The sequence below is a fragment of the Pongo abelii genome, chromosome 4 (genome assembly GCF_028885655.2).
Source record: "Pongo abelii isolate AG06213 chromosome 4, NHGRI_mPonAbe1-v2.0_pri, whole genome shotgun sequence".
Lineage (NCBI taxonomy): Eukaryota > Metazoa > Chordata > Mammalia > Primates > Hominidae > Pongo > Pongo abelii.
The window spans coordinates 106,559,952-106,632,040 of record NC_071989.2 but is presented as its reverse complement, the minus strand read 5'-3'; the positions used below and the strand labels follow the sequence as shown (position 1 = coordinate 106,632,040).

Here is a 72,089-nt window from a genome sequence, read left to right as displayed (position 1 = left end):
CAGAAGGCCTATTGTGGGACCTTGTGATCATATGAGTCAATATTCCTTGATAAACTTCCTTTTATATATACATCTATCCTATTAGTTCTGTCCCTCTAAAGAACCCTGACTAATATGGCATTTTAAAATAAAATAGAACATTTTTCATATATCCGAAGGAATCTAAATGACATAGCAGTTTGATACTCATCACTATCCATTTAAAAATTATATGGTGAGGTGTTGGGGAGGGACTTGTGCTTTCTGTGGGTGGTGCCCCTCTCCCAGCCCTGCCTAGACTCATCCTTGTATTCAATTAAATAAGTTGGTTTTTTAATTGATAGATAAATTCTCTCTCTCTCTCTCTTTCTATATATATGAATATTTATATATAAACTATTTAAAACGTACTTTTAAAACATACTTTTACTATTAAAAGTAACTATTTAAAACTATTAACTATTTAAAACATACTTTTCTGTTTTTATTGAAATTAATCATACATATAATATAAAGACAGAAATGCCTCCACAAAGCTTTTATAAAAAAGAGCAGTCCCTTGCCTCCCCCAACTCACCCCCAGCATTGTCTACTTCCCTTCTTAACTCTCTTGATTGATTCTTGTGGTTGTAACTGACTTAAATCTATATAAAAGGTATGTATTTCTACTTCTCAATATTACTGTTTTAGGCATTAACTATTAACTTTCTATTATGAAAGGATTTAGTTGAATTTTATTTCCAGCTTCCCCCCCACAGCATTCCCATGCCACATCTTTCCTATATAGATATAAGGACAATGTTCTGGCAGGCATGGTGGCTCATGCCTAATCCCAGCACTTTAGGATGCTGAGGAAGGAGGATCACTTGAACCCAGGAGTTGGAAACCAGCCTGGGCAACATGGTGAGACCCCATCTCTACAAAAAATACAAAATTTAGCTGGATGTGATTGCACGCACCTGTAGTCCCAGCTGCTAGGAAGACTGAGGTGGGAGGATCACTTGACCCTAGGAGGCGGAGGTTTCCGTAAGCTGAGATCATGCAACTACAGTCTAGTTTGGGAGACAGAGTGAGACTGTCTCAAAAAGAGAGCAATGTTCAGTGTTTACATTATCATGACCATGTAACCAGTTTGTTGATGAACCAGGTAGTATTCTGTGGTTACTTTTTTTTTTGCTAGCACAATATTTTGTCTTCCTTGGAATTTTTAAGTGTCTTGTTTGTCAATTTACTTGTTTTTTTTTTAATGTACTTAATTTAGTCCCAAGCTCTCCCTTAATTGTGTAAATCTTCAATTATGATATTCAAACACATTAGATACTCTATCAATTTCATCCTTTAAGAAGTCTCTTCCAAAACTTTCTAACCTATCCCCTTCAGGACTGGTGTGCTTCTACCCTGCTATGTAACCATAGCCTTGGGATTTTTCTTCATTCCATAAATAGGGGTTCTCTTTGTCTCCCTCCTGTGTCGGATTCCCTGGTTCCTGGATCTCCTATTTTCCTCTTTGGTTTTTCTCTTATTTTATGGAGGGTATTCTCCAGTAGCATTCTAAGAAAGGATAAATAGGAATTAAGTTTTTGAGAATCTATTTCTAAAAATGTCTTTTTTTTTCTACTCTCCCACTTAATTGATAATTGGGCAGACTTTAAAATTCTAGGTTGGAAATAATTTTTCTTTTTTTCTAATCAATGTGCAGTTTTCATGAAGGTAGTAGTGAGGTTCCATATCCAGGCAGTTTTTATCTTGATGATTATTTCAATTGAACTAGAACATTACATTTGTGCATTACTGAGAATGGGAGCAAGTATTTGATAACAATCAGTTTTCCATGTTTGTATTGAAAATGAACCTGAAGTTAAAGAGTGATTGCTCACTGCAAATGACTTTAGTTGCTTTCTTGGACACGGTGTGGATGAGTTATCACATTAAAATAACAAGAGCCACCAAAGCAACCTATACGGTTGGATTGGGCACAGTGGCTCATGCCTATCTATAATCCCAGCACTTTGGGAGGCCAAGACAAGAGGATTGCCTTAGCCCAAGAATTTGAGAACAGCCTGGGCAACATGGCAAGACAGAAATACTGTTTACAAAATCTCTCTAAACAAAATTTTAAAATTAGGTGGGCCCGGTGGTGCATGTCTGTAGTCCCAGCTACTCGGGACACTGAGGCAGGAGGATTGCTTGAGTCCAGGAGTTCGAGGCTGCAGAAGGTATGATTGTGCTACTGCATTCCAGCCTGGGTGACAGAGCGAGACCCCAACTAAAAACAAAAAGGAACCTATAAGGTTGATTGCTTTGACACGTGAGGTTAAAATTGTAGGTTTCATGTAGTTCTGGAAAATTTCTTCATGTTCTGATTATGCATTTGTGGGGTTGGGTACTTAAGTTTGTACAATAATATATCATTGATTTAATTCTCTGAAAAATGAAAAAATATTAAGTGCTTAAAAAGAGTAACACTCAGCAATGGAATAATTTGAGCCACAATTTTGTCTTTTGATGAAAATTTATATCTTATTTTCAACATATAAACTTGTGAGATTTTGGTCTTGAAGTGTTAGATTCTGGCTATTCACTAGAGTAACACAACATGAAACTAAAAATATAATCTTTCCTGGCATTTTTAGCATCATGATGAAGTGTTTTAATTTCATCTCTCCTTTCCAAAAGTCATGTGAGCAACTTTCCTTTCAAAATCTCGGTAACTGTAGTATGAAAAAGCATAGTTATTTACTTACTCATTATTTCTTCATGTAACATGAAGAAAGGAGTTATATTAATTACCACTATTTAATTATCTTAATAATTTTTACAATTTCACCTAGTGCTGAATCATTCATGGTCAGGTGTCATATTTTCTTCACAACTGTTTTCTGTGAATAAAGTAGTGTATACATTGGCATTAATGTATAACCTATTTTATTTGCAATTTACCTCTTTTCTTTCCTTCATATTCAATTGGAGCATATGAGTCACCCATTTGTATCCTATGTCAGGGGCTGGTAAACGTTTTTGGCAAAAAACCAGAGAGTTAATATTTTAGGCTTTGTAGGTCCTATGGCCTCAGTTGAAACTACTTGGCCATTGTAGCATGAAAGCAGCCATAGACAATACATAAACAAACAAAGGTGCCTGTGTTTAAAAAATAGCATTGTTATTTATGGATACTGAAGTATTAATTTCACAAAATTTTCATATATCAGGGAATATTGCTTTTTATTTTATTTTAAAAACCCTTTAAAAATATAAGTCTATTCTTAGCTGGAGGGCTAATAGGTGGTGGGCCAGATTTGATCTGTGGGCCATAGTTTGTCAACTCCTGGCCTATATTATGGCTCAAAAAGAAAACCAATTAACCAAGTCTGTTCTCATGTAGTCTGGGTTTTCAGTGATAAACGAAACAAATAAAAATAATCAAATACACACTTTATGTGTATTACATATATGCCCAAATCTAAATAATACATTTACCATTGGTAGTAATTTAACAGTAAAGTGAATTATCTGCTAACACAAAGAAGAAAATTATTGCTCTTACACTTTTATACCATTTATATTATATCTAACAGTGTCATTTGAAAAATGAATTTTACCAGTAGCTTAATTTTTTTAATTTGTTCATTGGCAGGCAGATATGATTTTTTTTTGTTATGGTAGCCTGAACAGACTAAGACATTGATATATTTTAATATTTCTATGTTTCTATTTATATTTTTACAGTTCATGTGAGGCATTCAGAAAGAAAAGCCGGCATAAACATGAGAAGGAACCCACTCTTGTCAGAAAAATCCTCGGTGGGAGCAAAACTGGATTTTTGAAACTTGGGAAGATAAAATACCTATAAGTGTTAAAAACACCTATAAGTGTTAAAAAAACAAGGCCCTCAGTGACACATGTGACCTTGTACAGAACTCAGTGCAAGATTTCTAAGATGCAAAACGAGGCTAGAAAGAAGGCAAGTGACATCAGGGAGAAACTAATATTTCAGGCTATGGAGTTTAGTGAATAATATATATTTTTTCTTTTTTTAATTATTTCAATAGTTTTTGGGGAGCAGGTGGTGTCTGGTTACATGGATAAGTTTTTTAGTGGTGATTTTTGAGATTTTGGTGCACCCAACATCCAAGCAATATACACTGTACGTAATGTGTAGTCTTATCCCTCATCCCCCTGTCCCATCCTTTCCCCTGAGTCCCCAGAATCCATTACATTATTCTTATGCCTTTGCATCCTCATAGCTTAGCTCCTGCTTGTAAGTGGAAACATAACAATGTTTGATTTTCCATTCCTGAGTTACTTCACTTAGAATAATGGTCTCCAACTCCATCCAAGTTGCTGTGAATGCCATTATTTAATTCCTTTTTATGGCTGAGTAGTATTCCATGGTATATATGTGTGTATATATACCATATTTTCTTTATCCACTCATTGGTTGATGGATGTTTAGGCTGGTTCCATATATTTGCAATTGCAAATTGTGCTGCTATAAACATGCATGTGCAAGTGTCTTTTTCATATAATGACTTCTTTTCCTCTGGATAGATACCAAGTAGTGGGACTGCTGGATGGAATGTAGTTCTATTTTCAGTTCTTTAAGGAGTCTCCATACTGTTTTCTATAGTAGTTGTACTAGTTTACATTCCCACCAGCAGTATAAAAGTGCTCCCTTTTCACTACATCCATGCCAACATCTATTATTTTTTGAATTTTAAATTATGGTCATTCTTGCAGGAGTTAAGGTGGTATCACATTGTGGTTTTGATTTGCATTTCCCTGATAATTAGTGATGTTGAGCATTTTTATATGTTTGTTGGCCATTTGTATATCTTCTTTTGAGAATTGTCTATTCATGTCCTTAGGCCACTTTTTAATGAGATTTTTTTTTTCTTGCTGATTTGTTTGAGATCCTTGTAGATTCTGGATATTATGCATTGTTTGCAAAGATTTTCTCCCACTCTGTGAGTCGTCTGTTTACTCTGCTGATTATTTCTTTTGCTGTTCAGAAGCTTTTAGTTTAATTAAGTCCTATCTATTTATCTTTATTGTTGTTTCATTTGCTTTTGGGTTCTTGGTCATGAACTCTTTGCCTAAGCCAATGTCTAAAAGAGTATTTCCGATGTTATCTTCTATAATTTTTATAGTTTCAGGATATAGATTTAAGTCTTTGATCCATCTTGAGTTGATTTTTGTATAAGGTGAGAGATGAGGATCCAATTTCATTCTTCCACATGTGGCTTGCCAATTATCCCAGCACCATTTGTTGAATAGGGTGTCCTTTCCTCACTTTATGTTTTTATATGTTTTGTTGAAGATCAGTTTGCTGTAAGTATTTGACTTTATTTCTGGGTTCTCTATTCTGTTCCATTGGTCTACCTGTCTATTTTTATACCAGTGTCATGCTGTTTTGGTAACTATAACCTTGTAATATAGTTTTAAGTCAGATAATGTGATGCCTCCAGATTTGTTCTTTTTGCTTAGCCTTGCTTTGGCTATGCAAGCACTTTTTTGGTTCCATATGAATTTTAGGATTTTTTCTAGTTCTATGAAGAATGGTTATGGTATTTTGATGGGAATTGCATTGAATTTATAGATTACTTTTGGCAATATGGTCATTTTTACAATATTATTCTACCTATCCATGAGTAGGGGATGTGTTTCCATTTGTTTGTGTCAACTATGATTTCTTTCAGCAGTGTTTTGTAGCTTTCTTTATAGAAATCTTTCACCTTCTTGGTTAGGTATATACCAAATATTTTATTTTATTTTTTACAACCGACATAAAAGGAGTTGAGTTCTTGATTTGATCCTCAGCTTGGTCACTGTTGGTGTATTGCAGTGCTACTGATATGTGTACATTGATTTTGCATCCTGAAACTTTACTGAATTCATTTAGTAAAGACCTAGCAGCTTTTTGGATGAGTCTTCAGGGTTTTCTAGGTATACAATTATATCATTGGTGAACAGTGACAGTTTGACTTCATCTTTACCAATTTGGATGCTCTTTATTTCTTTCTCTTGTCTGGTTGCTTTGGCTAGGACTTCCAGTACCATGTTAAATAGAAGTGGTGTAAGTAGGGATCCTTGTCTTGTTCCAGTTCTCAGGGGGAATGCTTTTAACTTTTCCTTGTTCAGTATAATGTTGGCTGTGGGTTTGTCATAGATGGATTTTATTATCTTAAGGTATGTCCCTTCTATGCTGATTTTGCTGAGGGTTTTAATCATAAAGGGACGCTAGATTTTGTCAAATGCTTTTTCTGCATCTATTGAGATGATCATGTGATTTTTGTTTTTAATTCTGTTTATGTGGTGTATCACAGTTATTGACTTGCGGATGTTAAGCCATCCCTGTGTCCCTCCTATGAAACCTACTTGATCATGGTGGATTATCTTTTTGATATGCTGTTGGATTCGGTTAGCTAGAATTTTATTGAGGATTTTTGCCTGTATGTTCATCAAGGATATTGTTCTGTAGTTTTGTTTTTGTCTGTTTGTTCTTGTTATGTCCTTTCCTGGTTTTGGTATTTTGGTAATCCCAGCTGTATAGGATGATTTAGGGAGGATTCCCTTTACCTTTTGGAATACTTTCAGTAAGATTGACACTATTCTTCTTTGAATGTCTGATTGAATTCAGCTGTAAATCTATCTCATCCTGGACTTATTTTTTGCTGGTAAATTTTTAATTACTGTTTCCATGTTGCTACTTATTATTGGTCTGTTCAGGGTTTCTATTTCTTCCTTAATCTAGGAGGGCTGTATATTTCCAGGAATTTAACCATCTCCTCTAGGTTTTCTAGTTTGTGCATGTGAAGGTGTTCATAGTAGCCTTGAATGATCTTTTGCATTAATATTTCTGTGGTATTTTTTGTAATATCTCCTGTTTTGTTTCTAATTTAGCTTATTTGGATCTTTTCTTGGTTAATCTCACTAATGATCTATTGATTTTGTTTATCTTTTCAAAGAACCAGCTTTTTGTTTCGTTTATCTTTTGTATTTTTTTGTTGTTGTTTCAATTTCATGTAGTTCTGCTCTGATCCTTGTTATTTCTTTTCTTCTGTTGGGTTTGGGTTTGGTTTGTTCTTGTTTCTCTAGTTCCTTGAGGTGTGACCTTAGATTGTCTATTTGTGCTATTTCAGATTGTCTATTTGTGCTATTTCAGTCTTTTTATGTAGGCATGTAATGCTATAAACTTTTCTCTTAGCACCACCTTTGCTGTATCTCAGAAGTATTGATAGTTGTGTCACAATTATCTTTCAGTTCAAATAATTTTTTTTTAATTTCCATCTTGATTTCATTGTTGACCCAAAAATCATTCAGAAGCAGATTATTTAATTTCCATGTATTTGTGTAGTTTTGAGAATTCCTTTTGTAGTTAATTTCCTATTTTATTTCACTGTGGTTTGAGAGAGTACTTGATATAATCTTGGTTTTCTTAAATTTATTGAGACTTGTTTCGTGGCCTTTCATATGGCCTCTCCTGGAGAATGTCCCATGTGCTCATGAAAAGAATGTATGTTCTGCAGCTGATGGGTAGGATGTTCTGTAAACATATGTTAAGTCCATGTTTTCTAGAATGCAGTTTAAGTCAATTTTTTGTTGTTGACATTCTGTCTTGATGACCTGTCTAGTGCTGTCAGTGGAGTATTGAAGTCCCCTACTATTACTGTGATGCTATCTATCTTGTTTCTTAGGTCTAGTAGTAATTGTTTTATAAATTTGGGAGCTCAGTGTTAGGTGCATATATATTTAGTATTGTAATATTTTCCTGTTGGACTAATCCCTCTTTGTCTTTTTAAATTGCTGTTGCGTTAAAGTCTGTTTTGTCTGATGTAAGAACAGCTACTCCTGCTCAATTTTGGTTTTCATTTGCATGGAATATCTTTTTCCATCCATTTACCTTAAGTTTATGTGAGTCCTTATGTGTTAGGTGAGTCTCTTAAAGACAGTAGATTCTTGGTTGGTGGATTTTTATGAATTCTGCCACTCTGTATCTTTTAAGTGGAGCATTTAGGCCATTTACCTTTAACGTAAGTATTGAGATGTGAGGTACTGTTCTATTATTAGTCATGCTAGTTGTTGCCTGAATACCTTGTGTTTTTTAAATTGTATTATTGTTTTATAGGCCCTATGAGATTTATACTTTAAGGAGGTTCTATTTTGGTATATTTTGAGGTTTTTCAAGATTTGTGGTGCTGGCTTGGTAGTGAGTTCTCTCAGCATTTGTTTGTCTGAAAAAGACTATCTCTCCTTCATTTATGAAGGAGATTATGTATCCAGTTTCACTGGATACAAAATTATTGGCTGATAATTACTTTGCTTAAGGAAGCTAAAGATGGGCCCTAATCTCTTCTGGCTTGTAGGATTTCTGCTGAGAAGTTTGCTGTTAATCTGATAGATTTTCCTTTATAGGTTACCTGATGCTTTTGCCTCATAGCTCTTAAGATTCTTTCCTTCATCTTGACTTTAGTTAACATGATGACTATGTGCCTAGGTGACGATATTTTTGTAATGAATTTCCCAGGTGTTCTTTGAGCTTCTTGTGTTTAAATGTCTAGATCTCTAGCAAGGCCAGGGAAGTTTTCATCCATTATTCTTTCAAATAAGTTTTCCAAACTTTTAGATTTCTCTTCTTCCTCAGGAATACCAATTGTTTGGTCATTGAACATACATTAAACAATTATATTTGGTCACTGAACATATATTGAACAGTTATATTTGGTCATCGAACACAATCCCACATTTCTGGGAGGCTTTATTTATTTTTAAAAAATTCTTTTTTCTTTGTTTTTGTTGAATTAAGTTAATTTGAAAGCCTTGTCTTTGAGCCCTGAATTTCTTTCTTCTACTTGTTCTAGTCTATTCTTGAAGCTTTCCAGTGTATTTTGTATTAGGCTGGTGCAAAAGTAATTGTGTTTTTGCCACAATACTACAGTAATATTTCTCTAAGTGTGTCTTTTATTTCTAGCAGTTATAGTTGTTTTTTCTTTATCATATCTGTTTCTCTGGAGACTTTTTCCTCTATATCCTGTATTGTTGTTTTAATTTCTTTAGATTGGTTTTCACTTTTCTCTGGTACCTCCTTGAGTAGATTAATAATAAACTTTCTGAATTCTTTATCTGGCAATTCAAAGATTTCTTCTTGGTTTGGATCCATGGCTGGAGAGCTAGTATGATCTGGTTGGGGGTGTTATAGAACTTTGTTTTGTCTTATTACCAGAATTACTTTTCTGGTTCCTTTTTATTTGGGTAGACTATTTCAGTGGAAAAATCTGGAACTCAGGTGCTGCTGTTCAGATTCTTTTGTCCCATGGAGTGATCCCAGGTGGCTATTGACCTAGCCACCCAGCAGGGATACCAGATGCTGGGCTGGTGCTAGGGAATGTCTGCAAATGTTCTGTGATGTGGTCAATCTTCAGGTGTCCCAGCTGTGGCTACCAGCACCTACTCTGGTGGAGGTGGCAGGGCAGTGAAGTGGACTCTGTGAGAGTCCGTGGTTGTAGTTTTGTTTAGTGTGGTGGTTGTCTCAAATGCTGCTTATGCTAGCACTGAAGTTGTCATGTGGAAAGACTCAGGACCTCTCGTTAATCAGGATGTTGCAGGCACTGGAATTAGCTGTTTTCTCCTTCTTTGGAGCAGGGTTGTTCTCTTATGGAGTTACTGTAATGGGCTGGGTTGGTTGGCCTCCAGCCAAAAGGTGGTGCTTTCAAGAGAGCACCAGCTGTGGTAGTAGAAGGGGTAGATAACTTGCCCTAAGTTGGCCAGAGTAAGTATTTAACTTTCTCAGGAGACAGTCCGGGCCATCTAGGTAAGAATAGTTAATTGTGATATTCTAATTTTATAATAAATTTGTTCCATCCCAGCTCAGATACCTTTATACTTTTGACACAAATTGTAGCCAAAAAGATCCCAGATCGAGCATAACTGATCTTTGAGAAAAATCTGTATTTATGAGAGGGTGTGTGTAGAGGGATGTGTTTTTTAAATTTGATTTATGTCTTTTGTGAATTTTGGAAAATATTCAGCCATTATCTCTTGGAATATACTAAGTATATTAGTCTGTTCTCATGCTGCTAATAAAGACATACCTGAGACTGGGTAATTTATAAAGAAAAGAGGTTTGATTGACTCACAATTCCACATGGCTGGGGAGGCCTCACAATCTTACATGGCGGCAGGAAAGAGAACATGTGCAGGGGAACTCCCTTTTATAGAACAGCATGGGAAAGACCCACACCCATGATTCAATGACATCCTACCAGGTCCCTCCCATGACATGGGGGAATTATGGGAGCTACAATTCAAGATGAAATTTGGGTGGGAACACAGCCAAACCATATCACTCAGCTTCCATTTTCCCTAATATTTCCTTCTGGAGCTCTTATTACTATGTGATGGACCTGAAATTCTATTTTCCATGTCTCTTAAACATTCTTAATTTTTTTACTACAATCTATTTCAAGCATAAGATAGACAAATTATAGAAAACAATATAACCTGCACCAGTAGGACATCTTTGTCAAACTATAGCATTTTGCCATAAATGTTTATTATACATATTTTTGAGAAATATAGATACAATTATATATAGATAAGCATATATGGATATAAAGATGTTTTTGAGAAATTATACATATAATTAAAATATCCTGGGTACTATCTCTGGATCTATTGTTCTTCCTGCTTCTCTCAAATTAACAGTGATTCATGATTTTATATTTTTAGTACATAAATATATCTTAAAATTTTATATCCAAGCTAAGCATTTTGATATAATCAGATATATCAATGTTTTCTTCATGTCGTTTGCTTCTTCTGTTTTTGGTATATTGTTTAAGAAATTCTTACTCAATTTAAGGTTCATATATAAACAAATACATCTATATTTTCTTCTAACATCTAAAAGTGTTTTTCTTTTGATATTTATGTCTTTAAACCATCTAGAGTTTATATTCATGTAGGGTGAGGTAAAGATACATTTTTTTTGAAGATGAATAAACAATAGTTCAAGTGCAATTTATTAAATACGTTATTCTTTTCCCATTGATTTGAATTGTCAATTCCATTATATGTCATTTCTATATATATGCTGGGGTCAACTACTGGTTTCTGTTTCACTAGATTGTATTTCTAATTCTGAGGCAGTATAACATTACTTTAATTGTTATGTGTTATGTAAGTTATTCATTCCTAGTAAGACATGTTGTTTGGACATATTATTCTTCAAAAGTATTCTGCTTTCTACCCAGTATAACAAAAGGCGTTTACTTTTTATGGTTTTAAAAACCTTCACAGCAATAAAGTATAATAGGTATATAAATTTGATTAAATATCAGTTGGTAGTTTGGTCAGTTATATGTCATCAGAAAAAAAACAGTCATTTATTGAATACCATAATTCTGCACAGTTTCATAAAAACTGATTGATTTTACATGAATAGTCGCTATGCCTGAAGTCTTCTAGAGCTGTATGTTGCTATAGACAAGTATTCTAACAGATAATGTACTGGGACTGGTGGCAGTGGATCAATTTTCCAATAAAGTTTGTTTATCATATATTCATCATTGGACTTAATCACACTTTTCTTTTTTGGCTGCTTGTGCAAAATCATTACATGTTTAGATTTATTTGCTTTTGCACACACAGATCTGCATTTTACATTCACACTAGAGCACTTCTCCCTATTCATACTTCCAACTTTATTTTGGGTCACAGTATTTATATTGCCATTTTTATAACTTCTTTTAATGTTTAATGAGCTACTTTTGATAGATGGGTATATTTTCTTTGAATTAGAATGATAGCAATGAAACATGCAAATGTAACAAATTTAAGTGATAATATTCAATTAACCTGAAAACACTATCAGCCTAAGAGACAATATTTCAGTTTAGTTGAATGTTAAGCAAGAGTTTCTTATTAATACAGTACAAACTCTTAAAGCCTATAAATTATTAGAACAGAGTAAGATTTTAGCAAAACTTATAGTTAATCTTACATTTCAAATTTACAAAATATGTATAAATAATTGTTGTAAGTTTAAAAAACTTTTTAATTGCTAAACAGACAGATGATCCTTCATGGACCATGAGGGACAGAGTCTGAGGCCAGCACTGTGAAAAGCCCTGTTCTTAAGCATTTGCTTCAAAAGTGCCATAGCTTTGTACTATGTATCAGAGAAGTAGAACCTTAATAATCTGAAGACATGTACTTTGACAGAAGAGCTATACCAACCTCAAATGTAGTCAGAAGTAGAGTCTAACATATTTTTCAATTTCACTCTGTTGCTCAGGAAATTCCCTATGATATCACACGATTCATATCCTTTCAGTGAACCACACACAGCCAGTGATCAAAGGATAGTCATTTTTATGATTTGAGAAGTTTGTGTGGATGTTTTCATAATATTTTAGAAGTTTCAAAGAAATCACATTCCTGGTTTAAAAAGGATTAAAGTGTTAAAAGGCTTAAACACACACACACACACACCACCCCCCCCTCCACACACACACAGCAGTTCCCATGATCCTTTACACCTGAATCGTGTTCCCCAAAACCAATCACTTAAACCTTTAGCTTTTGTTCCCCTAGTATTTTACCTCTATATTTCTACCTATTGCTTTTTCCCAATTTATCAATTTTAAGCATTAATTTTTTTTCAGTCAACTTTTCCAGCTTGAATAAACTTGCTTTATTGATTGATTGATTGATTGATTGATTGATTGATTGTTTTGAGACATGGTCTCCCCCCATTGCCCTGGCTGGAGTGCAGTGGCACAGTCTCAGCACCGCTACAACTTCTGCCTCCTGGTCTCAAGCAATCTTCCCACCTAAACCTCCCAAGTAGCTGGGACTACAGGCTGGAGCCACCATGCCTGGCTAATTTTTATATTTTTTGTAGAGATGGGATTTCGCCATGTTGCCCTGGCTGGTCTCGAACTCTTGGCCTCAAGTGATCCACCTGCCTCAACCTCCCAAAGTGCTGGGATTACAGGCATCAGCCACTGCGCCTAGCCATATATTTTCTCATATTCCAAAAAGATTTTGTGTAGATTAAAATATATATAACTAATCTCTAAGTGCCTCCATTTTTAACCATAAATGGATATGATAACATAGGGTAACTATGAGACCTAATGAATTAATATTTGCAAAGTGCTTAGAACAGTGTCTAGCATATGGTAAATTCCATATGAGTTTTTAAAAATAAAATAAACCATATAGCAAAAAGATGTAAATTCAAAATAAGTGAGAAAAATGATGCAAATAAAAAACAAAACAAAATGCTAAACACAAAATAATTCCCATGAAATCCTTACACTAATGAGAAATGGATCACAATCTTGGCTTTGAGCTTTCTGATACCAAGGCAGAATATGAATGACGATCACTTATATTGTTCGCAGAGTCTACAATTTAAAAACAAGAGCTAGTGTGGTTCCTTACATTAAGAAGAGAAAGAAATGCATCCTCAGATCCAAATATTTTCACTAAGTTTCTCATAGTGAACATAGTATTGTTGGGCTGCATCTCATCATCCCATTCAGTTACATCATAAACAGTTCATTGAGCACATTCTAACGCTGCTGAGGACCTGTGTAAGACCAGGCACTGTGTTTCAGTTCCACACCATCTTTACGGCCTGGGTTAGCTTAGGAGTAACTTTAAGAATGTCATTAGTGGCTGGACACAGTGGCTCACGCTTATAATCCCAACACTTCGTGGGCCTGAGGCAGGTATGGGTAACACAGTGAGATCCGTTTCTTTAAAAAACACAAAAAATTAGCCAGGGGAAGTGGTGCCTGCCTGTAGTCCCTGCTACTCGCTACTCCGGAGGTATAGGTGAGAGGATGGCTTGAGCCTGGAAAGCTGAGGCTGCAGTGAACTGTGGTCGCACCACTGAACTCCACCCTGGGCGACACAGTGACACCCTATCTCTAAAAAAGATTGCATAGAGTTGGTTCAATAACAAGTTGGTTTATTAAGCATGTAAGAATTGTATCTAAAATAGAAGTAAATAAGTCCTGAGAAATGGCCAGAGAGATTCTTCTTTGAGTAATATTCTGTAAGAGTATTACTTGGTTGTTCAGATAATTTTTTCATCTTCCTATTGATTCTTGGCTGTGCTCTGAATAATTGACTTTGCAAGATAACTGATCATGGAACAAATGCAATATTAATCTACACATGATACAATATTATGCTGAATAGGGTGTCAAAGGGAGAGCTTTCTTGCAAAATACTTCATGAGAAAGAGATTGCAGAATTGCTGCCAGGTGAGCCATCCTGTTATACATAATAGATCAGTTAAGCAAGAGCTCCAGGTGAATGGGGACCATATAAACCAAACTGTAGAACTGAATCATCCAAGGATAGGAGACAGAGGTGTTGCAGTTCTGGGGCTTGGAGCCTGAATGTCTTAGATATCCATCTGAAACACTGTTTGCCTGCCCTTGAAGCAAGAGTTTGGAGGTTAGTCACTGCTTCTCTTTATCATTTTCATATTCCATGGGAGGAGTGAAGAGAAAGAACATTTTCTTCTTTCTTCCCTGAAATTTGGGCATATTGTCTCCAGTTTTCATTTAGTGATTTCATTATTACTATCGATATTTTAAGCACCTGGAGATACTTGGGAATGGGACAACAAAAGGAATGAACAATGTAATGCAATATGACCTTAGTAAGTTCATTTTCAACAGCATGAAAAGGATAACTGAGGTCAATTTAGTTTTTCAAGTGGGTTGGTATAATTCAGTGAGCTTGAAAAGTGGAATGACATTCTCAAGAGAACAAGGAATGCATAGTTTGTAAAGTAAAAGCAAATCTTTGAGATTTTTTTTCTGGCAAAAAAAGTTACCCAATGTACTACTAACACAGTCAGAAAATAATTCATTAAGAATATTTTTAGTGGTGGCTCACTCCTGTAATTTATCACTGTGGGAGGCCAAAGTGCGAGAATCACTTGAGGCCAGGAGTTCAAGACCAGCCTGGGCAACAAAATGAGACAGTATCTCTTTAAAAAAGAAAGAAAGAAAGAAAGTACTTTTGGGCCAGGCATGGTGGCTCATGCCTGTAATCCCTACACTTTGGAAGGCTAAGGTAGGAAATTAATGGGGCATGGTGGTACATGTTTTTAATCCTGGTTACTCAGGAGGCTGAGGCAGGAGGATCACTTGAGTCCAGAAGTTTGAGGCTGCAGTGAGCTATGATTGCACCACTGCAGTCCAGCCTGGGTGACAGGGTGAGACCCCATCTAAAAAAAAAAAACAAAACAAAAAAACCAGTAATTTAATCTTAGGAATTTTAGTTCATAATCTCTACCTATTTGGATATATTCTTCCCACTTTAATCAGATCACCATTTGCTAGCAATTGAGCTCATTGATACTGCTGCCAACTTGATGAATGAAATGGAGTATTTGAAATACTGACCCATTTATTTCTCTAAAAAACAAACCATTTCTCTTTATTTCTGAAATTTCTTCCCACACTTCCATCACCTTAGTCTCTATGAAGTTCTTACCAAATATCTAAATGCATCTCTTTCCTGTAAAAAAACAAATGAGCTTCAAAGTGGGTGATCATTACATTGTCTATTGGCTTGTTCAATTTACTTTAAGGTCAGGCAAAAACTACATTATCCCAACTATAAATAAATTGCTTAAATTGAGGTCAGAGGTAGCCTAAGGAAGTAACCTTCTTCATTGAGCCACCTGAGCCTACCCCCAGAATTCATTGACTCACATACCCAACACATGTTCACAATGGATTCAAAATGCCCTCCAGTGAACCAGCGTCCTGCGACTTTCTTTGTAATCTTATTATCCACAGATTCCCAGAGAGCTCGGGAATCAACATGTGTGTCTACTGATAAATGGCAGCAGGGCTTACAGTGAAAATGGGAGCTAGGAAATGGGACTGAATCTTTGTTTATGGAGAACAGGAGGTACAGGGAACACTCGTCTCCATCCTACCAAAGAGTGAGGCTGGAGAAAGTTCTTATTGGAAAAAATTGCAACTGAGACCTCTTAATGTACTTTTTCTCTTCCTTCTATGGTAGAATCTGTTATTTACTATCAGGACATTTCTGGTTTTTTCTTTGTTTTTACTCAGTTCACTAAATTTTTTTTAACTTAATTTTTTTGGCTGGGAGTGATGGTTCATACCTGTAATCCTAGTACTTTGGGAGGCCAAAGTGGGAGGATCACAGGAAGCCAGGAGTTCAAGATCAGCCTGGGCAATAGAGCAAGATCCCACCTCTACAAAAAATTACAAAAATTAGCCGGGCATGGTGGCAGTGTCTGTAGTCCTAGCTACTCAGGAGGCTTGAAGCAGGAGGAATGCTTGAGCCCAGGAGTTCAAGCCTGCAGTGAGCTATGACTGTGCCACTGCACTCCAGCCTGGGTGACAGAGTCAGACCCTGTGTCTACACATACATACATACATACATACACATATAACATATATATACACACACACACATACATATATATTTACTGAATAACATTTAAAAATTAATACATAGTAGTTATAATTAGCATATTCATAATCTTATTTGCATTTATCATTTCTTTCTATTAGGGATATTCAGTTTTCTCTTTCTGTTTTGTTTTGTTTTGTTTTTAAACAGAGTCTCCCTCTGTCACCCAGGCTAAAGTGCAATGGTATTGTCACATCTCACTGCAGCCTGGACCTCTTGAGCTCAAGTGATCTTCCTGCCACAGCTGTCAAGTGATAGCTGGGACTACAGGTGTGCACTACCACGACCAGCTAATTAAAAAAAAAATTTGTAGAGATGAGGTTTTTCTATGTTGCTCAGGCTGGTTTTGAACTCACAGGCTCAAGGAATCCTCCCACCTCAGCCCCCCAAAGTGCCAGGATTACAGGCATGAGCCACTGCATGTGGCCAATATCCTTTTTCTAGCTATTTGAAACTATGTAACATATTATTATTAACTATAGTCATCCTCCAGTGGTATAGAACACTAGAACTTATTCCTCCTATCTAGGTGTAATTTTTTATCATTTAACAAATCTTTCCTTATTTCCCTCTTAGCTCTCCTCCTTTCCAGCCTCTAGTATACTCTGTTCTATTTTTTACTTCTGTGATATCGACTTTTTTTAGATTCCACATAAGAATGAGAACATGTGGAGTTTAACTTTCTGTTCTTGGCTCATTTCACTTAACACAATATCCTCCAGTTCCATTCATGTTGCTGTGAATGACAGAATTTCATTCTTTTTTATGGCTGAATGGTATTCCACTGTGTATATATACCATATTTTCTTTATCCATGCATCTGTTGTTGTACAACTAGGTTGATTTAATATCTTGGCTAATATGAATAGTGCTGCAATTAAACATGGGGGTGCAGAGGTCTCTTTGATATACTGATTTATTTTCCTCTGGATAAATGCCCATAATGGGATTGCTGAACTATGTGGTAGCTCTATTTGTAGTTTTTTTTTGTTTTGTTTTGTTTTTAACATTCGCAGTGTTCTCCACAGTGGCTGCACTAGTTTACTTTCTCAAAACAGTGTATGAGTTCCCTTTGCTCCACATCCTTGCCACCATGTTATTTTTTGTCTTTTTGATCATAGCCATGCTAACTCTGCTGAGATAATATACTATTGTAGTTTGATTTGCATTCTCCTAATGATTAGTGATGTCAAGCACTTCTTCATATATTTATTGACTGTTTGTCTTCTTTTGAGAAATGTCTGTTCAGATCATTTGCCAAGTTTTTAATCAGATTTTTTTTTTTTTTTTTGGCTATTGAGATGTTTGAGTTTCTTGTGTACTCTGGATGTTAAGCCCCTTTCTTATTTGTTTATTTTTGTTTATGTTGCTTATGCTTTTGAAGTCTTATACATAAAATCTTTTTCCAGACCAGTGTCCTGAAGCATTTCCCCTGTTTTCTTCTAGTAGTTTTATAGTTTTGGGTCTTACATTCAGGTCTTGGATCCACTTGAGTTGATTTTTTTAATAGGTGACAGGTAGTTTCATTCTTCTGCATATGGATATCTAGTTTTCCCAGCACCATTTATTGAAGAGATTGTCCTTTACCCTATGAGTATTCTGGGTGCCTTTGTCAAAAATCATTTGGCTGTAAATGTGTAGATTAATGTCTGAGTTCACTATTCTGTTCCATTGTTCTATGTATCTGTTTTCATGACAGCACCATGCTGGTTTTGTTACTACAGCTTTGTAGTATATTTTGAAGTCTGGTAGTGTGATGTCGGCAGCTTTGTTCTTTTTGCTTAGGATTGCTTTTTTTTGTGGTTCCCTACCAATTTTAAGGTTTTTTTCCTATTTCTGTGAAGAATATCATTGGTAGTTTTGATATTAATTGCATTGAATCTGTAGATTGCTTTTGGTAGTATGGTCATTTTTACAATATTAATTCTTTCAATCCATGAACATGAATGCAAATGTCTTTTCATTTTTTTTGACCTCTTCAATTTCCTTCATCAGTGTTTCATAGTTTTCCCTGTAGAGATCTTTCACCTCCTTGGTTAAACTTATTCCTTTGTTGTTGTTGTGTTTTTGTTTTTATTGTTGTTAAATTTATGCCTAAACATTGTATTTTCTTTGTAGCATTTGTAAATAGGATTGCCTTCTTGATTTTTTTTAGCTAGTTCACTATTTGTGTATAGATATGTTACTGATTTTTTTTTTTTTTTTTTTTTTTGAGATGGAGTTTCACTCTTGTTGCCCAGGCTGGAGTGCAATGGCACAATCTTGGCTCACTGCAACCTCCGCCTCCCGGGTTCAAGTGATTCTCCTGCCTCAGCCTCCTGAGTAGCTGGGATTACAGGCATGTGCCACCACACCCGGCTAATTTTGTATTTTTAGTAGGGATGGGGTTTCTCCACATTGGTGAGGCTGGTCTTGAACTCCCAACCTCAGGTGATCAGCCTGCCTTGGCCTCCCAGAGTGCTAGGATTACAGGCATGAGCCACCATGCCTGGCCCTGTTACTGATTTTTGTATGTTGATTTTGTACCCTGAAACTTTACAGAATTTGTTTATCAGTTCTAAGGGTTTTTTTTTGATAGAGTCTTTAGGGTTTCCTATGTATAAGATCATGTCATCTGCAAACGGACAATTTGTCTTCCTCTTTTCCAACTTGTATGCCCCTCATTTATTTCTCTTGCCTTATTGCTTTGGCTAGAACTTCCAGTACCATGTTGAATAAGAGTAGTGAGAGTGGGGCTTGTCTTGTTCCAGTCCTTAGAGAAAGCTTTTTCCTGTCCAATATGATGTTAGATGTGGGTCTGTCATATATGGCCTTTATTGTATTGTGACACTTTCCTTCTATACCTGATTTGTTAGGAATTTTTATCATGAAGGGATATTGAATTTTAGCAAATGCTTTTTCTGCATCTATTGAGATGATCATATGGTTTATATCCTTTATTCTGTTGATGATGTGATGTATCACATTTATTATTTGCATATGTTGAGCCATCCTTGCGTTCCTGGGATAAATTTTACTTGATCATGGTGTATTATCTTTTTGATATATTGTTGGATTCAGTTTGCTAGTATTTTGTTGAGAATTTTTGTGTCTATGTTCATTAAGGATGTCGGCCTATAGTTTTCTTTTTTTGTTGTGTCCTTGTCTGTTATCAGGGTTATGCTGAGCCTCATAGAATGAGTTAGGAAAAGTTTCTTCCACTTCAATTTTTTGAAACAGTTTGAGAAAAATCAGTATTAATTATTCTTTAAAGGTGTAATAGAATTAAGCAAGAAAGCCATTCAGTCCTGGACTTTTCTTTGTTTAGAAGATTTTTATTACTGATTCAATCGTGTTACTTGTTATTGATCTGTTCAGGTTTTCTATTTCTTCTTGGTTCAATTTTGTTGATTATATGTGTCTAGGAATTTTTCATTTTACTTTTAAATCTATTGGCATATAATTATTCAAAGTAGTCCCTAATGATTCTTTTTATTTCTGTGGTATCCATTGTGACATCTCTTTATCTTTGATTTCTGATTTTATTTATTTGGGTCTTCTATCTCTTTTTCTTAGTCTAGCTAATGGTTTGTCGATTTTATCTTTTCAAAAAAACCAGCTTTTTATTTCACTAATCTTTTGTATTTTTTGTCTCAATTTTGTCTATTTCTGTTTTGATCTTTATTATTTCTTTTCTTTTACTACTTTTGGGTTTTTTTTTTTTTTTTGCTTTTCTATTTCTTTGAGGTGCATCATTAAGTAGTTTATTTAAAACCTTTTTATTTTTTGATGTAGGTATTTACTATAAACTTGCCTCTCAATACTGCTTTTGCTGTATCCAGTAGGTTTTGATATGTTGTGTCTCTATTTGTTTTAAGAAATTACAACATTTTATTCTTAATCTCTTTCTTCATCCCTTGGCCATTCAGGAGCATGTTGTTGAATTTCCATGTATTTGTATAGTATTTTTTGTTTGTTTTTCTTTGTGTTTTTTGTTTGAGAGACAGAGTCTTACTCTTGCCCAGGCTGAAGTACAGTAGCATGATCATAGCTCAAGCAATCCTCTTGCCTCAGCCTCCTGAGTAAATGGGACTACAGGTATGTGCCACCATCCCCAGCTAATTTTTGAAATTTTTTGTAGAGATGAGATCTTGCTTATTTGCCCAGGCTGGTCTCGAACTCTTGGCCTCAAGCGATCCTCTGGCCTTGGGCTCCCAACATGCTGGGATTATAGACATGAACCACTACATCTGGCCCGTTTGTATAGTTTTAAATGTTTCTCTTGCTGTTAGTTTCTAGTTTTTAGTTTTATTCCACTGTGGTTAGACAAGATACTTGTTATGATTTAAGTGTTTTGAATTTTTTTAGACTTGTTTTGTATCTTAACATATGGTCTGTCTTGAAGAATGTTCTATGTGCTGATGAGAAAAATGTGTGTATCTCCAGCTGTTGATTGCAATGTTCTGTAAATCTCTGTTAGGTACATTTGGTCCATGCTACAGTTTAAATTTGATGTTTCTTTGTTGGTTTTAGATCTAGATAATCCTTCCAGTGCCAAGAGTGGGGTGTTGGAATCCCCATCTATTATTGATTGGGGTTTATCTTTCTCTTTAGACCTAATATTTGCTTTATATATCTGGATGCTGTCATGTTGCCATCTGGAATTTTTTTTATTTCCTTACTTATCTTTTTGAGAATACCAAACCACATGGAGAGCTACAAATTTTTAATTATAGGGAGAGTATTTGGGGGTTTTCCAAGCCTACCTATTCAAATATGAAGAATTGAAAACAATTTCCCAAAGTTAATTTATGTTAGTTATTGTGAAAATTATCATAGTTCTCTTTTATATGAAACACTAGGGAAAAATGTTGAGACTTTAAAAGTGATCTTGTTTCTAATGATGGGCAAATAAGATGCTTGAACCTGTTTCTAAATGAATGCAAGTTACAAGTTTCAGTAGACTTTCAGTCTACTGAAACCATTTGAGTGGGCTGCCTTGGATGTCCAGCCCAACTGAACCTTTAGATCACTGCTGCCCTCAGGTGACCTCTAACCACCACTTCATGAGAGATTCCAAGGAAGAACCACCCAGCTGAGTGCAGTCAGTGCACACACCATGAGAGAAATTACTCTATTTTATTGAAATCATGGATAGGCATTATAGAAATAAATTATTGATATATTAAAACCATATTAGTCTCTCTTAAAACATTTTTATTTCAAAGTTGAGCACTGAAGGTTGAACATAATATTCCTTTTTGCTAGACCATAAGTTCTTCCAGGAAAGAAAATGGGCCTGTTTAGTGTGGAATTTCCAGTTTTTAACAGAGTGGCTTGTACTTAGTAGGTATTCAATAAATGTTTGCTAAATGAATGACTCTTCCATTTTATGCTATATTAAGTCCAATTTTTCTACTCACTAAAATCTCTATTCTATTGCAGGTAGTTATTTTATAAAATGAATTCATAATACTATCCTGTGATTGCCAAAGAATGTGGTTCTGATGAGTGGACAAGTTTCAGCACATTTTAATGAAGTGATTAGTAATGCTGAAGCTTACATAAGGTTTTATTGACATTATACATATGCATATGTGTTTATACAGATGTTTGCGCACAAAACAGGCTAAAGATTCTTTAGCCTGCTTCGTTGACCCCACTGATTTAAACAAAGATAATACAATTCATTTTTGTATTTGCTATGGACTAGGGGAAAAATTCATTTTTATAATAATTAAACAAGTGTTTGATAATATTATAGGATAAACATTTACATTTTAATGACAGTATTCTCAAATATTTTAGATGCCCTGTTAGCAAACAATTAAAATGGTCATTTTTAGTGTTTATTTATTCATAAAAGGGAATTAGCTTAATAGGGCTATTTGTTCAGACTTTGTTAGTATTTTCTTTCAGATAGGTACTAAAATTCAATGTAAATCTTATAGCAACAGTAAGACATTATTGGGCAGGATCATGGCTTCATATGGGGAGCATGAGTTTTAGAGTGCCAAGGAGTCTAAATTCTAATGTAAGCTCCGCCCCCACTGGTGATCAATCTAATTACTCAACCACTTTCCTCAGTTTCCTCAAATCTCATAGAGTTTGCAAGGTGCCTGCATTGTGTCTGGACATAGTAGGTGATCAATAGATATTAGATCCCTTTGCTTCCCCTGCACTGGATACAGGATCAGTCTAGTTCTAGAACCAACTCCCTCCCTTCCATAGAGCCTCCATTACTGATATCTCTAATAGGCAAGTAGCAGAAAAAGTGATTACCATAAGCTTAAAGCCTTTCTGATTATAAAATCACATCTGTCAGCTTACTCTTGACTCCTTCACTTTTTGTTTCTTCTAGTTTCAGTTCTACTTATACTCTTGAAGCATTACCAAGTTGAATCCCTCTCTCCCTCCCTCCGTCCCTCCCTCCCTTCCTTCTTTCCTCTGTTTATACATAGTGGGCACAACTGTCTTCTCTGGGCACAAAACAATAAATAGGAAAAATTTTCTTCCTTATGGACTTTACATCCTAATGCTGGAGACAGACAATGAACACATAAACAAGGACTATAGTCAGATAACAAAGAAAAACAAAGCAGGGTGCAAGGGAGGGGGTATCATTTTAGATAGAGTGGTCATGATGGGCCTCTCAGAACCTGAATAAAGAGAAGGGCTTTATGCCTGCAAATATCTGAGGGAGAAGGAGAGTGGATGAGAAGTCCTGAGGCAGAAGCATACCTGTCCTAGAAGAAGCAAAGATAGATGTGGTTAAAGTGAGAAGGGGGTGGGCCGAAAATTTAGACCATATCAGCCAGCATAGGGCTAAGGATCATTTTTAACTTTTTTGGAAAAAAAATTGAACTTGCAGAAAACTTGTAAAAATAGTACAATGAACTTTTGTGTACATGTCACCTAAATTAATTATTAAATTTCTGCCACATTCAGGCTATTGATCTAGCTATGTATACACATACATGTTACCATTATCTGCTGAATTATTTGAGAATAACTTGCAGAGCTTTTACTTCAAAATATTTCTGTGTATGCCTCTAAGAACGAGGATATTCTCTTTTATAATTCATAAAAATGTAACATTGTATAACACTATAATCTAAGAGTTCATATTCAAATTTTATCCGTTGTCCCAATAATGTCCTTTAAGAACCATTTTTCCCCCTCATCAGGGTCCAGTCCAGAATCCTACACTGACTGCATCGAACCGCCATGTCTCTTTAGTCTCCTTTAGTCTGGAACAGATCCTCAGCTTTGCTTTGTCTTTTATGACACTGCTCTTTTTGAAGAGTACAAGTCAATAGTTTTGTAGAAAGTCCATCAATTTGTGTTTGTCTATGGGTTTTGAATTTTATTCTAAATGTGATGAAAACCAGGGGGGAGTTTTGAGCAGGGAGTGATTCTACTTATGTTTTGTAAGTTCTATCTGGTTGCCACACGGTGAGCTGGAGCCCACAGAGGAGCAAGTGTGGAGGCAGGAAGGCTCGTGAAGAGTATCTTGCTATAGTCCAGGTTAGCGTCCATGGAGGCATGGGCAGGAGATAGAGTCAGCAGGGAGACCTTTCGAATGGTCAGATTTGGAATATGTGTAACAGAGTTTTCTGTTGAACTTAATGTACGGTGTGAGATGAAAAGAGACATGGCCGATTCTCTGAGCCATTATTTAAGCCTGAGCCCTGGTGAAGGGTGGTGCCATCGCTAGAGACAGGAGGAGGCTGTGGGTTGAGCAGAGAGTGTTTGTGTATGGGTGACAGGGATCAAGTGTTTGGTTTTAGATTTGTTACATTTGAGATCTTTATGACATATTAATGTGGAAGTGATATGTAGGTAGTTGGAAATACAAGGCTGGAATTCAGGTGAGAGACTGGGATTGGAAAACCAAACTATCTAAATCTCAGTACTGATAACAAGAATACCTACCTTTATTAAGCACCATTGATGTGCTAGCTAATTTGGCAGGAGCTTTATATATACATAACACCCTCAAACCTCAACAAATACAGTGATATTAGCATTAATAGCACAACTTTCCAAGATTCTTGCCCCATCTGCCTCCTATAGATTCCACTCAGATACCTAGGTGTGAGTGCTACAGGGCTGAATTGCGTGGGCTTTTGGATAAGTCTTGCTAACTGGGTGGTGCCTCTGCCCTGTACCACTTCCTCTGAGTGTGCCTGTGTTCCTCCTGCTGTGCCCAGCTGGACTGCTGCTTTTCCTGAAGAGCTTAGACTATTTGTCCTGGATGCTGCTGCCCAGCACTGCTGGGTGCTGGTGCTTTGCTTTCTTCTGCTGGGCCACACCACCAATGCCTTAGAGCCCCAAAGTGCCAAAAATTCAAGGAGGCCTGTGGTGAAATGAGGGAGATGCCTGCTGCTCTTTTTGTATTATGCTATCTTACCTGGCCTAAGCTAAGCCAAAGGGATTCTCCCCTGAGGATGTGAACTCTGTAGGTGGATGAAACTATAAGTCTGTGAGGTGGCCATGTTCCACCATGAGTACCTGCAAGGTAGAGAAGTCAGCTTGCCAAGTGCGAGAGGAGAAAGTGACTTTAGAGTCAGAAGCGAAGATGAGATCCTAACAGCTTCCCAGGCTCCATTCCTGCCCTTGGGTTCCACAAGGTACCTCTGTAACCATAAAATAAATCCCTCCCGTCTCCCTTCATGCTGGAGATAGTTCAAATTAGATTTTGTTGACAAAACCAGTCTTGGCCAGTTATGCTCTCTAATGCCTGAGGGATCTATAATAAATTTTAAGCCAGGCGTGGTGGCTCACGCCTGTAATCCCAGCACTTTAGGAGGCCGAGTGGGGCGGATTACAAGGTCAGGAGATTGAGACCATCCTGGCCAACATGATGAAACCCAGTCTCTACTAAAAATACAAAAATTAGCTGGGTGTGGTGGCATGTGCCTGTAATCCCAGCTACTCAGGAGGCTGATACAGGAGAATCGCTTGAACCCGGGAGGTGGAGAGTGCAGTGAGCCGAGATGGCGCCACTGCACTCCAGCCTGGTGACAGAGTGAGACTCTGTCTCAAAAATAATAATAAAATAAATAAATAAAAATAAATTTTAGAAGCCATGATATGAAAGGATACATGGTTGCTCCCTGTCACTGCTCTTCTCCATAAACACCGCTAGCATTGCCTGTATTTTTGTCTCCCTAATCAGTGTTTCTATTAACTGTATACAACTTTGTTAATCATCTCTCTTCCACCCTTCTCTGTCACTTGCTCCATGATCCCTTTCCCATTTCTGTTATTTTTATAGTTTTTTTGACATCTTTTCATTAATTTTTTCCCAAGTTGCCTTTTTATTGAGCATCTGTGTAAAATTTCTCACAACGCCTCTCACCTCTCACATTTGAAACCATTTTAAGATCAGAGAGGAGAAGGGGCATTGCTCAACTGGGCCAATTTAAATCTGTCAGCCTTCATGGCAGATGGCCTCTTCTCTTTCTTTTCTTCATTGTCTATTTCAAGCAATTCTGAGAAGAATGCTATCGTTGGCCTAGGCTGAATGGGAAAGGATCTGTGGATAAGAGTTATGGTGATGATGTGAGCACTGGAAGCCCAGTTTCCACACCTTTTATATACAACTCTGTCTATCGAAACATTTCAGTGTCCTTTCCCAAAGTTAGATGCTCTCTACACTGGGACTATGATTTGCCAAGGTGTATAATACATGACCAGCAGTCGCTAGCAATAATTTCTCCAATAGCAGCTTTTCCTCAGAGTTCTTTCTGTCCCCAGTTTATCCCTATGAAGTTATGTCCAGGGCAAATGGTTACTCACAGGTCAGGGTTATTTTTTTAGTAGGTGCTTTAAAGAACGTATACTGGATTTCTGGGGTGGCTGCAGTGAGGGGGCCAGTAGGAAGTACCTGATATGCACAGGTTTTGCATTTGGTCTCATGCACTCTCCTAGGAACCATGTGCACAGCACATCTCCCTCATAGATGTGAATAAACTCTGCAAAGCTGTGGCCCAGTCCTAAATTCTTGGATGTTCACCCGGGCATACATACAAATTTCATTCTAGGAATAGCTTATAGGTTTGCCAGTTCCCAAAGGTGAGCATACAACTCACTATCCATCTTAGGTCCATTTCTGAGTAATGTAGGTTGAACACTAGGTTTGTATCAGGTCCTATGCTAAAAACTTTAAAATGCAACAAATTGAACCTCACAATGAATGTTGGAGGTGTGAATTTCTTTTAGAATTCTTACTGTAAAGATGAGGAAACTGAAGCCTAAGTACAGCTTGGCACATCTAAGGCCACATAACTAGTAAAGTAGGTGGATTTAAACTCAGAACTGTCTACTCCACAGCCCACAATCTTGACCACTATGGTATGCTGCCTCAAGGCAGAATATATAAAATCAATGACCATGCACAAATGAACCCTTCATAATGGCCTGCGGCTCAAAATGTAACCAGAATGCATTCCATATTTGTCATTTTGCTTTGTGAGCTCTTCCTGTCCTGTTGCCACCCTTCCTCCCAGCTCCCCAGGTACACTTCCCCAACCTCCAAATGTCATCCAGATTTCCAATTTGACAGGATGCTGAGGATCTTGTATTGCGTGCTGCCTCAAATTGTTTCACTCCTTTTTCCTTTTCCTTCCCAAGAAGGAAGATGAACATTCATGAGCTGACTCAGGCCAAGAATCTTTCCCTTCCACTTAGGGTGAGCCAATCAATAGCTCTACCCACAGTCCTCACTGTGCTGATGACCAACACTGCATTAATGGCATTGCTATTTAGCAGCGCAAAAGAAGGACTCACTAGAAAATAAATTTATTGTCCCCCTCCATCTCCCCCTTCAGTGAATCCCACCTTACTGCTTCCTGTTAGAAGGCTTTGAAAACCCTGTGGGTTATCAAATAGCACCATTTCCCTTGGCAGTGTTACATTATTGATTGAGATAATGTTATCTTCTGAAAATGTCATCTATGGCAGGTGCAATTCCTACTTGGTTAATTCATCTGTGGCTAGGTCTTGTATATTCAATCTGGTAGCAGAATGCTTTTTTTTTCCTTCTGGAGTTGGAGTTTTCATTACTGAAATAAAAAATGGGTCATAGAAATATTACTCATGAAGAACTCAGAAAATATTGCCCTGTTGCTTTCTTCCTGCTGAAGTTTGATAGACCTACTTTATTACATTGCAGTTGGCAGGACCAGTTTACTCAATTGGTTTAACATCATTCCAAGGAGGCTGAGGCATCCATTCTGGCTTTGTAGAATGTTAGTATATCCTGCTGGGTGTTGGATTTCACACATATTTCACTCTCAGGGAGCCATGACATAACCTTTTGGGTACAAAGGACAGCATATTCTATTATTTAGTTGATAGTATCAAATGGCATGCTTATTAGAGGTACTTGGGGGAAGAAGAGCAGATTTTTTTTTTTTTTAAAGTCTTGCTCTGTCACCCCAGACTAGAGTGCAGTGGCATGATCTCAGCTCATTGCAACCTCTGCCTTCTGGGTTCAAGCGATTCTTCCACCTCAGCCTCCCGTGTAGCTGGGATTACACGTGTGTGCTGCCACACCTAGCTAATTTTTGTATTTTTAGTAGAGATCGTAGTTTCACCATGTTGGCCAGGCTGGTCTCGAACTCCTGACCTCAAGTGATCTGCCCGCCTCGACCTTCCAAAGTGCTGGGTTTACAGGCATGAGCCACCGTGCCCAACCAAAGAGCAGTAAATTTAAAGGAAAATAGCATCTAAATAATAACAATTGTTTTCATGTGACTTGTCCATTTGGAAGACATACAGAAAAGGGATAGAAGCAGAAAGAAACAATATGGTGAATTAGGTAGTGAAATAATAAAGAACTTTGAACTGCTCCTTGAACATCCTGATTACTTTCTCTGTGGGGGAGACATTGGTTCACATACAAATAGAACAGGGAGAAAATCTGCAGCAAGGTATCTTTGCTAGGAAAGGACAGCAGAAATCCAAGACTCTGTTGTCCCAGCTAGTTCCAGACAATAGAATGCTGCCGATGCTACAAAATTAAAAATAAACAAGATAAAAAATAAATCAGATAGCAGGACTCTTAGGGTTGATGTCGCTGTTGGGATTTTGGAGTTGACGTTTCAGTCCCCAAAGAGCTGGAGTTCTGGGAATGAAGACAGAATGGCAAAGAATTATTTTTGACTTTAAGCATAAAAGTCAAATAGTCTATAGCACATTTCATTGTGCTATAGATTATTTGCATTCATTCAGCACAGACACATCACTGGGTACTCAGCGACTATGTCACTTCATCCTATTTTATGTGGTTCAGCTGACATGATATTTTTTTTTTTGCTCTGAACTGCTACATGTAAATAATCAACTGCAATGGTTAAGCTTTTTTCTTTAAGAAATGATTATGGCCAGGTGTGCTGGCTCATGCCCGTAATCCCAGCACTTTGGGAGGCTGAAGCAGGCGGATTGCTTGAGTCCAGGAGTCTGAGACCAGCCTGGGCAACATGGTGAAACCCTGCCTTCAGTCTCTGCAGAAAATACAAAAATTAGCTGGGCGTGGTGGCATGCACCTCTAGCCCCAGCTACTTGGGGGGATCACTTGAACCCAGGAAGTCGAGGCTGTAGTGAGCTGAGATTGCACCACTGCACTCCGGCCTGGGTGACAATGATACCCCGTCTCCAAAAGAAAAAAAAAAAAAAAAGAATTTATTACATGTATGTTTATCCCAGTCAGAATCTGATCCATTTAGTATTCTACCTAATACAAGTAACAGTGCTTCCCTGTGCCTTTCATTTCAGTTATTTTCCTAACTTTTCTACCCTTTGGTGTGTTTCTTGAACAAAGACCAACTTGTGATCTCTTGATGTCTCTTTTTAAAACCCAAAAAGTTAGGATTTGTTTTCAAAGCCAGAAAATCCTGCCCTCCCAAATCCTCCCCACTAGGAGGAAGTCGTTACTGTTCACATTACCTTAAAAAGAACTAGAGTGCAGGCTGTATGTCTTCAAGGGACCAAAACTGTTACTAAAGACAGAACTTTGGGGGACAATACTAGTGGACCAGTCTCACCGATACGCATTTGTAACTGCTTAAAATTTAAAAAGAAAAAAAAATGACAGTAGTGCTATAGTTTTGAAAATCAGTGAATTTGTGGGCAGGTGGCATGACTTATCAGTAACCTTTAGGGATTTTATACAATTCCCCCTCCCCCGACTCCCTTTCCTCTGCAGCTCTCAGTTCTTCCAGCAGGTGTCCCTATAATCACAGAACAGACATTCCACAGCATGGTATGTAACTTTATTTTTCTAGCATAATAATTTAAAGTATTTACACACTGCACACTCACTGTTTTACACAGATACGTATTCATATATCTATGAACCACATCTAAAGGTTTCTTTGCAAAGACTCGACACACTGTGGGGGGGTTTCCAAGCATAACAAAGAGGACGAAAAAAAGTTTTGAGTCTTTTAAAGACAGCCATGTGGAACATCTGTGAAAACCAGTGTTTCCCCCGTTTTAAGCTCCCCCAGGAGACCTCTGAACAGCTATAGCCTATCCACATGTTGGTATGACCTGAAACTCTTCTAGCTAAGGTTTCAAGAACCAACATGTGCAAGCAGCATTTTTTCTAGAAATCTCAGAAAAGGAGAAAATAAACCTGGCCCTTACGTAGAGAAATATTATCTATTTCTGAAAGTAATCTGTGGGGACTGTTTTACAGGGACACTGATTGTAAGGGCAGAATAGCAAAATACACTATTACCAGTGATGCAGGGTGCTTTTAAATGTCACTTCCAGCTAAATAATATTGCAAAATAACCCAATCTTCTTTTCCCAACTATCAGTAAGGGTGGTTGTTATTTTCCCTGAAAAGAGCAAAGGTATATTTATTAATCATATACACTGTAAACCCAGATCCTATAGAAATTTCTTCTATTGCTTTTACTCCACTTTCATACTATTTGCACAAAAATAGTGGTTAAAGTATCCTCCGTATTTTTTCCTCGCTTGTACTACTCAATTATAAAACAAATTATTAACGATAGCTTCTGAATTTGGTACATGGCATCACAGGTGAACAAAAAAAGCCACAGTTCAGAGCTGATGGTAAGTCAGTCCCTAGTCCAGCTTCTATAAAAGGAAGGCGGGTTTAGGTTTCAACTCTCTATAGTTGAATCTCCATGAGTAAGAAGCAGATGCCTTCCTTATTTTCCCAGACTGCCCAAGATTATTCTCTTATAAACACAAGGTAGAGGTTTGCCACCTCTACATGAATTCACAACTCCACTCTGTAACTGGGTGGCACATCAGTTCACTAAGAAGTTAAACTTTACAAAATGACGTCCTCTTTCTCCTGCCGGTATGGGCCTCTGGCAGTGTCACTGATCACTAGGACATGGCAAAAGTAACTACCTGGAGAACTAAAATTAAGCATAATCTTGGCCTAAACTACTACAGCACTTAAAGTTAGTACCTTTTATTTCTGTTTATGTAAACTTATCAATAAATTATAAGCACAAACTCTATCACTTCTTCTTGGAACCAAAGATTTACATCTAGATATAACAATAGAAACCTACCTATCCTGGAGTTAACTCTCAGATTACTGCTCCTGCCTTTTGCTGTTCTTTTCCTTTTGCAAGGGGGTGCCAACAATGGAATGGAAGAGGCAAGGAGAGATCTTACTTTATAGGAATTTCTCCAAGTTACAATGAGCAACTGACTAAATCATATTCAACTACAGGTGTTGAGAGAGTACCTGACTTCAGACCACCTGCGAAGCACAATGCTTAGTTAACAAGAATATCTGGATTAAGCAGTGCCGAAGTGGCCGCACACCAAGTGAGGCCAAGGAAGCTTTTGTATCATTGCCACCCCACTCTGTTCCACTTCGCATGCAGACATATCAAAGACTGTGATGAAGATCATGGTGGACAAGGAAGAATGAAAAACTTTGTGATGGGATCTGGGCCTCCACATTAGACAAAGAACCTAACCAACCCCAGTTCTTTGGAATCGTAAGGTGAGGCTGAGGAGGGTTTACTGGAGGTGGAGACAGGGAGAGCTGTGTGTTTCTGGGCTCAAAGCCAAGAAAAGGTTAAGAAGAGGGGCTTGCATCAGTCATGTAGATTAAAAAGAGCAAGGCATGATAATTACTAAATTTGTAGTTTCATGTTTTAACACAGAAGAGTCAGAGGGAAAACTGACAATTTAAAAAGGGGCATAGGATGAGAAAAAGTCTAGGAGTTACTGAGATGCCTGGTACTTATCTACGAAACTTCCATCACTAGACCCTTTTGACCTACAAGAATACCAGTTTCTATGGTTCAACCTAATACACTGTATGGGCTCAAATATATAACAATTAGAATTGAGAGTAATCAGAATACCAATAATACCCCCCTTCTGAAAAAGTAACAGCTGTTAGATGAAGAAAGCTTCTTAAGATCAGTGTTTAAGAGTCAAAGCACCTGTAAGGGAGAGTTAACGACCCTTTCAAATCAAGTGAGGGCAGAAGGGTGAGGGCACAGTTCAAAGGAACGAGGCAGCTCCACCGGAAGGTGGCGAGTAAAAGCTGCACACTGTGGCAAATCAGTAGCAATAGGAAAGGGCAGGAGGGTACAGGCAAGAATAGCTACAAACAACTGGTCACCTTCAAAGGAAACGCTGCATATGGGTGTCTGTGTATATGTACTATACATATCAACCAAGCACACACATAAATATTTAATATATAAAAAATAAAGTGCTTTCTAACAGGTCCCTGGACAGGGACATTATAAAACATTTCACAGAACTGCAAAACAAAATTGATACAATCAAAGAACACTACATCCAACATATGTGAAAACAGCCAAACACAGTATATACAATCTGGTGGGTGTCCCAGGACAAATGTCCTGTCATGTACATGGTATATACATATATACTCTTTTACTCAATATATTATGACAATATATATTTTAAAATTTTGTTATAGACAAAAAATAAAAAACCAAAACAAAAGACAACCCCTACAAAAACACGATAAGGATCAAGCATGTGAGTCCTAGACTGACAGACAAATCACTGCTTCCACGGGGAGTCCCATTGCCACTGCTGGGAAAAATGTGCCAGCGTTCCTTCCTTGGGTGCAGGGCCTCCACGTCCTCCAAGGCACTGTGGGCTGCGGCAGTAAAGTTGGCATCACCAGTGGTGAGCAGGTCAAAAACACAGGACTGGAAATAGATGTCCTTCACTGGCATCTTCTCATGGCATTGAGTGTTGGCAGTCTCCAGTGTGTAGCCAGGCCAGGCCTGCACCAAGGAGGTGCGAGGCAGGCTGTGTCCCAGGATGGCAGACACCTGGCCCTGCCCATCATCGATGCGTTCACTCAGGGGGCAGCCGTTCAAGCACAGCTGCAGGTCCTGGCTCTCCTCGTAGGACATGGCCAGGTCTTCAGGCATACGGATGGCAAGGGTCAGGTAGCGACCCACCTGCCGCACAAACACTGTGGTCCCTATATAGCGGGCGTGCATCTCCACATAGTGGCCACTCTCCCTCTCCACGATACGCAGGCTCTTGGCATCACCGTCCCCACCACTGGTGGTGCCATCCACAAAGGCGGCCGGCAGGTCATCTGTCACAGCTTGGTAGACTTTCTGATCTGTACACTCATGGTGGGCTTTGAAGATAATAGTGATCTGTGGGAAGGAGCATGTACAATGTTTAACAGAATGGGAAGGAAGCAGAACGGGGCAACCCTCTGTAGCAAGAGCTCCCCGCCATTTTGAAGCTGAATGGCTTAAGGCGGAATCTCCAAAATGGACCCAACTGCTTGCACATCAAAAATGGATGATATCACTTTCAGAAAATATTTCTTAAAGTCCTATATATTTAGAATGAAAGTTTAACATAAATCCAGGGAACGTGCATCAAGACAAAACTTTTTTACTTTCCTAAGAGAAGGAGCGAGCGAGTGAGCAGTGTTGCTATCAGAATATCGGCTTTTTGACGGGGTCTGCTCTCTTGCCCAGGCTAGAGTGCGGTGGCACATTCATAGCTCACTGCAACATTCAACTCCTGGGCTCAAAGGACTTTCCCACTTCAGCCTCCTGAGTACACAGGACTAAGGGCATATACCACCATGCCTGGCTGACTTAAAAAACTTTGAAGTGAGTGGGTTGGAGGGGGCGGGGGGGACGGCAGAGGTCGGGGGTTCCTCACTACGTTGCCCAGGCTGGTCTTGAACTCCTGGCCTCAAGCGATCCTCCCACCATCATCTCCCAAAGTGCTGGGATTACAGGCATGAGGCCACTGTGCCAGGCCAGATAATGGGCAATTTTTATTGATAATTTATATCTTGTCTCCTTCCAAAGTGGATGAGTCATGACACAGTTCTAAGAAAAAGGTTAGTTTCTGAGTTATTATGCAGAAACTTTAAGGGCCTTAATTAACAATATACCTAACAGAACTTTGCTTCCTATCAAGATTCTTCATAGGATTAAAAAACTGTATCCCATGACTCACCACTACAAACTTACTCGAAATACAGAGAAAGAGTTGAGGAGGGGGCACCCCAGTAACAGCCACCACTCATGTACCCCAGGAAAGATTTCTATTAGTCCCTTAATCAAATGTTTCACATCGCTGGCTAATCCCTGTGACAGGGAAATCACCTGGCAAATATAGCTCCTAAGCACTGGCAGAGACTGAATACCCTAAACCTAGTTACAGCAAATGTTTTCCCAAACAGCACCAGAGTCCCTTAACTCCTCAGAAATCTTTTCCCAGCCAACTCTCGATTCTCCAAACTAAGCACATAAATTCATCAAAGAAAAAAATTACTAATACAAAAGCCTCTCTTTTGTAAACCCATGTTCTTTCCTGCAGAATCCTTTAATTAGAACAGTTAGTTAAAAACCTTGCACACCTTCACCTCCAACATATCCAACATCTCTGGTACAGGTGGTGGAGGGAAGATAACTATGATAAGACAGGGGCTGCTGTGTCACACAACATGGAGAAACTATTTCAAAGAAATAAAAAAAGACCACATTTTGAGAATTGTATCATTACTAGTAACTGAAGCAACAGGGTTCTCTCTTCCTTCTTGAAAAAAACAAAAAGTATCAGGTGACTTCATTCAGGAGGAAGGTAGACAAGCCAAACACTCTATGAATTACTCGGGATGGAGGAAACCTTCTACCTCCTGCAAGGAAACTAATCGAAACAACAGACCCTTGTGAAAAAGACCAGAAAATGCCACCCCCACCCCGCCCGCCCGAGGTCCTCACCACCACCCTCAAGTTTATGTCTGAAGTTTTTCTCCAACTCAGCCAGCATTTGCTCACACTATTTAATTCCACATGTTCCCACTGGTGTTACTTGACTGGAATTTTCCAGCCATTTCATTTTACTTCAGCCAGTTATAAAGCCAGATCTGAACCAGCTGCACTGTAGCAACCGGTTAAATTCATATCCGTTGTTTGCAGCTGCAACTAAAAGCCAGACAATGTACTATGAAAATGCTGGGTTTTCTCCCTTCCTAATTACCCTGAGCCACAACTTGATTTCACTACCAGCCTTCTCACATTTCAACACCTTCTTAACAACCCAAAGGAGGTGCATCAGAGATGATTTCAGGAAATTTGTTGTGCATCCAACCATAGGACCTTTCAGAGTGAATGGGGGTTTTGAGCTAGATATCTAACAAGACCATAAAATAGATTTATTTGGTGGCTCTAAAATCCGTTGACAGGTGTTTTTTTAAGGCATGCTGGGATCCCTTGGAGATGACAAGACTGAGTCAAGAAAATTTTGCACCTGAAAAAGTTGAAAGTTAACAATACAGATGGCTAAAATAAGAGTAATAGACTTTTTATATAATCACTATGCTCATTTTCACCTGTAACATCTACTCAAAGATTAAACTCTTAAATAACAGCTAAATAATTTGTCTTTCTAGTCTAACAAACCTAAAATTTAAACCAACTTGATATTATCTGCAAGAACTACTTTTTTGTTCACCTTAGGAAAAACAAAGAGGATTTACTTGTGTTGGGCCAACAAAGCAAAGATAACCGATTCCAAACAAGTTTCCAAAAAGCAAGCAAGGGTCCATATTGAGATGAGTGGAATGGTTCCATATGTCTCACCAAGGCTGTTTTTTTCATTAAGCACACCAATTCCAACTCAGGAACTCAGGATTCATTTCAAACCTCCCACAGTATTGTCCTCTGCTATGCCAGTGACATTAACAATAACTCCTACCTATCTAGAAGCTTAAAACTTGTTTTCTGCTCTAGTATCTACACCTACAAAATATCCTAGTTAACCTAAAAGATTTGTCTTTCCAATTTACTAGTAGTGATTTGCTCTGAGACAAGTGGATATTTCTCTTGTTGTTTCCCAACCGAGCAAGGTAATTCTCACACAGAGCATATGTGTAGAATTATCCCTTGAATCAAAATGCTGAGGGTGATGAATTGATTGTAAAGCATGAGTGGGTTTCCTGAGTAGTCCCTTGTAGTTTAAATATGCACTGAACAGGTACCTAGAGATATAATCAATGTAAATTTAGAAAACACTGGGTAATAGTTTCACATGACTTAAGTTTTATAATGCAATTTCATTCCTCATAACAATTACAACATGAGCTTTTAAAAGGCAAGTACTCAGCCAATGAAGGGCAAGAAATTCATTTCAGACTGTCTTCCTCTTCAGAAAAGCAAAATTTATTCATTCTTAATTCTTACTTTAGAAACATGCACAATTTAATTGGAATTTTAAAAAACACCAAACTTTTAATATTTCCAGCTAGCAGCCACTAGAAAATAAAAACTGAATACATAAAATTGTATATCAAAAGCTCACAGATAATTTAAAAATGCTAGCTATGCTACTTACTTTTCCCCTCTATGAACTAATCTATATGCTGTCATAACTCAATCTGGCACATCTGTTCTATGCCACACCATTTATTATTGATAGATGGCATTTCTGTGCATTTAAAACATCAATGCCTTTTGTTAAACCTCCTCCACCCAGCCCCTCTCAACCCCCATGTTAGACAAACTACTCCAGTTCTCTTCATTCATTTTTAATGTTTCACTCTCCTAGATCTTCACCACCCACAAGGTTTATTAGGAAGAGAAAGACAGCAGCTACAAATCAACCTTTCTACACGAAATAGGCAACAAGAACTTACGAAGGTTTGCTGTGAAATAATTTTAAGAGGCACCTGCCTCTCCTTTCCACCAGGAGACAAAAAAAAAACATATTAAATGAAAATGAGGTAGCCAACAAAGAGGGAAATAACACAGGTACTGCCTCGCCAAAAGATACACAGGTATCTATCCAAAGCACAGCAGCCTTGCAAAATACCACAAACAGGTTTTACAACAGCAGACTTCTCAAATGGCTCTGCACCTTGACTACTTGTGCGTAATATATTTTGGAAGAAACATTTATCTGTGTTTAATCAGGCCATTTGGCACTGTGAGTGTAGGACTTTTCTGGAATCCTCAAAACATGAAAGCCAGACTTTAGGAGCTCTCATCTCTGGACTCTAGATTGGTCAGTAAACTAAACTGAAGAGGCACAGAAACTAGCTTGAAACACATGGAAACATAATTTTGATATGCACCTGGTTAAAATTCTGCTGTGTCAAAGAAGTCGATGAATTTTATTTCATATAATTAGCTGATGTGTCTACTTTGCCATATCCTCTGGGTGCAATGATAGGTTGAAAAATAGAAGACTCTAAGGGAGAATAAGCCCATGGTGCTCACAGCCCCTTTTACTCTTAACACATGGTAACAGCATGCAGCCTCTACAGTCTTCCCCAGTGAACAAAAAAGAAACCATTCCAACAAGAGCACATGCTTCAAAGGAGAAAAAAATATACATGCTCTCTCTCCATTCCTAAAAAACCCAAATTTTACTTCCAAGGGTCGATTTTTCTAAATGTTACGAAGTCAGAGACTAGGATGCTCTGAAGCACCTAAAGGAAGTAGAGGCCTTTGAAAGCACCTTCCTTCAAGTGTCTTCCCTGGTCCCACTCCTCCCTACCCGCCAGCGTAATTCTGAAGTGTGGATCTTGGCCGGAGCAGAGGTACTCTGTCCACGCAGGGTGGCAACTGTCTCCTGGTTACATAAAAAGTGGGGAGAACTCTGTCTCCCTCTCGAGGGGGGAAAAGAGGTATATTGATTTAGAATAACTCTTTCTGAACAATTTCATGCAAAACCCAGGAGAGTTTTTATGTATGCCATATTTAAGAAAAAAATACTGGACGAGAAAATATTTGATGTCATTGATAATTTTGCTTTAAAAATTATGAAAAAAACTGTTAGGAAGCTATGAACTCAATGAACTGGGATGTAATTTTACAATCACCACTCAGCCTACGTATCAAATATCTTGTAAAACAAATATCTACAGGAAGCTCAACTTAAGATCCACAAAAATACATTTTGTTAAACAATTTTATTGGACTAGGACAAGATACTAACAGTAAGACAGTACCTGTGTTTACGAGGTGAGTGGCAGATTAAAACTCATACTGTGGACTCCTTTTAGGGCTTGAATGAGACTAAAAAATCAGCTACCTTAAAAAGAGTTTCTCTATCCTCATGTCTCTTTCCACAGAGCTTGGAGCACTTACAGGATCCAGAGAAATGGAATGGACCAAACTTATTCTTCAGTGTTGTCCTAGGTAATAAATACATGCAGAAACACGGGCTGCCTTGGCTGCTGAAGGGGTACTTGGTAGCAGATAGAGAATGAAGAAACCAAACCAGAGGGGAAGGACACCCAGAGCTGAAGGCAGCTAGGGTGGTCTAGAGAAGCAGCATCAAGCTCAGTGGCTAAAAAGAGAATGAAAGGGAAGCTGGCCCAGAAGACACATGAAAGGAACAGGCACAAAAATGCTGCTTCCCAAGAGTAATTTCTGTACAATTAAGACAATGAATGCTGGAAGCATAAATAGGCACAGAGGCAGGCAAATTGGCCTACTTCCCTTGTACAGACCAGAGCAATGCTAGGGTGAGCATGAGGGAAGGCCTCTGTCCTGTAAGTCTTGGTCACTCCAAAAACTCCAAATGGAACCTTTCCCTCAGCTTGTGTGTTGTGTTCGGACTCCACATTGTGATGAGGCCAGCAAGTGTAGGAACTCACTATATGCCCAGATATGAAGTCAGGCCTGTGTGGACAGTATTACAGGCCTAGGCTGCCACCTTGCTTCAGACTAGAGGCTAAAAATATTTTGAAAGGTGAGAGCCAGGGCTGGTGGCAGTAACTCTCAGCCGAATCTGTCCTAGCAGGTCTTGCCTTCAGGCATTCCCCCTCCTGGTAGAGAGAGGTGGCAGGACTACAGACCCGAGGCTCTGCTCTGGGCCTAGGTTCAGCACAGCTGTTCTCCAAACCGATGGGATTAGAAAACCACAGCCTGTTTGATCATTTTTCAGCTTTGGGAGGTGAGCAAAAAAAGTAAAAGGGCTTGAAGATCTTCACAATACACTCACACTCTGAAAAAGAAAAGGCCCATGAGAACTCAGGAATGAAGTGGTTAGAAGTGGTTACCATGCATTTCAAGAAGTCAGTTAACCGAAATCCTACAAAACAATATCTTTATGTCTGCATTTTCCTTGGGTAGGGTGAGGGGAAGACCTCAATACCATGTAAAAGCACATGCATGTACATCTGTGCATGCACACACATGTCTTAAATGGAAACTGACCTCCATTTCAGGAGCACATGCAGAGCAGATGAGAAGTGAGTTTTAGATGGTGTCATATCATCCTATTCACAGTATACATGCTATGTCCCAACATGAAAGAACCCCATGTTCTTTTGGCTCCAACTCTTAAAGTAACCAGTTAACTGGGGCATAAAAAACTTCTCTCTCCATAGAACCAGTTTCATCTAAACTTCTTTCTAGACCCAATAGCACTGTGATTTCACTGCAAGGCTGTCCAGTTGAAGTCTGTAACTTAGATGTATGTTAGCTTTTCTTTTAAGTTATCACTTATTGACAAGTTGGCCAGCTTCCTTGTCAGTATGAAAAGTCCTTAAGTTACCCCACCCACAAGAACACAAAATTTGAAACAGTGGAAGAGCAAGTTCTACTGCAGTCAAAAGAAATAAAAACAAAACGGGTAAGGTAGCAGTTTTCATTGTTCAACACTGTAGGTAACTTTTTACATGCCACATTCCACATGAGCAGAAACTGGTTAGCATTAATCGAAGCCAACAAAAAAAGGACCAACCATCCAATGTTTCCTTCTCGCCCCTTCCCCTCAAAATGTTGACTCAAAGAAAATTTAACCAGGCAGAGAGACATTTGGAAATGTGACAGAAAAACAAGTTCTAACTCTCAGCTGTGTATCAGACTTGGCCTCATGCCTCTGGTTTAAACTATGGAAGAGTGTGGATTTGTTTTAAAGCAGCAGAGCCCCATAGCACCCTCACGGAATCTTGCCTGGCTCACACAGGGACAGGCGCTGGGTTAATTTCACTTACAAATGGGGGGCGTTCTGAAGGTCTCTTCCTCCTTCCAAACCACATCTGGGACAGAGGGAGTGGCACAGTCAGGGAGATTAGAAAGATGGTAAAAGACTCATTACCCAGAATTTTTAATGTGTATGAATGAAATAAAGGCATATCTTCTTCGAAAAGTATAGCATAAAGAATAAACAGGTAGCTCATTTATCTTACAAAATGATTTTTCAGACATAGGTTCATTACACAGCTAGCGATTTCCCCATTTTTCTCTGCTTGTTTTCCCCACATCCACTTGGAAACCTTTTCACCTCCAGGCAATTTACTGAAATGATATAAAGCAAAGCTGAGTACTTCCTGGGCCTAAGATCTTATAATCCAGTATGCACAAGAGCTGCGTGGTAAATAGAAAAGGACAAATAAGAAGACTGCCGCCTGGAACTACAGCTGATTTCTGCTCTTTTTGAAAACCTGGCTTTTAATGTTTCAAATATTGTTTCTATAATAAAAAAAATTCAGGGAGAGTAAAAATAGTTAACATATGCTTTTATGAGAATTTTAAAGATGAGATGAGGCTCTGGAAAACGAATTTAATTAAGAACTGATGACTGTGACAATAAAATTCTAGAAAGCTTTTTGGTATAACATCAAAGATCAGCAGCCTTTCAAAAGTGGGAGCCAGGGTTCTAGGCCCTGCTAGGTTGTATGCAGATGAGGAAATACAGACGCAGGTTAGCATTCTTACTGTGGGAGGTGGAAAGAGACTGTGCCAAATCCCAGGAGTAAAGACAATGATTTGGCAAGGAGGGGTGTTAGCATGGGACGGACCTTTGTAGCAGCCCACTCTTCTGGCTCTTCTTGACACCCCTGCCAACTTGCTAAATGAATAACATCAATTGGAACCAGCTTGTCAATGTGAAAAGAACCCTGAAAATGCTGGGTTTACACACAAACCCCATGCTTTCCCACCAACTGCTGCAAATTTTAGTTATGTGCTTAGATTGAGGCAAAGGCTGCATTCACCTCTACATCTCCCACAGTGGGCCCTTTAGTACCTTCTGTTTCAAATGCAGCACCAAATTAACCATACATTTATCAGAGAATGATTATCAGGGAAACAATTACATTAAGCAGGGAGCTGTAACTGCAAAATCCCTTCCCATCTGTTCCCAATATGCCTCAACCAGTCAGAACTTCTTAGCATCTTCATAAAGCAAGAAGGGTCACAATGAGGAGCAAATCTCAAAGAGATGCCAAGAATCACCTATGCAACAACATAATTGTAACAAAAATAAAGAGCAATCTCAGATTATAAGAATTAGTTACAATGTATCAGCAAGAGAGTTGTAGTTTCCTTGTGGAGGGAAAATGGTCTATTTTTCCCCCACAAATACCATGCGTCCCCCTCTTTATAACACTGCATGCAAGAACAGTGTCCATAGATTCAAAACACAGAACCTATCAATGGAATAACCATATCCCTTAGTTCAGAAAAATAATGATAAACACTATGTAGCTCACATGGTTTCCATAAAGATGCTAAAAACATAATGGGTTGCAAAAACTTAGCTACAATAAATGTACTAGGTCTGGGGTCAACAGAGGACAGATTTCCAAACCTTATGCAGAGATATACTTAAAATGACAACTGAAAGCTGTTGCAATGCAGGCATGTCTGGTTCTGATTTTGTAACCAACAAAGAATGACCCAGAACACTGGTTTACATGCCCACATGCTGTTGTAGAACAATAACTACCTGCTAAGGGGCACTAGAAAGCAGTAGACCTACCTCATGCTCTAGGAGCCTACAAGGTAATGGTGTTTCTTACAATGGAAAACTGTGGGTTATAAAGTTTGAAGAAGACATTAACCAAGAGCAAACCAAACTAAGTCTTTCTACATCTCTAGTATCTTCAACCATTGGAAATTTTCAAGAACTCCCAAGAAAGTAGCTACAGAATTTGAAATTCAGGGGTAAGTATGGAATTTAGACTATCCATAATGCATGATGGGTATGCTACTATGCTTTGGACAGGTGATGAGTGCTGCCCATAGGATTGCCAGGAGCTGGTGGCCGTTGGCAGCACCAAAAACGTACAAGACAGGCACCTCAGAGCATCTGCCCATCTGCCTAACAGCCATCTGGCTTGGTCAAGTACAATGAGCACAGCCCTTTCCCAAATTCAGACGCCTTAAGGTAAACCACCTTCTCTCACTCAAGGGTGAGGCACAGTAAAATGTGTAGCAGAAGATCTGCAATAGGACCTGTTGTCATCCCCAGTCTCCACTCCTACTTTTTATTTTGTGTTACTGAGGTGGAAGGATAGAATAAGAAAGCAAGAGTGGTGAAAAAGGATACAAACACATTAAAACAAAAGGAAAAATAAAGTGAAGGCATTCAAACTACTTGTACAAAAATAATTACTAAAAACATTTTCATTGTTTGTTTAGGTATGCAACTTAATAATAAATGAATTTCTGAATTGTTTTTGAAAAAGGAATACTTCTGAATTCCCTGGAGACTGGTAATTTTAATATATGCTATTGGGAATACATTTGCAAAGTGCAGAATCTTTCATAAAAAAATGTATTCCCCAATCACCTTCTGTGATCATGGCATATACAGATTCTTATTGAACCCACTTAAACAGAGATACAAAGATCCATAGAATGAATGAAACAAGAGTTGAGACTGAGAGGTTGGCAAAAATAACATGGAAGAAGTCAAGCATCCTCAAAACACATCATCTGGTTTCTCTTAAGTGTATGAGGCACAGGACAACTACTGACATGTGCCCTCTCTGGAGCCTGTGAAGGGTGGGCTACTTCCTCCTGCAAAACAAAACTTGCCTTTCTTCTCAGTGTAGCTAACTCTGCCAGTTCAGAGCCTGTCCCTCTCATCTCATTCTGAGTGCCTACATGCCTGTAGCCGCCTCTCACAGCCAAAGGTGGGGAAGATGGCCCAGAGCTGATGTGGATGTCAGCCGAGCTATGTGTGTGTGCCAGACACCCCTGCAGCCCCCGGGATGGAGAGATGAAAAACCAGCCCTGGCTTCCCCTTCAGAAACACATCTACCTGGCAAGGTAGCCAACTGGCACAGGCTCCTCCAAAGAGAGGGAGGCAGGCAGAGGGCAAAACTAAAAACACAGAGGCCTTGAGAAAGCATACCTGTGCACACCATGACCAATGGGAAAACAAGCCCTACCTTTCCCAAGGAAGGGGAGGAGAGGGCCACGGTGGGGAAGAAAACAGCAGACCAGGGGAGATGAGGCAACATCACTAAGCACCGCAGGCCTGTCTGCCTTGAACTCACTGCTTGCCATGTAGAAAAAAAGAAAAGGCTTAGCTAATATATGGCCCCGGGTGACTTCATTTTATTTTATGGTGTTTAGATTTTTTCCCCACTTTGTCTTTTTGTGATAAGGAAAAGGGGGGTACCCAGGAACAGGCAGAGCTCACAAAGTTGGGCTTGAAGATGGCTTGCTCCAAGAGGCCAGGTTCCCAGGACTGAGAAGCTGTCTTAATAGCCTCATTGAAAAAAATACCCTGGGGTCTAGTGCTTCAGTGCAGTGTTAAAGGGAGCGAAATGAATGGATGTTTCCGAAAATTTCAGTATCACAGCTGGCCAGCTAGCCAATGACATCATCAGTCTTTCAATCTAGCGGCAATGAGCATGTGGGTTATTAAAAATGCTTGACCACACAAGGATGATCTGGTATCTACAAGGCACAGTACTAGGTTACCCAACAACTGGTCTATGCACTTGCTTAAATTCTCAGTAAAGCTGGGATTCCCATGAAAAAATGTTCCAGAAGATTTTTTAAAGAAAGTATGGTGGTAGACATTAAGGGAAAATTTCAGATCTTGTTTAGAACTTATTTTATAAGCACTTTATGCCTCTTATTGTTTTTATTTTTATTACCACCACTTTTTTGTGCTTAAGGTTTTTAAAGGTTTTATTTTGGTCCTGGCTGGGTAAAAGGAAATCGTATTGCAAGATTTAGGCCTTTCTTTGGTTTCACCAGCACACGTCATACTAGTATTGAGACAGGTCTTCAAGAGCAAACTTCCAGATGCTTATGGGGCTTTGGAGAGAGTTACAAAGAGAAGGGGGATGGGGAACCAAACCCAACTCCTAGAGGTCGTCAAATGAAGCTACAGAATAGTTTGCTGCTGAACAGCATGATCACCAGGTGTGGGAAAATACTTCCCAATAGTGCAATTAAAGACCAAGCATTCTCATCATCTACTTGAATTTATGTCAGAGGACCACTTTCTCCAACTTTTTTTGAATGGGTAAAACCTTTAATCCTTATTCCAAACTGAGGGAGAAAACAAGATTGTCCTTTTTATTTATTTGCTAAAAATTACAAAAGAATTCAACTGAAATAAAATGATCTTAAATACTTCAGCATAAACTGTTCCATATATATAGCAATATTCATAAGGTTATCCCCCACATATTTTCACCATAATCAGTAACAAGAGAATTCTGAAAGACTGAATAACAGAAGTGACATGACTGGATGGAAGGCACGAAGAATAAAATCTGAATACTGCTTCTTGTGAAGAGAACCAGTATTTCCCCATGTACAAGCTCTGATTAATCTCTATAGTTTTGTTTGAAGGTTACTCTGCCAAATCCTCAATTATTTGCACAATTGATGACTTTTTCCATTCTCAATGGACTGCCTTCTTTCAGTTACCCAAAGACTATTCCCAGCTTTTATGTGCCATATGACTCTGCAGTAATGATGGATTTGGGGCCATCGTTTCTCTTATAACTTCATAATTCTATAACTTTATATATAACTTATAGCAAATACATATTCTGAGATATTTATAAAAAAATGATTTGCGTACATACAAAAACCAGAGGGAGAAAAGTTTATTTTGAGATATGGAATTTGGTAAGGCAAAAGACAAGCTTGAGCTTTTACTGAGAGTTGAAGTATAAACATTTTGGAGTTCCCCTAAGATGTCTAGACCAGTGTAACAGTCGTCTTTGTTTAGGGCAATGACTTCTAGTCTTAAATTTGTGACACCCCAGGGTGTCTGCAGATATCTCCTGAGGTGTAAAATTCCCTCCACAAAATGCCAAGTAAAATAACTTTAATTTATTTAAAAAGTATGCCACACATGTTTAGATGCGGGGAGGGCGTCCTGGAATCAAGAGAACAGTCATAAGTATTTCAAAAGCTTGAGTCTTGTAATTACATTAAAAAACTAAGCCAATTTTTTTGGATACAATAAATGCAAGAAATAAAGCAAGATGAGATGGTCTATGTGTGTGGTTTTGTGGTTGGAAAAGACACGGAAGGAGGTGGTTAGTTGGGACACTATTTTAGTGGAAAAGTGACTTTACTTACTAACGGCTGAATTAGCACTGACTGCCAATTGGAAAGCCAGTTCATAGGTCCTCTCTACCTGCTTGCATTAAACACTGGTGCCTTAAAGTTGGTTTCAAAGATCTCTGTACAGTATTAGTTTCTTTAAAACAAATGAACACAGACCACATAAACTGGCAGCTAGTCATGGTAAGCTAAATTTTGTCAGTGTTTCTCTTAGCTTCTGACTGAAACTGTTAACCTGAGGCCCTGAGATTACACACAGGTTACATGTTGCTGCTCCGCAATATCCAATTATTAACCTCCTTGGTCATCAAGAGGTTAGTAACTAAACCACCATTGTGGGTTTACCACTGGGAAGTTGGCTTATTGCCATTATGTTTTACTATAGCTTCCAAATCTCCAATAAAATATGTTTCCTGATAGGTCACTGCCTCAGGCCTCACAGCTTTCTTTATTCAGAGCACCCACTTCAATCATCTGATAAATCTGAACATGGATTTCTTCAAGAGTCACACACATATGCACTCAAAAAAAGACATCACTGAAAAAAGCATCCTTTTTTTATTAAACAGGTCTGCCTTTTCCCTGGAGAACTCAATTTCACTGTTTACTTTTTATTTATATCACTGTCTATTTAAAATTAGAACCATGCTTACATTCCAATGAGAAATTCCTTACTAAATAATTTTTATTTAACCCTTTATCAACTGTTAATTGCTTTTCAAAAAGAAGTTCCTTTTAAACTAGGCCCTTTATAGCACATTTCAAAAGTCATCTGAAGAATCAAACATCTGAAAGTTGAGTAGGGAGAGGGAAAAAAGAAGGTATACTTGCCTTATTTGTAGCAGTAGCACTGGATCCAGGGACCACAGGTACGTTTGTCACTTGAACTGAAAGATAATTATTATCTATGAGTGGCCAGGCCCCTTCTACTTTGCATGTTTGGAAGTGATCCTTGAAAGTTCTGAGGTGAGGATCTCCAAACAAGCCACAAAAAAGGTAACTGGGAGGGTTCTGGTCCCCTCTCCTGTGTTCCCTGGCTCCAGCATGGCTGTGATAGTTGCAAGGATCATGGGTCACTTCGGGGTTGGTAGAGGATGTGGGTCCATCCTTGGAACAATTCCTCTGGCTCATGAGGTCACTGATACCCAACACGGCAGAATGGTATACCAGGTTGCCACGGCAAGCTTTTGAAGTTCGCTGGGTGCAGCCAGCATAGGCACGCAAGGCCTTGCAAAACTCAGAGTCAAAGCCGTCAACGGCAGAGTTCAGGTGAGAAGTCAGGGACACGAAGTCCGTGGTACATTTCTGGATTCGACATTGGGCTGGCTGTTGGCAGTCACCTATGGGAAAGAAGATAAGACCAAACATTTGCAAACTCTTCATAACTTCCTGAGCTACATGAGAAAATCACATTGTTCTTTGGGAACTGTTTGTTCTATTTTATACACTGTACTCCTATTTTAAGCAGCCTTCAGATACAGGGTTTCATTGTGTTCCTGTGTCTTTCTCAAACTAAGCCACTGGAAGAAAAACTGCATGCAATTAGTTAACTTAAAACTTTAAAGCATGAGCCACTGTGAGTGAACATGAGTCTAGTCCAGTGATCACAGGTTGAGATTACAAGGGAATAGTAAATAAAATATTTTATCAATGTTGCTATTTGTTTATAGGTTTTGAAAAAGATTACTCTAAGGTTACACCAAAAACATGAACATTGTTTTGATTTTCCAAAATTGCATAACTTCCTTCAGAAAGCATTAGAAAAGCAGCACTAGGCACAAAACCATGGTTAAAACCTCCCCACCTCAGGAAGGTGTAAAATCCTAAATTATAGTATACTTAGTTAAAACATCTTTACTTGATTTACCTGTATGGCTACAGAATAAGAAAAAAAAAAAAAATCCAGGTACTGTCATTCTACTTCTGAGGCATGTTTACCAAGAAACTGTCAATAAACTGACACAATTTCCTAATTTCTACAAAATGTAAATGCTCTAAGAAAAAAAAAAACAAGATTCACTTGACCAAGCTATATATTTACTTTTTCCTTACCGTCTATCTCCGTTACCCTAGGATCCTAGCTCCCAAGCAGATCACAAGTAAAAGCACACTATATAAAAACAATTCATATAAACATTATGAAAAACCAAAGTATCACTGTCCTATTAGTTTTAAAAAAATCAATTTCCAAATGATGCTTTTTACCACTAGTTTCTCAAACAAAAATTTATAAAATCTCCTAAAGCACAAAAAGCACAAGAACTACTAATACTAGGTCAGTTGTGTGCCCCCAAATAATATTCTGTTCCATAAAATGGAAACAACAGACTTAGTGAAAAGAGACACTGTTCTTTATCATCAACTGCAAATTTTATATAAATGAACTGTAACACATATTTGTGTTACATAAAATCTTTATAGGTCTTCAAACTATGGAGACATCTCTTTAAGTGTGAGGGATCTCATCTGAGAAATGAGGAAGCTATTCTAAGACGAACTTTGGCATCTTTTCCAGACAGTAAATATCTTAGGATTTGTATTCTGGATGGGGGAAAAAATTCAGGGCCAGTAGATTATTATTAAATATATAATTATTTCAAGATGTGGATGCAATAAACTTTAGGATGATATCAAGATTTAGGGAACTCCATCTGATAAAGACTTAAAATTAAGCCTAATATTGTCTTAGAAAGGTATTTTAACATTTTCACTAGTAAACTGCTCTTAAATCTGAATTTAGTAGCTTGTAAGCTCTGTTTATGGCTTTGGCTGGGAGAAATAGGTGGGAGAAGACAACTTCTGAAGACAACTCTGTCACCACTTTTAAATTTGCACAATTTTAAATTTAAAATTTTAAATTTCAAATCTTCTTGGGTTCTTCTGCTTTGGCTAAGGCTTCCAACAGCCTTTTGCTACAGAGATGATGGGAGGGAAGAGGGCTAGAGAGAAAGTGTGTTTGGGTCAAAAAGGGGAAAATACTATATAGTCTACGCTTAGTATTCACTTTAACCTGAGTCAAAGGTTAAAACATTTTAATATGTTGGAGCTATGGATTTACTGCAATCATTAAATCATACTTTCAAAAAAAAGTTACAAAAACATCTTTGTGTGGAATCTATTTTATGTTTGCTCATTCCAAAGCTGACAAAAGTAGCTCCAGTATTTACAGAATTTCTCTTTCCAAAGCAGATCAAATAATTTTCAGCTACTTTTCACTAGAACCCAGATCAAACCAAAACAGAAATCAACCAACTAAACAACCCCAAAAGGCGTTAAAGCCATTTTGCAGATGGAAAATCCAAGGCAAAGGGATATTAAAGGGCTTGTTCCGGCAGAATCATAAAACAGCTAGCATCAAGCCAGGATGTGGTGCCTTCCCTCAAAACTTGTTGTTCTTCCATCACAGGTCATGTCTCCTCTTATTTCCTAACTGTAATGACAGTACTTGATGGCTGAAAAAAAGACTTAAGTAGCCATTGCATTTTTTTTTCTTTTAAAATCAGATACACAGACAGCAAGAAAATAAATAAGGGGCCAAGATCTCAGTAATGAAGAGCTCTTAAGACTACGGATAAATGACAGCACAAGAACTTCCCGCTAAACTTGCAGTGCCTATTTGTTCTTTTTATTGTCTATAAAATCTATCCGAGCATACGTTTCTTTATAATTATTTCAAATAGTCATAAAATATCAAAAGAACAGTATGGAAATGCAGATGGAACCATTCAGAAGGAAAGAAAAGTAGAATTTAGATTCCCAGCTCCCTTTTCATACCTTCCTTGCAACCCCCCAAACCTTTTCCTTTTTCTTTTTTTTTTTTGAGACGGAGTCTTGCTCTTGTTGCCCAGGCTGGAGAGCAGTGGCACGATCTCGGCTCACTGCAACCTCCGCCTCCCAGGTTCAAGCGATTCTCCTGCCTCAGCCTCCCCAGTAGCTGGGATTAGAGGCATGCACCACCACACCCGGCTAATTTTGTATTTTTAGTAGAGACAGAGTTTCTCCATGTTGGTCAGGCAGGTCTTGAACTCTCTACCTCAGGTGATCCGCCCGCCTCAGTCTCCCAAAGTGCTGGGATTACAGGCGTAAGCCACAGCGCCCGGCCTAAACCTTTCCCTTTTTCATAGCAGGTAGGTGCTGACTGCTTAAAGAAATCTCAAATCAAACAGATCTCCCGGGGTTCTTCTGCTTTGGCTAAGGCTTCAAACAGCCTTCTGCTACAGAGATGATGGCAGCGAAGAGGGCTAAATAGAAAGTGCAATTGGGTCAGCATTTTCAGCTTCCTTGTGGGCTCCTATATAATGACTAATTTGTAGCATACACCCAGAAATATCCAGGCTTCATGAATTTATAATGACAACGCACACTTTGCCTGTTATAGGCGGTAAAGTAAGCCTCCTGTCAAAATGCCAAGACAATGCGGAGCAGAAACAATCTCAAGGATGTAGCCAAGAAGGCCATGAAGTGTATGAGTAAGCAAGTAACTCCCATATTGGATCTCCATTCAGGAATTGCAGAGGTTGGCTAAAATAAATAAAATAAAGCAACTAAAGGTACTCTTTTCATACTCTTTTCATTCCCCAAGGGCAGAATTAAAACTCTGCAGTTACAGACTTCTCTATTTTTGGGTCAGATCATCTGTGATCAGTGTGACAGTTATTTTCATACCAGTTACTGAACATGCTAAAGCATTTGTGGGTCTAGAGCTTTCATTTCATCATTTTTTAATGAATCGGACATAAAGACCTCACCATTCAAGACAGTTTAACACCAGGACTACACGTGTGAATCTGCAGCACAATCACCAGTTTATAATAAAAGAAATGAGGTATTCTGAAGCTGAATTAAGTGAAATGTGGAGCCATATGGGGTGCTGAGGCAGATGATAAGGATCCAGGCATAAAACATATAGTAGTCCATCTGCAAAGATCACTGGCACTCTTGCTGGGCTCCCTTCTCTGAGAAACAACCCGGGCATTTAAATAGCACCACTCTTCAAAGAAATCTCTCAAAAGGAGCGTTCTTTTCTTTAACAGGATTAATCGTTTCACTCCAACAAGTTGTCCATAGAAATCACTCACCACATTGTTGGGTTGAATCTAATGGTGACTTAAATGAGGACACATGAAGATACTGAGAGCTTCACATTCCAAATTCTTGAACTAAGACACCCTACTTTTCTAAACCCTTAAGCCAACTTAGTATGCCTTTCACAGGCTAGCAAAGAAATCTTCAGGGACCACATTCCAATTCTGTCACAGGATCCTATGGCAACTATGGGAAAAAATATCCAAGCAGCCAAGGGGGACAGACTCTCATCTAGCACAATTTCCATTTCATGAAACGTACATTTTGGTATTATGGACACATATTTTTCGCACAAACACTCCTGAATATATCTTTTAACATGTCAAGAAAAATTTTCCACGTAACTACATGCAGACTGACACTATTTTCTAAGGTTCTTAGGTTACTAATTGAAAGCCGTAATCACCCTAAAACTTTCTATTACACTTTTTTTATTAAGCCGTCTTTTCCCTAATTGTCGGTGTTAAAAAGCAGCTATTACATCATAATGCAAAGCTACGCAAAGTAAATTAAGTCTTCTCAGATGTCACATTTCCTCCCCCCCATTACTTAAAAGACCTCCCTGATTTTTAGCATGGCGGGTATGGTTTAATAAGTAAAAATTACTCCGCACAGTTAGGTGGCATCAAAGTTCAGGATTCTCCAGACCAGAACGTTGTGAAGTGTCTCATATATACAAGACAAAAAAGTCTCGAAGGAAAAGAAACTTATTTAATGCTCTGTTTGTTCTCAAGACTAAAAGAGAATGCCGCTTTCGACCTTAGTATTAAAAAAAATTCTTTGTCTAGGCAAATTCCTAGAAAAAAATAAGCGTGAAGAGCGTCCTGGATTTTCATGAAACGATTTTTTAAAAAGAAAAATAGGTATCACATGGTAGAAGGCTCATTTGCAGGCTTACTTCCCTAGGAACATATTCCTCAAGGCTGGGGAAGCGCTGACCTCCAGAAGGCAGCATGGTTATCTGTCAACCCCTCAAGGAGCCCGAAGACACCCGGCTAGTCACAAAGCACGAGCTTTTCCCGGGAGGCTGATCGCTGAATTAAAAACAGCTTTTGCCAAAACGAATGAAATCCCTGGTCAAAAAAGTTGACGTTACTTCGAGATTAACTCCCAGGTTTGCAAAATCTGGTGAAAATCTTTCCATCTGGTGTGCTTCCTTCGCCTCGCCGCCACCCCCAACTCCAGAAAAGCAGCACAAGGCTCCTCGTCTCCCTCCGAGGCGGCTGCGGCGGCGGAAACCTGATCCGAGCCTGACTTTCAGTAAACACCAGCGCAGAAAGCAATAAAGCATCCGGAACATTTGTCTCGGGCGCGCGGCCCCCGCCCGCTAAATGTTTGATAAGCGGCTGTCGGAGGGGAGATTTGTCAGCGGTCCGAGCCGAAGGCGGGGAGGGTGGGGAGAGGGCTTGTCTCTGCGCCCGGCGGCCGCCGGGTGGGTGACTGCATTACTGTGGCCCGGAGCCCGGCAGAGGTGCGTGTCAGGGGCTCGGGAGGCCTTTCCCGTTGCGCCACGCCGCCCTTCCGCCCCGGCGAGCGCCTTCGAGACCTGGGGCTGTTTGGGAACAAAGCCCTACGCCCCGGGGCTGGCTCCCCTCGCGCGCTCCCGTCCTACCTGCGTGGAGCAGCCCGAGGCTGAGCAGCAGCAGCAGCAGCAGCTCCAGCGGCGGAGGGCAGAGCCCGGGGCGGCGGCGCTGCTCAACCTCGGCGGCGGCAGCGGCGGCGCTGGAAGGTGCTGCTCTCAAGCCCATGCCCGTCCATGCAGGTCTCGTGGGCTCCGGCGAGGGCGGCGGCGCGGGCGCCGTGGCGGGTCTGGGCCCGTGGCTGCGGCATGGGCCGGGGGGCGCGCTTCGCTTCCTCTTCTTCCTCCTTCAGGCCGGTGTAGCAGATGGGGCGCCACCACAGCCGCAGCAAGCACCGCGCAGCCGGCGCAGCCAGTCCGCGGCGGCAGCAGCGGGGCGCAGGGGCATCGTGGCGGCCGGAGGCGGCAGGCAGGGAAAGAGGGGCGGAAGAGAAGACACAAAGACCGTGAGCGACTGCTGAGACGAGTCCCGAGCTCTTCGGCACCCCGGCCCCAGCCAGCGTGGGCTCGGCGGGCGTGGACCTCCAAGCGGCTAGCCCAACCCTAGCGAGCAGCCGCCTGCGGCCCGGATATCTCTGCGCGGCAGCCCCCGCGGTCGATCAATCTCAGTCCCGCACTGCCGTCCCGCCCTGCCCTGTGCCCGCCAATCCACGACACCATCATCCCCCGCCGCGTCCCTCCCTTCCTCCCCATTGGTTGTGACCGCACGTCCGCCCGACTCAGCCTGCCAATCGCAGGACCCAGAGGGCCCTCTCCCCCGCCCGCTCAGTGTAATTCGAGTTCCGTGTCCATCGACTGCAAGTCCTCTCCTGCGCCGCAAGTTTCCTCGCGCTCCCTTTTCTCTCCCCCACCCCCTTCCGCGATTTACTGTTTCTTCGCGCCCAATAGAAATGGGCGACCGCAAGTCTCACTCTCGCCGGCGTTACAAAGGTACCGGCCTTTGACCTCTCCTTGAATTAATGTGATCCGATTCATCTTCCCTCCAAGTTTTTTTTTTTTTTTTTTTTTAATTTAATTACGCCTCCCTGCCCTGGCCCTGCCAGCTTCAGCTCCACCTCCTTGGAGGAAGCAGGCGCTTTTACAGAGCGCCGCGCGGCAGGTCCCCTTTCAGCCAATCACATCTGCGGAACCGCATTCCGAGTCGTTTGAGGGTGTCTGGTAAAGCAAGCTCGGAGCGGTGTTGGAAATCGGAATGTCACCCGCGGTCCGGAGCAGATAGGATGGGCTGGGAAGATACCCGCGAACTGCCGGCGGAATTCGCTGGCAGCTGTGCGAGGCTCAGGTGTTCTAGTTTCTTTGACATTTCCCTTCCTGAAAGCGGCAAGGAGAGGTCTAAGAGTGGGAAAACTTCAACGTTCGGTTACAGTGTAATGAGTGGTGGGTTTTTATGCAGTGTAATTATGCCACGATTTGTTGTTGCTCAGTGGCTTTTTCACAAATTTCTACAGATTATTTAAATTTTCCACAAATTTCTACGGATTAATTCAATGGCAGCTCACTTTCTCCTTTTATGATCGGATGGGTCCGAAAGTGAGGAAAAAGACAATTGTCTACAAAGAAAGAGGCTGCCAAGTGGAGACAGAAAAGCAGTTATGAGACTGATGATAGATACCAATTTGTTATCAGTAGGTGTGAAGTGGTATCTAATCTCAAGAATGACCTCAAGGCTGAGAGACACTTGATACTGCCCTCGCCTTTGCCTTTCCCCAAACAGCACAGGGTTGCCATTTAAAATCCACTAACATCCAAATCGTAGTTGGCAACTGTACCCGCTACATTACTCAGAGTCTCTAATTAGGAATTTCATATCAACCACGGACATGCTGATATTCCACACATATTTAAATGAGCTAATCAATGGACTAGGATAATTGAGGGGCAAACCTTCGGTCTCACCAGCTCACTCATTAGACACATTGTGAATTGCCCAAACCACTAGGTCCCTAATGAAGGATGCCTATCTGTTTTTACTGTAACTTTTCATTACTTACTTGTTACATACTATGATGACTTAAGGGGTAAACACACCTTTCACTATCCACGATATAATCCAAGCCTGTGTATATCCATAATATGCTTAATAATAGCTTCACAGTTGCCTGGAGAAATGACTTTTGGGCAGGAAGTTATATGACATTTTTAGATAATGCTGCGGACTAAATATTAGAGCAAAAATTTACTATCTTGCAATTATTTCATATAATTAGTGAGATACAGTTCATGACATACTAAGAAGCATCTTAAAAAAGTAATCAAATATAATACTGATTTTCAAAGTATTTGGCTAACAAAGACTAAAATTTTTTTCTCTTAACCCAAGATTTAATTCGACCCCTATAAAAGCAGCATCTCACTTTATTGATCATACTTCAAAACATATACTCAATAGTTAAGGATCAATAATTTCTGTTTGGTTTGGGTCTTTCCACTCGTGACTTTCTATGATTTTTTACTCCCCTCCCCCAATATCCTATTTCATAAGTACACGGGTGCTCTAGATTTTCCTATCAATAGAGGGCGTCCTCGAGTCATTGCAAATCCTGGTGTCGTTAAACGGAACTGTTCTTCAGAGGAAAAACTTCATGTCTATAAGGTGCTTTATTGCTCCTCTGTTGTAAAATTTGACAAGCTCGAGATTTATAAGCTTAACAATTCACTCTTTATTGCTGCATAAGTGTTCAGCCGCTAGAGGAAAATGCTAATTTTCACAATTAAACCGCAAGGTGGTTCCTATTTTTAAGACATAGGTCAGTTGACACACTCGCGGGTAAATTCGTACTGTTCACAAGATCAGGAATCAGCTTGGAAAGCAAGAGCGTAGTGAATAGTCGCTTATAGCGCAGCCACTCCTCAAGCCCGTGAGCTGCAAGTTACAAAGGATTTTAGATTCTACAAAGAAAAATCGGGGAGGGAGCTAGAACACAAACATAAAATCAGTGACTTATAAAAGTTTTATGTTTTAGTCAGAAAAAAAAATCATGAAGTGACTGATGACTTGTGTAATTCACACATCCACCCTGTTTCTTGCCACTGGTACTCTTTCTCCCTTCCTCTTTGTTTTCAGAAAGGAAGGAGGAGACCTGAACAGTACATCCAGAGAATCCAGCAAAGCATACCACGGCATGAATGTGCAAGTGGATAGAATTAAAACACATGCCAGAAACACTAATGGATTCTAAACAAGATGCGGTTTCATTTCCTGAGCCTATACGTGATATTTTTAACTGTTCTCCAGTTAATATGTCTCCATTTCCAGAAATCTAACAGGAGAATCTCTGACTGCTTAACAGATCACCTAAGCTTCCGATTTGTGCAATCCATTCTAGAGTAAGGGCTCCCTGGCTGCTCCCCGGCCACTGTGTACCCAAAGCAGCGGCTGAAATAGCCCGGAGTCCGACAGCTCAGCATCAAGCAGCTCGTGGTTCGTACTTACATAATATTTTTTTCTCAGAGCAGGAGTGAAAGTTTATTAAAAAGCGTTAGAACAGTAAGGAAAGGAAAGGAGAGAAAATAAGGAAAGTACAACTTGGAAGAGGGCCAAGCGGGCGACTTGAGAGATCAAGTGCCTTTACTTACATCATTCTTAACCCTTCCGCTCCTGGAGGGGGCTCAGCGGGATCAGGGGGCCCCTGAACTTCGGAACACGCAGGACCTGGGTGTGAGAGAAGAGTCCCAGAGCTTGGCGTGAGCAATGCACTCCGGGAGGGAGAGAGCCCGGGGCTTGCGGGGGGCTCATCACCCGCTCGTAGACAACGGGCCCCCGCAATCCCTGCAGGCTCCGCCGCTGCTCTCACCGCTCAAAACGGCAGGTGCAAAAAGCATTTGGGAGCCGCTTGCCAGCGCGCGGAGGTAATGCGCTTCCTGTCCATTTATCTCAGGAAACCAGTGCAGCCTTCCCTTCGAAACAAAATTAACCTCTCATTAGCCAGCCACTCTCTCCCAAGAAGGCCTTAAAAGCTTTACCAGCTCGCTAATGTATTTAGGCTTTTCTTCCAGGCAAACGCAGCCGCCGGTCTTGACTGCCATCAGCTCAAGGGGTTCCTCTGGGCTCTCCCGCGAGCCAACAGCCGACCTCTCTCCAGCCTAGTCTGGGAAACTCCAGCCAACCCAGGATCCCATTTTGTAGTCCCGGGCAGACCCGACACCCCTGAAAGAACTCCACTCCAGAAGACGCCAGAACAATTTCCCACGAATTTCATGGGCGCCCTTCACATGAAAATCTCAGCTCCCCTATCCTCAAGGAACGAGGAAGGGCGCCGGGGAGGGACTTCGGTGGCCAGCTGTCCCTGGATGGTGGGCACTGTTTGCTCTGCGGAGCGCCAGCCCTGCACACAGCGGGTGCGGGAAGCGTTGATGGGAGGCTGGAGGGCGGGGTGAGCGTAAACTAGGATCTAGCCGGTTCCAGGCGTGGAGAATCAAATGTGGTCCTAGATCTGTAAGTTGCGAAAAGGAGCTTTTGGGAGCGTCAGAGCTTTCTCACTCCGGCCCCTCGCCGCCTTGAGGCTGGCAGATTTATACCACACAGGTGGATGGAGACCTAAACAAAACAGTCCCGGCCGCTGCCTGCCGCTCGCCCCCCACGTCCCCCGGGCCCACCGCAAACTTCAGCAAAATAAACAACTCACCACAGGCATTCCCTTGTCTGCAGCGCGAAGCTTGCCAGCTGGGAAAATAAGCCGCAAGCCACGCGGCCGAGGCGCGGAGGGAAGGCAGCGCGGCGCCCGCCCCTCTCCCCCAGGTCGGGGGCAGCGGGACTTGGGGCGGGAGGGAGGCTCCGCCTCGGGGGCCGCTTTCACAGCTCTCCGACTCCGGAATGAGCTCTCGGAGAAGAGCTGCGCCCTTCCAGCTAGCCCGATTTCTCCGCCAGCTAGGGGAGAGGGCGGGGAGCCAAATCCCTCAGCCCCCCGCACCCCAGCAGCTTCCTCCAGGCAGCTTTCTCCCCAGTCAGCCTCAAATATAGGTGAACAGAGATCCCCCCCTCCCCCCGGCAACTCGCCTATCTCCACACTGCCCCCTGCCGGCGCTACCCGGCTCATTCCAGCACTGCGGACGGCTGGGGGCGTAGAGGCGCCCCAGACCCCCACGTCCAGGTCCCGGATCAGTTCTCTCTTCGCCTTCCCCCCACCACACTCAGTCTTGCACAAAGACGCCTTTCACGCCGCCAGCGCCACCCTCCGCGCCGCCCTCCGGGCCGGCGGCGCTGCCTTCGCCCACCCGCGGCACCAGCCGATTCCTGGTGGGCGATTGTGCCGCTCGTCGCCAGGCAGGGCGGCAGCGGACGCGTGCCGGCTGTTCCCACTCCGCGTCTCGGCCAAGGCGCCAGATGCGTTGCCCCCCGCCACGTTCTCTAGCTGCCCGCCGGCAGCCGCAGAATGCACCCTTTTCTCTCCGTAAATGATCCTTAAGGGTCTTCCAAGTGTTTCTAAAATGGGTACAGTGGCGGGAATGGTGCGCTGGACTTCCGCCGAAATAAGGAATCCAGCGATCTTACCTGACCACCTAAGGTGCCAGTGTGCCTTTACAGCTTTAGAAAGCCAAAGATAAAGATTTGGAAATAAAGAGGGGAGAGAGGGTTTAAAGAGACACCTAACGCCTAGAGCAAGTGTGTTACAAAGAATGAGCCCACGAAATGTTCGAGGGAGGACGGTCGCTTCGATCAGCGTGGAAGGCGTGGAGGGCGAGAAGAAAGCGATTAACTTTCTACCTTACATTGATCTTCCAAAGTAGAAAAACAAACAAACAAAAAACATCCCAGATACTCAGGGGCAGCTAATCGGCGCGTTCAACGCCTGGAACTAGCGGGCTGCTTCTCTTAGTCAAGTCAAATGCTCAAGTGTCTTGACTCAGGGAGGTCACCTCTTGCCTCCTTAGGCAAGAATCTACGACCCTCTCCAGCTTTTCTTTGCCTTCTCCTCCCCTAACCCCTCCTTACAGTTTCTCCGGCTAACGCTAGAGGCAGCATAGGGCAGTGTAAAGAGGACGAGTGGGAATCCACAGAGGAAGGTCTAGTCCTGACTTTCTGGGTCTGGGCTTTAGGCAACTGATTTAACGTCTTTGGACCTTGGGGTCACTATCAAGAAAGGATGTGTAAGAGGCAATAATTAGTAAAATTTGCATATCCTTCTCTTTCTTAAATTGGATGACAATGAACGCCTTTCCTCCAAACCTCTGCAGGTTCCTCCTTAGTATTTTTTCACCTTGCTTTATCTTCTCCAAGTGCCAGTCAAATTGAAAAAGAAAATACTGAGATTGTTTCAAGGTAAATGTAAGACACATTGAAACATACCCTTTTGCATCTGAGAATTTAAAAAGAAGAAAAAATACCCCAACTCAGCTCCTGGTTCACAAAAGCAAGGAATTTTAATGTCCCCACTTGTTTTGCTTTTGAAAAGCCACTCCAGCAGTCAGCAAAGCACAGCTTTGATTTAGAAACTAAAGGCTAGTCTCTTGTGTTTTTCTTTTCCCTTCCACCAACACAAAGACAAGCTGCAGCATAAAATAATGATGAACAAGAGTTCAAAGCAAGCCCAGTGAGCCAGCCCAGAGGATGTTTTTTAATGCAGCCCCAGTCCATCCTCCCTCTCCTGCTAAGCTGAACGGTACATAAATAGCAAGCACAAGCTGCCAGAATTCCCTGTCTCCTCCACTCCTTTCCCATAAATATTGCTCAGTGGAATCTGGATGCTAACTTGTCAATCATCACATAAATACATTCATCAAATCATACATTTAATTTTTCTTTAGTTTCATAATATTTTTCATGATTTTCAATTCACCACCCACTTTGGAAACTTGAACATTAGTTCTTCCTCTGGGTAGGCTTGTCTGTTTTCTGAGAACTTTCTATGCAACTAAAGCAAAAAAGGGTTAAATCTCATAACGAAGCATTAACTTTTAAATTACAAATCTCTTGCTTCAATTTCAACAACAGAATTTTAGAATGGCTTGGCTTTCATACAATGCACACTTTTAAAAGTTATCTATTAAAGAGGATTCTTAAGTATCTTTTTGGGATACTTTTTTGGGAAAAAAAGTTTCCTTAAACAATAGTGGTGGGAAATATTGTGAGCTTGTCTAATTCTGTTGCTTTCATTTTTTTTTAAGTTATATTTTAGGCTCAGTATGACGGCTCACACCTGTAATCCCAGTGCTTTGGGAGGCCAAGGCTGGAGGATCACTTGAGTCCAGGAGTTAGAGATGAACCTGGGGAACATAGCAAGACCTCGTTACTACAAAATTTTAAAAACTTAGGAGACATAGTGTCACACGCCTGTAGTCCTAGCTACTTGAGAAGCTGAAGTAGGAAGATGACTTGGGCCCAGGAATTTCAGGTGACAGAGAGCTGTGGTCTGGTCACTGCACTAGAGCCTGGGCAACAAAGTGAGACCCTGTCTCTAAAAACAGAAGTTATATTTTAATTGACAAATAAAACTATATATAGTTATGGTATACAACATAGTGTTTTGAAATATGTATACATTGTAGAATGACTGGATCAAGCTAATTAACATATGCATTACTTCACATACTTATCTTTTTTGTGGTGAGTACAATTAACATCTACTCTCAGTGAATTTCAAGCATAGAATACTTTGTTAGTAACTGTAGTCAAAATGTTATACAGTATTCTGTTGCTTTCAGTTGTATCAATCTCAACACTCCCATTGCCTCATTCAAATATGCTAAAACATTTACATTTCTAAATAGACCTTGGATGTTTCATTGGTAAAAGGACATGGCTTATTTCTTCTCCCCATTGTTAAAAATCTTGCTCAATCCTTTACAACATTGCCACCTTATCTCATTTAGATTTTTCTTTTTTTTTTTTTCTTTTTGAGACAGAGTTTCTCTCTTGTTGCCTAGGCTGGAGTGTAATGGCGCAATCTCGGCTCACTGCAACCTCCACCTCCCGGGTTCAAGCGATTCTCCTGCCTCAGTCTCCCAAGTAGTGGGGACTACAGGCATGCACCACTACGCCCGGCTAATTTTTTGTATTTAGTAGAGACAGGGCTTCACCATATTGGTCAGGCTGGTCTCGAACTCCTGACCTCAGGTGATCCACTGGCCTTGGTCTCCCAAACTGCTGGGATTCAGGCATGAGCCACCACGCCTGGCCCTGATCTTTCTTTTTCGTCACATCAAGCAAAATAGAACAAAGATGGGAATAGAGAAGGGACAAAAAGTCCCCTTTCAGTAAAGTTGACTTAGCATTTTTCTACTGACTATAAAGAAACTTTTTGCTGATACAACATGTATATGCACCATCTTCTGAATATTCACTAAAAGGTGATAGCACTTGAGCTTTTTAGAACATTCAGCTAATGTGTACATCTAACCCTTCAGTTGTCAAGATCATAGCTTGCTTACTCCTGATGTTCCTAAGTTTTTTTTCATTTGCAATTGTGGAAGTTATCTTAATTATCAAGAAGCATATGAATCCATTTTCTAGTTTTTCTTTTTTTACTTTTCTTGCATGTTTTTAAAAAAATTATTCTCTAAATTATTTTCAGATTGATGCCTAACTTAATAATTCCTTTGTTTACTCATAATGTTTGAGAATTATTATTGTTAATAAATTACACTATTTTAAATATTAGTAGCACTGATAGTGTTATTGGCAAGGAACAGAATATCAAATGCGCTACATTTGGCTGCATGAGCCTGCAGTTCCAACTACTTGGGAGGCTGAGGCAGGAGGATCCCTTGAGACCAGGAGTTTGAGGCCAGCCTGCTCAATACAATGAGACTCTATCTCAAAAAAAAAAAGAATACTTATAAAATAATATTGGAAGAAAATGTTGCTTTCTAGATGTGATTTAATAAATGTTTGTTTAATTAAACATTGAAGTTCATAAAATTCTGTTTTGTTTTATAGGATCAGTGTTTAAATAGAGTGAAAACAGAAGATCTAAGACCTACTTGTACTTTTAAAAGGGTGAGGATTTGCTTTGCTTCCTCCCCACCCTCAAACAAAGATACAGGACAGTTGTCTTGAACCATTGGCTCATGTGATAGTTAAGGAAAGGAATTCTGGTAAATTGCAAATTTAAAAAATGAAACCTCTAACCACATGCCCAATGAACAAAGAAAAGTAAAAGAAAAAAAGGGATATCCTGTAGAAGATGAACACTATTATATTCTATCAGTAATGCAAGCCTGATTTTCAAGAGAAATCCTGCAGTTCTAAAGTATTCCTACATATGTGTATAAGAAAAAGGCACATGAATACACATTAAATTAGTAAAGTCAATATTTATAAAGAAGTAGCGGGATAAAAGCTTTATTTTTGGTCCACTTAGTATTAGAAAATCTCTTCTCATGAAGAACTTTCTCTCTTCATCTTTCCATCATTGGCTGGCATACAGAAGCTCTCCCTCCCTCTTCTCCTCTCCCTCTCTTCATTCCTTCATTCTTCAACAAATGTTTCCCAGCTATTAAGCACTGTAATTGGGCACTGATTATACAACAGTGAATAAAACAGACCTGACCCCTATCCTCAATGTACCTTCAGTTTAGTGGTTCCTTTTCTGTCAGGCTGGCCAGGAAAAAATGGCTCCAGCATCTTTCCTTCTTTGTATTCATGGAATAAGGGCTGGAAGGGGCTCCTTCCCCATGCTTTCCTTTTATACACACACACACACACCGCTCTTTCCTTGGCCTCTCTCCCTTTCCAGTGCTTGTTTTTTTTTTTTTTTTCTAATAAGTCTCATTTTTTTAGGGGGGAAAAGAAAACCCAAAGTGAAAACATTTTAGCCATTCAGCTCAGCACAGTTGAAAATAGTAGAACAGCAAGGACTGGACTTATTTTCATTGTATCTGCCGATTATTCCAATTGCAATATTGTAGACACACCCAGATATACGAACACACACATATACAGTCTTTTCTAGATCTTAAGTCTAAAGAGGCGGTTTATACATCCCAAAGATATCCATATTTCTCCATTACATTTGCTTTATAAAAATGAACTCCATGAAGTTAGAAAGGAACCATTTCAGTGAAGTAAATAACTGAAGGTGCCCATATGAGAACCAATTTGGACCTATTGCTGTAATTCATAGTTTCTTTCATAGGCAAAATCTCTATTCCCGCACTCACCTGTATATACAATGGCGAGAATATTATAAAAACATGACAGAATGGAATATGCAGCAATCCTTAAAGTACCATGAAATCTAAGACATATGGGAAATTGAATACCCTTGATTCTTATAGCCAATACTCCTAATTAAGAGTTTACATTTTAAAAAACCCTGCATATTTTAATATACAGATAATAGGTATTTATACCTTAACAATACTAGCAAAATTTCCAAGGAGATATGTTTTAACACAACTTAACAAAATTGAAAAAATAATAGGACCAAGAAATCAGTGTTCAAATAATTACAAGCCCAAACATATTAAATATTTTTTTTCTTATCTTCTTGTATTTCATTGTCCTATCATTTCAAATTGTCTGAGCCAAATGAGAAGGCTCAGGTAGGGTTTGCTCCAGAAGCAAGATTAAACTCAAGCCTGAGAATGAACTCAGGAATAAAAATAGCGCATGTTTGTCAGAAATTTATGTGACAGAAATCCGGCTGAATTGGGAGTGGGGCTGGTTTCAAAAGAAGAGGATAACTTGGGAGGAGGAAGGGATTCTCTAAGGTTTGGACTCTTGCTATTGAGTTGTTAATGCGCTCTTCAGCTGTCCCAGCTGGGACTGTCCATCAATGAAGAATGTGAGGAATGCATGACTGGTGCAGACTTCTATATGAAATAGATGAAGTTTCCTTTCCCCTGGCCCTGGGGGGTAGGGGCTAGCAGAGAGTTTGGGGCTTCTTGCCCCTACATCCCCTGGTAAGCAGTCAGCATCCAGCATACTTGCTCCCTGTCAAAAAAGAATCTGATACTCACTCATCCTCAAATAGAAATTTTTAAATTTCTTTCATTAAGTAATGTTTTTGAGCACCAACTAATGGTCCTGGCAATCTAAGTCCTGGGGATACTGCTGTAAACAATTCAACAAGGCTCCCATGAATGTACATTCTGATGGTGGAAATAAAAGCAGGCAGCCTGGTGAGGTGGCTCACGCCTGTAATCCCAGCACTTTGGGAGGCCGAGGTGAGTGGATCGCTTGAGGTCAGGAGTTCAAAACCACTCTGTCCAACATGGTGAAACCCCATCTCTGTTAAAAATACAAAAATTAGCCGGGCATGGTGGTGCATGCTTGTAATCCCAGGTACTTGGGAGGCTGAGGCAGGAGAATCTGTTGAACCCTGGAGGTGGAGGTTGCAGTGAGCTGAGATGGTGCCATTGCACTCCAGCCTGGGCAATAGAGTGAGACTCTGTCAAAAAAAAAAAAAATAAATAAATAAATAAAGGAAATATAAGCAAGCAAACAAGTCAATATTCAATAATGCTATAGAGCTTAAGGAACAGGGTGTTATGATAGAGAGTAAAAGGGGGAGAAAGAGCCACCATTAATGGAAATAAATTTCTGAGATCCCATGCTAAGGCCTGAGTACAAGATAGTTATGTAGTAAAATGGGGAAAAGCATTCAAGGTAGAGGTCAGTGTCTCAAGGTAAAAACAATTTTGGAGTGTTCAAGCAACAGGAAAAAACTATGGCACAAAGTACCATACCGAGAAGACTTTTTAGCAATCTAAGGCAGAGTCCTTTAATTCCAATTGGCATTTGAATGAAGGAGTTTTTTTTATTGTTTCCAAACTGCAGGGAAATAAGGAACAGAAGAGGCATTTATTTAATTTAAATCTATTTAATTTAAATCCACTTGGTGTCTGGTTCCTGGAGATCTAAGTGTATCCTCATAACCTCTCTCTGAAGCACAGATTATTGTTCTTATAGATGAAAAAATTTAGGTTGAAAGATTTAAAAACCTGTCCAATATATTACAATATATAAATGTTAGTATATATAATATATCATATAATACATAAATATAAAATACATTACAAAGCAACAATAATTAAAACAATACGGTACTGACATGAAAATAGACATATATACTAATGGAGTAGAATGGAGAGCCTAGGAATAAATCAACAAATATACAGTCAACTTATCTTTGACAAGGGTGCCAAGAATACACAATGGAAAAAGAATAGTATCTTCAACAAATGGAATTGGGAAAAATGGATATCTACATAGGAAGAAAGAAATTGAACTATTATCTCACAACATACACAAAAGTCATCTCAAAGTGAATTAAAGATGTAAACATAAGAAATGAAACTGTAAAACTACTAGAAGAAAAAATACGGAAAAAGCTCTATACTACTGATTGGTCTTGGCAATGACTTCACAGATCTGACACCAAAAACATAGACAATGAAAGCAAAAACAGACAAGTGGAACTACATTGAACTAAAAGGCTTCTGCATAGCAAAGAAAACAGTCAACAAAGTGAAAAGGCAAACTGTGCTATTGAAGAAAATATTTGCAAGCTATATATCTGATAAGGAGTTAATCTTCAAAATATATAAGGAACTACACTTCAATAGCAAAATCAGTCCTAATAATCTTATCAAAAAAATGGGCTGAAGACTTGAATAGATATTTTTTTAAAGAAGACATATAAATGGCCAATAGGTGTATGAAAAATGCTCAACATTACTAATCATCAGATAAATGAGATATCACCTCACACTTGTTAAAATTGCTGTTATTAAAAAAAAAGACAAGAGATATTGGCTAGGATTTGCAGCAATTGAAACCCTTGCACACTATTGGTGGGAATGCAAAATGGTGCAGCTGCTATCAAAAATGGTATGAAGATTGCTCAAAAAATAAAAATAGGACTGCATATGATTCAGCAATCTCACTACTGGGTTTCCACCTAAAAGAACTGAAATCTGGGTCTTGAAGAGATATTATCACCTCTATGTTCATTGCTGTGCTATTCACAATAGCCAAGATGTGAAAACAGCTAAATGTTTATTGATGGATGAATGGATAAAGAAAATGTAGTGTATAAGTAAAGTGAAATGTTACTGAGACTTAAAAAACTAGGAAATTCTACAATATGTGATAGCATGGATGAACCTCTAGAAAATTATACTAAGTGAAATAAACTTGTCACAGAAGGACATACACTGCATGATTCCACTTACATGAAATGTCTAAAATAGTCAAATACATAGAATCAAAGTGGAAAGTTGGATGCCAGGGGCAGGGGGAGGGAGAAATGGAGAGTTGCTAGTCAAATGGGCACAACGTTTCAGTTGAGCAAAACAAATAAGTTCTAGAAATCTGCTGTACAACATTGTACCTATAATTAACAAACTGTACACTTATAAATTTGTCAAGAGAGTAGATCTTATGTTAAATGTTCCTACCACAATTAAAAATAACCTCCTAAAGATACACAATAAATGGTTAGTACTGGGTTTGAACTTTGTCTTTTTGATTCTAAAGTACAGTTGTTTCCACTAGACTTCTTTGCTCTATATTATTTACTGGAGAGTTCTAATGTTAAAATGCACAAAGATTTGTCATAAAAGTTTTGAGGCAATGATAAATCAAGTCAGTGTAATTAATAGGGAAATTGAAAATGAACTAGTTAAAAGAAAGGCCTTAAGAATTAGTGTTAGAAATTTAAATTAATCCTGTGGTCCCCTCCTAGACCAATCAAGAATCTCTTTTCAATAAAAGAGAGGGCTAAAGAGTCTCTTATTTCCTCAATTTTCATTCTGCCAGTTTATATAGTACTTGTCAAGAATGAATATTCTTGGCTTGATTAAATGCCTGGTAGCCTATGGCTTGATCTTGAGAGTATAATTTTGATATACACTCCAACTGATTTAATTGGAGTCTTCTGGATTTTAATGAATTCACAATCAGAATTATCTGATGGACATATTCTTGTCTGCTTCACAGCTTAGCTTATGCCATTTCCTCACTATTTTCCTGTGTAGGGCTGTGTGATTATGGTAATGCATGTGTGGTGTCCATGGTACTAGAAAGAAACACAGCAATATTAATGGTTTCTTACCACATACAGAGCCTGGAAAGAGAACTAGGGGTATTGAGAAAAAGTTGAATACAATCAGAATGGAAAATAATTCAGATTATCAGTGCACAGCTGCAGCACTTATTATTACTTTAAACAGATAGTATTATTATATTCATTTATTCATTCATTCAACCAATCAATTAGTTATTTGGCTAATCAATCTTTCAACAGATATTTAGTGAACTACCTACTATGTGTCAGACACTCTTTTAGGCACTAGGGATATAGCAATGAAAGAGAAAAGAGGAACTGAGATATGCATTAATAAATAAAACATAAAAATCCTTCTCCCTCCTAGAGGAAGAGATAGGCAATAATCATAGACATGAGGATATTCTGTAATATATTAAAAGGTGTAAAGTGCTTTGGGAAAAATAGGACATGATAATGGGATGCAGAATGCCAGTTTGTATGTGCAAGTTTTAAAAGGGTGGTTAGAATGGCCTTCACTGAGAAAGTGACATTTGAGCAAACACTTGAAAGAGGTAATAGAGTGATCCACGTAGCTATCTGAAAAAAGGGAATTTAAGTCAGAGGAAATAGCCCGTGCAAAGATTCTGTGGTGGAAGCATGCTTGGCATATTCAAGACAGATAAAAGAGGCTAGTTTTGTCAGATTCAAGTGAGACTCGTAGGTGATGAGTTCCGAGAGGTCATGGAGAAACCACAACATACAGAACTTCTAAGCCATTGCAAGAACTCTGTCTGAAGTTGGTAATCTTTGGAGAATTTTGAGCAGATAAATGACATGATCTGAATTTTAGTTCATTCATGTAATTTTGTTGAGAATATACTATAGCTAGGCAATAGTGGAAGCTGAGAGGCCTGTGGGGTGGTTTTTAAAATAATCTATGCAAGAGATGGTAATGGCTCAAACCATAGGGGTAGCAATGGAATTGGTTAGAAGTGATAGGATTCTGGATGTATTTTGAGGTTAAAACCAAAAGGATTCCTTAGTAGATTGGATGGGGATGCTTGAGAAAAAGAGGAGTCAAGAATGACTTCCAGGGTTTTGGCTTGAGCTGCCATCAAGATGGAATTGCCACTGGGCACTATGGCTCATACCTATAATCCTAGCACTTTGGGAGGCCAAGGTGGAGCCAGAAGTTCAAGGCCAGCCTCTGCAACATGGCGAAACTCCATCTCTCCAAAAAAAAAAAAAAAAAAAAAACCCCACAAAAAACAAAAACTAGGTGGGCATGGTGGTGTGTACCTGTGTTCCTAACTACTTGGGTAGCTGAGGTGGGAGGATCACCTGAGCCCAGGGAGGTTGAGCCTGCAGTGAGCTGTGATTGTGCCACTGCACTCCAGCCTGGGAGACAGAATAAGACCCTGTCTCAAAAAAGAAAAGAAAAAAAAAATTGGAATTGCCATCAACTAAGAGTTGAAATAGGTTTTTCTAGACAAAATGTACCAGACAATTAAGGGGATGGTTTTATAAAGTCTGTTGTAATAGGGAGATAATTCATTAACTAGGATGATCTCAAAGATAAGAAAATAGGCCTTGCATGAAGGGCAGATAGGCAAGAATGTCACCAGGTTATCTTCTGAGAGTGGTGAGAAGGAGTTGAGAGGGCTCTTAACTGAGTCATTAAGGAAGGTAGAGATGGGTTATCTTGGAATAGTAAAGGGCGGGATGGTTCTTTGTGGTTCCCCATTTATTTGAACACAAAAGAGTGAGAGCACAGGGCTAAGATAAAGTTAAACATTGTCAGGGGAAAAGCACGAGTTTAATTTTGGACTTACTAAATTTAAGATTTGTTCAAACTCCTAGTGAGAATTTCTCCATTATTTCTTTGTGTTTGCTGCATCCATCCCTGAATTCTCACATTGCATGTAAAAATATGTCATTTGAATAACCAATTTTTATTAAATTTCAGCAGACAGATGTAGGCAATGAATTATTTTCTTTTTATTATATAAATAGTTTCATTTTTAACAGCCTTCACATTACTAAATGATCTATTTCAACAAAATTGGAGCCTTCACCTGCCACCAGATATCCTGTATCTCAGTGATAGGCTTCATGAATCATGAAAGACTGCAAGGCGCTTACCATAATTGACTTTATATTCACACCTATCTACATATATGATGTGTTCTTTCCCTTTTAGACACTTAGATGTACATTAAATTAGGAAAATTATACCTTTCTTTAGTAAATTCTCTTAAAGTTACATGAAAATATTTTTGATAACTACATACAATAAAATACATGGAATGGTGTGTTTAGTTATAACATTACAGGTTCTTGGTCTAGATTTCTCCCAAAGTCCTCTCAACACTTCTCATAGAATATCTCACATTTCATATGACATCCAGGACAGCCAAAGTGTGATCAAAGTGGTCAGAGAAGTGATAAGAAATGTGGACGTTTAAGGGAAGAGGCTGGAAAAAAAGTAGACTGAAGATTATATGTATCTTGGAATGAGAAAAGATGAGCATATACAGGGTTTAGGTAGGAAAGAACGTGTTGAGAAGTTTAATTTAAGGCACAGAAGATAGAAAGAGTAAGAGTAATCCATATTCCAAGGACAAAAGGCACTCCTGAAAGGTAAAATATCATAAACAAGCTTTGTCTGCAAATTTGGGAACCTGAGTTAGAACATTCCCTTTACTTTGAGGGAAAGGATAAGTTGGTCTTAAAATAATCTATATTTGGTGATCTCCTTCCTTTGGTTTTTCTGGAAAGAAAATTAAAAACAAAAATAAACAACGAACAAACAAAATGCTCATATTTGGGATCTACTCTAGCATTGCCTCTCTTTGACTTTAGAAAAGCATCATTTTAACTAAATTTGATTTATTAATGAAGGAAATGAGACCCAGAAACCAATGCAAACTCTGCACTAAATGTATTATCACACTTAATTCTCACAACAATTGTCCAATCCTAGATACCTTCATTTTCTATATTCTACAGATGAGGAAATTTAGAGAATTGAGGAAACTTACTAAATCATGACTTTATTTTTTTGTGCATGGTAAGAAGTTGAAGAGGTAGGATTTATATTAGTCAGTTTTCACAATGCTGATAAAAACATATCCAAGACTGGGCAATTCACAAAAGAAAGAGGTTTATTGGACTTACAGTTCCACATGGTTGGGGAGGCCTCACAGTCATGGCAGAAGGCAAGGAGGAGCAAGTCACATCTTACGTGGATGGTAGCAGGCAAAAAGAGAGAGCTTGTGCAGAGAAACTACTGCTTTTAAAACCATCAGATCTTGTGAGACCCATTCACTATCACGAGAACAGCACAGGAAAGACCCGCCCCCATGATTGAGTCAATCATCTCCCACCAGGTCCCTCCCACAACATGTGGGAATTATGGGAGCTACAAGATGAGATTTGGGTGGGGTCATAGAGCCAAACCATATTAGATTCAAACCCATACGTATAGCTCTAAAAAGTCTTTTAACCATTACACTTACTACTGCTTTCTATTTATATATTACTCAAGAGTTCTACCATTTCCCCTTTGCTGCCTTTTCTTTTTCTGGACTATTAACTTTCTTTTTTTTTTTTTTTGAGATGGAGTCTCGCTCTGTTGCCCAGGCTGGAGTGCAATGGCGTGATCTCGGCTCACTGCCAGCTCCGCCTCCCAGGTTCAAGCCATTCTCCTGCCTCAGCCTCCCGAGTAGCTAGGACTACAGGCACTTGCCACCACGCCCGGCTAATTTTTTGTATTTTTAGTAGAGACGGGGTTTCACCGTGTTAGCCAGGATGGTCTTGATCTCCTGACCTCGTGATCTGCCCTCCTCGGCCTCCCAAAGTGCTGGGATTACAGGCGTGAGCCACCGCACCCGGCCTAACTTTCTATAACTTTTGCCATGAAGGTATTTCTTTCTTAACCTTTTATTAATTCCTCTATTCTCTTCTGAATGATGTAATTGGACTATCTCTTATTACACAATTCTGCCACAATGAACTTCAAATTTCACTTGTCCTAAAGCAAAGCAATGCAAATGAAATTCACTCAATGTATTAAATACTATTTTAAATGAAGAATAAAATATAGCATTTTTGTGTTAGTGACACATTATTGATATCTTTCGTTTTTCTCATACTTTTCAGTGTTTTGTTCTTGTTAGTGTTTTGTAGTACTCACCATTTTCTGTGTAAACCACTTCACATTTTTCCTTTATTGAATGTTGCATTTTATCGTTTTTCACCCATTTCTCAAACTTTTCATGCTCATATTCGACTTTAATCTTAATTTTCTAAAACACTGTAATTCTAACCATTAATAAGTTTGATTAGTGTTAACATCTCCACTCAAAGCTTTTAATAAAAATGTTGAATGATACTGGGTTCTAAAGGACCTCTGTGGAACTCTAAGTAGCATTTTCTCCCAGTCAGGATACCTTAGATTTATAATTACTTTTGGGGTTTGATTTTTTGGGGGGAGGTGCCAAATGCCATGTTGTTTTATAGCAATGTCATTCTAACCAATAATTTAATTTTAGTTTCTCCCATCTCTGGGATCTTAGTCATAGAGGAAATTGTGTATACTTAGTATTGGCTTTAATAAGAATTTCTATGTAAAGCTATTTTGGCTGCAGGGCCTGTTAGTCATTTTGCCTTCTCAGCTGCCAAAATTCTAATTGTCCCCAAGGGCTGCCCACAAATACAAACTCACTTAAAAACAAACAAACAGATCGTATGCACCTGCAATACTCATAACCTAGTGACTTTGGGAATGCATTTCCAGCTATGGCTCCTGTTGCTGGTCAATACTGGGTAATCCAGTGAGTCAATAAAGAAATAATGAAGCCATGTACCTTGAACTCATTTGCCCAAAATTTACCTAACATTTATCTCATGGAATCTGAGTCTTGGAATGTTCCTTGGTTTTTCTGTACTGTTTTTGCAAGGCACTCTCTGTTAACTCAATGATTTTCTTAAACTATCAAGATGGATTTCAAGCAAGATGTCAATCAAATCCCATTTCCTGATGTGAAACTTCTAGTATCTGTTTGGGTTTCTGCCAGAATAGATTTACTCTAGGTAAGTCTTCAAGCCAAAACTTTGGTTTCTATTTTCTTAAAAATAACAATAAAATACAGCTCAAAGGGACTTTTTTTGGTTATCCCTCAGAGTACATTTCTAATTGAGAGGGTTTTAAAAAGTAATTTGACATTTTAAATTAAATAGGAGAAAAAAATCCTGTTATGTTGTCTCAGTATATTTTCTATTATTGTCCCTTTTTTTCTGGGAATAATAAGTGATTGACAGAACACTTGGAGATTTCTAATCATGCACTCTCTCATCTGATTTGACAAGTTTGCTGCTACCATTGTCATACCACAATTTAGAGCTATAAGATTCATGCTATTTTGAGATGAATTGTGTTATAATTGTTTTAGGGTTTTTAAAAAAGGTTTTGATTATATCATAACCATATGAATTCTTAACTGATGCACAGAAAATTGCTAAGTGTGGTAGTTTTTAAAATATCTACTTTATAGATATTTTATCACATATTATTTTGAAGTCCTAGACATGAACAAAAACTTATTTATTGAATAAATAAACATTTATATAGGGAAAATAGAGATGCCCTGGTTCATTATTTAAAACACGTTTTATTAATAGAACAATTTAAATAATTGTCCTACCATAATACAAAGAAAAAAATAACTGATGTTGCCTTGGAAATACATATAACAGATGAAGTATAATATATATGTCACTTTCCTGGTATGCAAATCGGCCTGAGGGAAAAATATTCTTCAGAAAAAAAAAATGCTTCCTGAGAAACACCTGATGTTGGAAGAACAATTCACTTTATTTTCTATTTATGGCACTCAACTTTCCACACTTTGGAGGCATATATTTTTATTAGTTTGCATTATGCAGCATGTTCACAAGAACGAGACACAAAGATGCATTGGAACAAAGCAAACAAGAAATCAGAGAGGCAGACACACAATGAAAACATAATGCAGAACATTAAAGTTTTTGTTAAGTGGGAAAACTGTTTGCACACTATAACTAAAATCTATGAGAAAGAGACAATTCAAAATTTAGCCTAAGCTGCCTTTAGTGATAAGACATATCAGGGGAAGCTTCAGTGTTTCAGATACGTTTCCCTTTCCTCATCCAAAGCACATTTGCTGGCCTATTATTGTCACATTTCTCCTTCCC

At 39.3% G+C, this 72,089-nt stretch overlaps 1 protein-coding gene across 3 annotated transcripts; it reads right to left on the bottom strand.

Annotated features, from left to right (window-relative positions):
* Window positions 1-29,695: 29,695 nt before the first annotated feature.
* RGMB (repulsive guidance molecule BMP co-receptor b) lies at window positions 29,696-56,899 on the bottom strand. Of its 3 annotated transcripts, XM_063724185.1 has the most exons (6): window positions 56,550-56,899; window positions 55,719-55,821; window positions 55,501-55,576; window positions 51,958-52,211; window positions 46,092-46,600; window positions 29,696-33,107 (listed from the first exon to the last, which is right to left on the bottom strand). In XM_063724185.1, the coding sequence occupies exons 1-6, from the start codon at window positions 56,556-56,558 to the stop codon at window positions 32,439-32,441; spliced, it is 1,620 nt and encodes a 539-aa protein (XP_063580255.1). In that variant the 5' UTR covers window positions 56,559-56,899; the 3' UTR covers window positions 29,696-32,438. The 3 variants fall into 3 exon arrangements, with proteins under 3 accessions (XP_063580255.1, XP_002815804.2, XP_009239197.2); XM_002815758.6 differs by lacking the exon at window positions 55,719-55,821 and having other exon boundaries at window positions 56,550-56,739; XM_009240922.3 differs by lacking the exons at window positions 55,719-55,821; window positions 56,550-56,899 and adding an exon at window positions 55,888-56,518.
* Window positions 56,900-72,089: the final 15,190 nt, after the last annotated feature.

What these genes read in the sequence shown, in the direction of transcription:
- RGMB (XM_063724185.1), bottom strand. An exon ending in TGCACCTGCCGTTTTGAGCG is followed by an intron (nt 55,577 to 55,718) that starts GTGAGAGCAGCG and finishes TCTCACACCCAG; the next exon opens with GTCCTGCGTGTTCCGAAGTT. An exon ending in GTGCTACTGCTACAAATAAG is followed by an intron (nt 33,108 to 46,091) that starts GCAAGTATACCT and finishes TCCTTCCCACAG; the next exon opens with ATCACTATTATCTTCAAAGC.